Raw genomic sequence first — 72,089 nt, 5'->3', positions numbered from 1 at the left:
TTAACAAGGACTTGAAGAGGTGAGGGAGGGAGAGACATATGAGGGAAGACCATTTCAGGCAAAGGAAGTATGCAGTATTATAATCTTGAGGTGTGGGGCATCTGTGTGGCTCAGTAAGTTAAGCATTTGCTTTTGGCTCAGGTAATGTTCCCAGGATCCTGGGGTCGAGACCCAGTTTGGGCTCTCTGCTCAGTGGGGAGTCTGCTTCTCCCTCTCCCATCCCCTGCTCATGCTTATGCCTGCTCTCTCTCTTGCTCTCTCTCTCAAATAAAAAAAATGCTCTTAAAAAAATATTCCCAAGGTGTGATGGGACTAGCTTGTTCCATAACAAGAAGGCCAGAGAGACTACAGTGGAGTGAGCAAGGGGAAGAGAAGTAGGAAAGGTGATCAGAGAGGTAATGGGGGAAAGGGAACTTGCAGGGGAACTTATAGGCCATTACAATGAGTGGTGTTTACTCTGAGTGAAATGGGAAGCCATTGGAAGGTTTTGAACAAAGGAGTCATGTGACCTGAGAAAGGTTTCAATATGATCACTCTGACTTCTGTGTTGGGAAAAGCTTGAGGGAGGGAGTGGACCAAGGTAAAAGGGAAACTATTTGAGAAGTTATTGTAGTGATCCAGGGAAAGAGATGATGGTGACTTGGACTTGGATAGTATAGCAATGCAGATGGGCAAAAGTATTTGAATTTGAAGACGTAGTAGCCAGGTTGTGGGTTGATGATAGCATTCTGTTGACTATGATGGTAAAGTTGCAAGAGGAGCTCATTTGTAGGTGAAGATCAGGAGATCAGCTCTGGACTTGTTCATTTTGAGATGTCTAGTAGATATCCCAGTAGAGATATTAAAGAGGCAGCCAAGAGTTTAAGATTAAAGTCAGAGCTGGAGATACAAGTTGAGAGTCATCAGCATGTGGATGCAATTTAAAGCCAGGAGACTGGAAGAAATTACCAGGAGAATGTGCAGAAAAGAAAAGAGAAGTTCAAGGAGCTGAGCCTCGGGGCATCCACTGTTAAGGATAGGGAGGTGAAGAGGCATCAACAAAGGAACCTGAGAATGAGCTTCTAGTGAGGTAGGAAAAAACAACAAACAGCCAAGAGAGTGAGAGTGAGAGATCCCAGAAGCCAGGTCAAGAATATGTTTCAAGGATGAATGAGTGATCAGCTGTGTCAGCTGTGAATATGCACTAACTAATTAGGACAACACAATCATTGTGAGTCATATGATAGTCATATTTCTTATTACAAATGGACAAATTAGATTCCTGGCTTAAGTGTTCTGTGGGTTGGATACTCCAAGTTGGAACCAGAGCAATGAATCTGTCAGGTTTGCTGACCAAATTGGGTAAGCCTGAGGGCCAGGCCTTCAGCTGTGATCAAGTCGTGTCACATTGTGAGGCTATTAGGCAATACCTCTGCTTGGACTGATTTTTGTGACCTTTCAGCTTTGTCACATGCAGGGTCTGCTTGGGAATTCAGTCTTCACATCTGCCTCAAACCAGCCTTCCTTGTCAGAGCTAATCTATTAACTGCTTTTGAAAGACATCCCATATGGGTTGGGTCTTTCATAGATAGGCTTTTGGAGTCATTCCTACACACTTGGTGGATGATGCAATAGAAACTGTGGCCCTTACCACAGTCAGATTTGGGTTTGTACAGCAGAAAGACTTGCCTGGGAACAAGGATTTTGGTTCTGGTTTTAACTCATTCACTTAACTAGATTTATTACTTAAGGTAAGTTACTAAACTTCTTAGGGCCTCGCTGTTTTATTATCAGGGTAGGTCAGATTATGCAGCAATAATGAATTAACACTGAAATCTCAGTGTCTTAACACAACAAAGGTGTATCTCTTCCTCTTGGGACATATATATCCCAGGTCTATGAGAAATCTCTGTTCCCCATAGTCACTCGGGACCAGCGTGAGGGAGGTTTAAATAGCCAGTAGCTTCTGTGGCACTCCTACCCTCCTTAATCTCTCAAGCTCAGGGGAAGAGGGAGAATGGGGGAAGAGCACATATGGGCTTTTCACTGGCTCAATTCTGAAGAACTGTGCCTCACTTCTGCTCAGAGTCCATTGTCCAGAACTAGTTACACGGTCTCTCCTAACTACAGTTGAGCTGTGAAATGTAGAAGAACAAATGAAATCTTCACTTAGACCATTACAGTCTAAGCCGTACTCAGTTTCCACATCCATTGATGAGGTAATATTAACAGAATTTACCTCCTAGAGATGTTGAAAGGAATAAATGAGATAATTCATGTGACAGGCTTGATGGAGAGTCTGGCCCGTAGAAAGTGTTCTACAAACCCTAGCCATCCTAAATATGTTGCTATCATTAAGTGGGCAATACATTTTTGTTGTTATTTTGTTATTCTCTTAAGAGCTAAAGTAACTGTGCCTAAGCTCTTAATCATTTGTCACTGTTGGGCCACTATGAAGACATTCTGCCCTGCTCAAGAGCAACAGATTCCAGGAAAACTAATCGTTCATGTGGCTGCTCTTCATTCCCTACTGCCAGGGACCGACCCCTTTTGCCAGTACTCTTGATCGTGAATGCCTCTTTTAGCAGCCCAGAGAAAAATCTGAAGACATTGGAATCCTCTGGTTCCTTTTATTCTAAATGATTTTCCAGAGCCCAGTGTTCTTCCTATATACCCAGGCTCTCAGAGACATGGAAGGCATGATGTGGCAATTTAGTTTTTCTGGCAGTAAAGCTCATAAATAAACATCTGGAACCAGAGGTCTTATACGAATCGGTCGTACTCCATAAGCAAACTTGTTATTGTCTGGAAATGTCTTTCAGCTTTCTATTCTCTGGTTTGTTGAGGTATAAAGATCCCACATGACCTGATTAAAGCTGAAAGTACAAAAGATTGTTGAGAGCCTGTATTTGTCCGTGAACATAGGGAGATAGAGAAGACTATGCTGAGGAAGGAGAAATTCTCCGTTGCTCTTGAGCCAAGAACTTGTAGAATGTCCTGCAAGATTGCTTCTTAGGTTGGTAGTTAGTCCTGACCTCTGCCTAGTACCCTGCCTTTGCCTCATTGCCTTTGCTTCCTTATGTTTAAGCTTCCAAATCAACCAAGCTAATTTGTATATCCCTGTCTTTGCCTGTGCTAGTCTTTCTTCCTGAAACACCTTTCCCTTTATTCTCTGTAGTTCATCTGTCAAAGAAAAATCCCACTTGTTCTTCAAAGTTTACTTCAGATTTTTTTTTTTTTTTTTGACAAAGAGAGATCACAAGTAGACGGAGAGGCAGGCAGAGAGAGAGAGAGAGGAGGAAGCAGGCTTCTTGTTGAGCAGAGAGCCCGATGTGGGACTCGATCCCAGGACCCTGAGATCATGACCTGAGCCGAAGGCAGCGGCTTAACCCACTGAGCCACCCAGGCGCCCTCAAAGTTTACTTCAAATGCCACTCACCACTTCCTTGAAATCTCTGAAGGGATAATTGCAAAGATTATGTCACTATATGCTATTAGCACCTAGCATAGACTCTGGTGTTCAGTAAATGTTTGTCAAATTGAAAATACTTTACTTGTATATATTAGGATATGTTTATGGAAACCACTGATGGTGACAAAGTTTCAAAAATATTGCAGAAACTTGTTTCTGCACCAGGTTCTCACCAAGGAAAGCCTTCAGTGCTGAAATTTCCCCAAACTTTTAAGTTCGTAAAACATGCAATAGTTATGCCAGGGAATCAATCTTAGCTGTGTGGTATCCTTTTATCTTGCTGAAATTGATTTTCAGATTAAAGGCTAACATTATCTTCACCTGATATGGTAGCTCCTCTTCATGAGGAATCTGTGTTATTGTTTTACATTTGTGGAGCTTCCTAGATTGCAATGTGTGTGCACACACACAACCTCATTTAGTGTTCATCACTCAATCCTCCCACAAGACTTACTAGTTTCTATAGGAGAGAACCAAGACTTGGAGAAGTTAAGACATTCATCATGATTCCTAGTTAGAAGTAGAGCTCATACGGACCCCACCTTTCCCTTATTCAAATGCCATGCCCTCAACCACTAGGTCAAAACTCACTTTATAAAGAGAATCCATTGGTGTTTTAATTATCACCCTTGATATGATTATTATCCATCCACTGGCTCTCACTCATTTTCCTAGCACAGAGGAGACCTTCAGCAGCTGGAATAATTAAAATGTGACATGAAAATGCCTTTGACCAGATGTGCTGTGGAAATAACACTATACCAGTTTGCTCAACTTAGAGAGCTTCATTTCATCCTTAAATTGTATGAGGGGCGCCTGGGTGGCTCAGTGGGTTAAGCCGCTGCCTTCGGCTCAGGTCATGATCTCAGGGTCCTGGGATCGAGTCCCGCATCGGGTTCTCTGCTCGGCAGAGATCCTGCTTCCCTCTCTCTCTCTCTGCCTGCCTCTCCATCTACTTGTGATCTCTCTCTGTCAAATAAATAAATAAAATCTTAAAAAAAAATTGTATGAGAACTTCCTGCTGAACAGCTGTTGGCCAATAGAGAATTAATTAGTCCTAGAGCATAAATAATAGCTGATCATGGAGGGCTCTTCCTCCCACCCACTGGGGCTCCAGATGCTGGCCAAGTGTTCGAAGTGGCGACTCCAAGGATAAGGCTGAATTGTGGCATCTGAAAATGTCATCTGGGAATTGCGGGCCTCAGAACCACAGGAATGCTTGTTGAAAAGGCCAATTTTCGGGCCAAATTTCAGGTCTACAGATTCATAGACTCTCACATAACTCTTACATTCATAACATTTAAGGATCACTGCATTGTTGGGTTTTTGTGGATTTGAAGGGATGAGACTTTTGTCTCTTGACTGAAATGTTTCTAACCCTGCTTCTAAGAAGAGGGTTCCATTAGGTTGTATGAGTCTATAATGCCTGTACAACAGCTACCACACAAAGTGTCAGGAGGATATAACCTGAAGCATTGAGTCGAGTAAAAATTCTCCCTGTGGACCTGGAGAATCAAATACAAACTTTGGGAAAAATTAAGACCATGCTCTTTAAAGAGGAAGCAGCCTGGCTATGGTCTCTGAAGCAGTGAGTGAGAGAAGAGCTGAGGGAAACTTGCTTTAGTCCTACAAAATTGCTTCCCTTATAGTCTTCACACTTGGCTCAAAAAATCCACCAACGTGAGGCTAATGGGCTATATCTCTCTGCAGATGTGTGGCCAGTATAATATTGAAAACAATTTTGAATCATATATTGCATTTAAAAATCCTAGTGTCCACATAAGAATAAGGATTCCCTACTTTTCTTGATAAACTCCAGCCATGCCAGATTTTTTTTTAAATTTAATTTATTTATCTGATAGAGAAGCAGCAAAAGAGGGAGCACAAGCAGGGGGAGTGAGAGAGGGAGAAGCAGGCCTCTCAATGTGGGGCTCAATCCCGGGACCCTGGGATCATGACCTGAGCTGAAGGCAGACGCTTAATGACTGAGCCACCCAGGTGCCCATGCCAGATCTTCTTTTCTGAACCATCAGTTGATGAGATTTAGCACACACTGTCCTCCCATCCCCCCTCCATTTATCCAGTCCACCACTGTCCATTCTCACCCTGTATTGCTATGTGCCTGAACATTTCACTCCTTTCCATTAGCTGCCTAGCTGGCCTGAACTCAGCACTGGGGGCAGAAGCACAACTGGGAGAAAAGCAGGCAGAATGCAGAACAGGAAACAGATGCTCCTGGAGTATGTTCTTGAAACACAAACCACCCTGTCCCCCCAACAACTTTAAAAGTTCCTATGTTGAATTGTTGGTTGACCATAATGTAAGAATATTTAGAGGAAACAGCATCAAAATAAGACTACAGGGCAAGAAAAATAGTCAAAAGTGGACCATTTTCAAAACGGACCATTCACATACTACTGCCCTGGGATCCTAACTCTACCTTTTGGTGGTGGGGTAGGGGTGGGGGGTCATGTACAGGGCTTGCTTCCCATGTTTATGGAATGTGGCTGCTGTGGCTGCTTGTCTATGTTGGCCTCTTGGCTTCCAAATTTTATGAGCGAAAATTTTAAAAAATATTTTATTTATTTATTTGACAGAGAGAGGGGGAACATAAGCAGGGGGAGTAGGAGTGGGAGAAGCACCTCCCTGCTGAGCAGAGAGCCTGATGCAGGGCTCGATCCCAGGACCCTGGGATCATGACCCAAGCCAAAGGCAGATGCTTAATGACTGAGCCACCCATGCGCCCAAGAGCGAAATTTTTAAAATTGTTTCTATAGGGGTGCCTGGGTGGCTCAGTGGGTTAAAGCCTCTGCCTTCAGCTCAGGTCATGATCTCAGGGTCCTGGGATAGAGCCCCGCATCAGGCTCTCTGCTCAGCAGGGCGCCTGCTTCCTCCTCTCTCTCTCTCTCTGCCTACTGTGATCTCTGTCTGTCAAATAAATAAATAAAAATCTTTAAAAAAATTGTTTTTATGGGAGAGACTTAAAAGACTTCTAAAAATTTAATTGCTTGTTCTGATAATATAAAAATAATGAAAAAAGGAGAAATGTATAGAAGGATATAATTACATACTTACAAATACTTTCTAGGTACCAGCTGTTGGCCTGGCTTGATGCCTATTGCTTTCATAGCGTAGTCTCACAAACTCATGAGATGTAGGTGTTGCTACCCAACTTTATAGATTAAGAAATTGAGATTCAGAAAAGAGAAAAGGTTTGCCCAGGACATGAGTGACAGAACTGGGCTTTAAACCCAAGTGTGCCTGATTGTGAAGTCAGGGGTCTTTAGAGCAGTTGGTCTAATTTTATGTGGTTTCATAAGACGTAATGTGATAAGAGACTTGTAAAATGCTGCTTAGTTAATTGTATTATAATAACCAATAGGTCATACCACCTTAGAATTTTAACAGGTGGAATGTTTCTAAATGGTGCAGGTGTTCATCGGCTTTTCAGTTAGGACCCTCACTGATGACTATTGAGGATCCCTTCTGACTTCTAAGGGTTTGTGATTATTTCCAGTTATTTGGCACCATATGCTTTAATTGTTTAGAAGAAGATCCTTAATGGATGTCTTGAAACTGGAATTCCTTTCTAAGATGGTGGAAAAGTGATATAATTATTATAATCATCCATTTCATTTCCTTTATCTCCCCCACCAAGGTTTGAGATATAATTGACCCATAACATTATATAAGTTTAAATTGTACGTTTGTTAATTTGTTACACTTACATGTTGCAAAATGATTACCACAATAGGATAAGCTAACAACTCCATCTTATCTCATAATTACCATTTCTTTTTTGTAGTGAATACATTTAAGCTCTTAACAATTTCCAAGTGTATAATTTGGTATTATTAACTATAATAATCATGCTGTACATTAGATCCCCAGAACTTACTCACTGTAACTGGAAGTTAATACTCTGACCAACATCTCCCGATTCCCACCATTCCCCAGCCACTGGTAACCAACATTTTACTCTAATTTTTTTCTATATTCCAGCTTTTTAAATTCTATATATAAGTGTTACCATACAGTATTTGTCTTTCTCTGATTTATCTTAGCATTTTTCTCTTAAGTTCCATCCATATTGTCTCAAAGGGCAGGATTTCCTTCTTTCTCATGATGAAATAATATTCCAGTGTATGTGTGGGGTGGAGGTGGAGAGGGAGAAGGGGGAAGAGAGAAAGAGACCATATTTTCTTTATTCACTCATCGATGGACACGGAGGTTGTTTCCATATCTTGCCTATTGTGACTACTGCAATAAACGTAAGTGTACAACTATCTCTTCCTTTGTTTGCATTTCCTTTGGATATATACCCAGAAGTGGGATTACTAGATCATATTGTAATTCTATTTTTAATTTCTTGAGGATCCTCTATAATGTTTTCCATAATGGTTATACCAATTTACAATCCTACCAGCTGTGCACAGGAATTCTCTTGCCTCTGCATCCTCATCATGCTTGTTATCTGTTGTCTTTTTTATGACAACCATTGTAACAGGTGTGAGGTGATATCTCACTGTGGTTCTGATTTTTCATTTCTCTGGTAAGTAGAGATGTTGAGTACCTATTTATGTACCTGTTGGCCTTTGGATGTTGTCTTTGAGAAAACGTCTATTCAGTTTCCCTGTTCATTTTTTTAACTGGATTATTTGTTTTGCTATTGAGTTGTAGAACTTATTTGTATATTTTCGATATTAATCCTTTATCAGATATATGGATTTCCAAATATTTTCTCCCATTCTTTATATGGCCTTTTCATTTTATTGATGGTTTCCTTTGTTGTGCAAAAGCTTTTTAGTTTACTGTAGTCTACTTGTTTGTTTTCCCTTTACTACCTTTGTTTTTGGTATCAAATTTTAAAAGTCCGGCATTGGGGCACCTGGGTGGCTCAGTAGGTTAAGCGACTGCCTTCGGCTCAGGTCATGATCCTGGAGTCCCGGGGTTGAGTTCTGCATGGGGCTCCCTGCTCAGCAGAGAGCCCACTTCTCCCTCTGACCCTTCCTCTTCTCATGCTCTCTCTCTCTTTCTCTCTCTCAAATAAAAATAAAAACTAAAAAACTCATAGCCAAGACAGTTGTCAAGGAAATTATCCCCTGTGTTTTCTTCTAGAAGTTTTTCTTCATGTCTTTTGAGTTGATCCAGTTTGAGTTCATTTTTGTGTACAGCATAAGATAGGGGTTTATTTTTGTTCTTTTGCATGTGGCTACCCACTTAACCCAAACCACTTATTTTTTTTAAGATTTTATTTATTTATTTGATAGAGATCACAAGTAGGCAGAGAGGCAGGCAGAGAGAGAGGAGGAAGCAGGCTCCCTGCTGAGCAGAGAGTCCGATGCGGGGCTCGATCCCAGGACTCTGGGATCATGACCTGAGCCGAAGGCAGAGGCTTTAACCCACTGAGCCACCCAGGCGCCCCCCCCAAACCACTTATTAAAGAGACCATTCTTTTCCCATTTATGTTCTTGGCTCCTTGGTTATAAGTTAACTATGTAGATTTATTTCTAGGCTCTATTCTGTTTCATTAATCTATGTTTTTTTTATATGCCAGTACCATACTGTTTTAATTACTATAGCTTTTTAATATAGTTTCATATCAGGAAGCATGATGCCTGCAGCTTTGTTCTTTTTCCTCAAGATTGCTTTGGCTATTTGGGCCTTCATGCTCTACTTTTTAGGGTTATTTGCTCTATTTCTGTGAAAAATGCCATGGGAACTTTATTGTTTTTAAGATTATATATGTATTTATTAGAAAGAGATAGCGTGCGAGCACAAGCCAGGGGAGGAGTAGAGGGAGAAGACTCCCTATGAACACAGAGTCCAACTTGGGCTCTGTCCCAGGACCCTGAGATCATGACCTGAGCCGAAGTCAGACACTTAACTGACTGAGCCACCCAGGCACCCTCCATGGAAATTTCAATAAGGACTACATTGAATCTATGGATGGCTTTGAGTATTATAGACATTTTAACAATACTAATTCTTCTAATTTATGAGCATTGAATAGCTTTCCATGTATTTGTCTTCAATTTCTTTCATCAGTGTCTTATAATTTTCAGTGTACACGTCTTTCACTTCCTTGGTTAGATTTATTTTTATTTTCTTAAGATCTTATTTTATGTTTTAAGTAATCTCTACACCCAACATGGGGCTCAAATTCACAACCCTAAGGCAAAGAGTTGCATGCTGTACTAACTGAGCCAGCCAGACATCCCTCCTCCACGAAATTTAGTGCTAAGCATTTAATTCTTTTGGATGCTATTGCACATGGGATTGTTTTATTAATTTCTCTTTGTGATAGCTCAATAGTGTATAGAAACTGATTTTTGCATATTGATTTTATATCCTTCAACTTTACTGAATTTATTCTAACAGTTTTTGGGTGGAGTCTTTAAGGTCCTATATATAATCTCATTTGCAAATAGAGACAGTTTTATGTCTTCCTTTCTGATTTGGATGCCTTTTATTTTTTTCCTGATTGCTCTGGCTAGGACTTCCAATTCTATTTTCTATAAAAGTGTCAATAATGAACATTGTGTATCCTTCCTGATTTTAGAGGCAATGCTTTAATCTTTTCACCACCGAGTTTGTTAGCTATGGGCTTGTCATATATGGCCTATATTATGTTGAGGTATATTCTTTCTATATCCATTTCATTGGGAGTTTTTACCATTTTACCATGAAAGGATATTGAATTTTGTTAAATGATGTTTCTGTATCTACTGAGATGATTATATGATTTTTATCCTTTTGTGAATGTAATATATCACATTGATTGATTTGCAGAGTTTGAACCATCCTTTGGAATAATCCTTTGGAATAAACCTCACTTGGTCATGATGTATGATCCTCTTAATGTGTCATTTTATTTGGTTTGCTAATATTTTGTTGGGGATTTTTGCATCTAAATGCATCATAGATATTGTCCTGTAAATTCTTTTTCTTGTAATGTCCTTGTCTGTTTTTGGTATCAAGGTAATACTGGCCTCATAAACTGAATTTGGAAGTGCTCTCCTCTTCTACACTTGGAAAGGTTGAGAAGGATTGATATTAGATCTTCTTTAAATGTTTGGTGGAATTCACCAGTGAATCCATCTGGCCCTGGGCTTTTCTTTCTTTCCTGGGTGGTTTTTGATTACTGATTCAAACCCTTTATCAGTTTATATTTTCTATTTCTTCATGATTCAATCTTGGTAGGTTGTAGGAATTTATCCACTCCTAGTGGATCATAGTAGTCTCTAAAGATCCTTTGTATTTCTGCATTATCAATTGTAATGTCTCTTCTTTCATTTCTAATATATTCTTCTTAGTTTTCTCTTCTTCATTATTTAATCTAAAGAAAGACTAAAGTCTATCTTTTTAAAATTTTTTTAAAGAGTTTATTTATTTGACAGAGATGACAAGTAGGCAGAGAGAGAGGAAGGGAAGAAGGCTCCCTGCTGAGCAGAGAGCCCAATGTGGGGCTCGATCCCAGGTCCCTGGGATCATGACCTGAGCCAAAGGCAGAGGCTTAACCCACTGAGCCACCCAGGCACCCCAAGTCTATCTTTTTTTTTAAAAACCAGCTCTTAAACTTATAAGTCAGTCAAAGAAAGACAGATACCACATGATTTCACTCAAATGTGGAATATAAGAAACAAAACAAATGAGCAAAGGGGGAGAAAAAAGAGAAAGAGAGGGAGGCAAACCAAGAAATGGACTCCTAACTATAGAGAACAAACTGATGGCTATCAGAAAGGAGGTCAGTATGGGGATGGGTTAAATGAGTGATGGGGTTAAGGAGTGTAGTTTTCATGATGAGCACTAGGTGTTATATCAAAGTGTTGAATCACTATATTGTACACCTGAAACTAATATTGCACTGTATGTGCAATATTACTGGAATTTAAATAAAAACTTGAATTTAAATAAGAACTTTTTTGAAAAAGATATCTCTTAGTTTCATTGTCCTTCTTTATTGTTTTTTGAATCTACATTTCATTGATTTCCATTCATAGTTGATATTTCCTTTTTTTTTTTTAAAGATTTATTTATTTATTTATTTGACAGACAGAGATCACAAGTAGGCAGAGAGGCAGGCAGAGAGAGAGAGGAGGAAGCAGGCTCCCTGCCGAACAGAGAGCCCGATGTGGGGCTCGATCCCAGGACTCTGGGATCATGACCTGAGCCGAAGGCAGAGGCTTTAACCCACTGAGCCACCCAGGTGCCCTGATATTTCCTTTCTTCTACTAACCGTGGACTTAGTTTTTTTTTTTTTTTTCTTTCTCTTTTTCTAGTTCTATGAGAGGCAAAGTTAGGTTGTGACTTTTTTTCCTAATGTAGGTGTTTATAACTATAACATTCCCTCTTTTTTTTTTTTTTTAAGATTTTATTTATTTGAGAGAGAGCACATGTGAGCATGAGCAGGGGGTGGGCCGGGGGAAGAGACAGAGGGAGAGGGAAAAGCAGACTCCCTGCTGAGCTTGGAACCTAACATGTGATCTATCTTGGAGAATGTTCCAAGTGCACTTGAAAAGAATGTGTAGTCTGCTATTTTTGGCTGAAATGTTTTGAGTCCATCTGGTCTAGTCTCAAGTCCATCTGGTGTAGTGTGTTGTTCAAGGCTACTATTTCCTTATTTCCTGTCTGGATGACCTATCCATTGATGTAAGTATGGTGTTAAAGTACCATTATTGTATTACTATCAGTCTTTCCTTTTATGACTGTTAATATTTGCTTTATATATTTAGGTGGTCCTATATATGGTGCATAGGTATTTATAATTGTTATATCCTCTTGTTGGGTTGATTCCTTTATCATTACATAATGCCCTTCTTTGTCTCTTGTTGCAGTCTTGGTTTTGAAGTCTATTATATCTGATATTAATATTGCTATCAGCCTTTTCCTTCTATTTGCATGGAATATCTTTTTCCATCCCTTCATTTTCATTTTGTAGGTAACATATAGATGAGTCTTGTTTTTTTGTAATCATTCCATTCCCCTATGTTTTTGATGGGAGGATTTAGACCATTTCCATTTAAAGTAATTATTAGTAGGTATGTACTTTTTGCCATTTTGTTAATTGTTTTGATTGCTTATGCAGTTCTTGTCTTTTCCTTTCCTATTCTCTTGCTCTCTTCCCTTATGATTGATGACTCCTTTGGTGTTCTTAGACTTTTTTCTTTTTCTTTTCTTTTCTTTCTTTCTTTTCTTTTTTTTTTTTTTTTGCATATCATAACTTTTTGGTTTGTGGTTACTATGAGGTTCATATATAACATCCTAAATATACAGCCGTCTATAATAAGTTAATGACCTCTTACATTAAAAAAAATTATAAAAACAGTATGTTTTCACTCTCCCTTCCATGTTTTATTATGTATATAATGTCATATTTTTACATCTTTTTATTTTTGAATGCCTTAACTAATATTTTTAGATATAATCGAATTTACTACTTCTGTCTTTTTGACCTTATACTAGCTTTGTAAGTGACTGATCTACTACCTTTGTTATGTGTTTATTTATTTAGTTTTATTAATTTTGTAATCTCTACACCCAGTGTAGGGCTTGAACTCATGACCTTGAGATCGAGAATCACGTGTTCTTCCCACTGAGCCAACCAGCCATCCCTTTTATTTGTTTATTTTTATCTGTGAAATTTTTTTCTTTCATAATTTTCTTCTAAGTTATAGCCTTTCCTTTCCTCTTGAAAAGATAATCTCTGTAACTTTTCTTGTATGGACAATTTAGTGGTAGTGAACTTTAACTTTTGTTTGCCTGAAAAATTCTTTATATCTTCTTCAGTTCTGAAAGATAACCTTGCCAGGTAGAATATTCTTGTTTGTAGAGTTTTTTTCCTTTCAGTTCTTTGAATATATCCCATCTTTCTCTTCTGGCCTGCAAAGTTTCTGCTGGAAAACCAGCTGCTACCTTATTAAGTCTTTCGTATTTTTTTTCTTCTTTATGCTGTTCAGCTTGTTTGATTTCTATGACTCTGTTTTATTACCCTCTTTTATATTCTTCATTTCAGTAGTTGTACTATTCAGCTCTGATTGCTTCTTTTTTATATTTTCTATCTCTTTGTTGAAGTTCTCACTGTGTTCTTTCTTTTTTCTCCCAAGCATGCTGAGCATATATATGACTATTAATTGGAAATCTGTCATGTAAATTGCTTATTTTCATTTCATTTACTTCTTTATCTGTGGTTTTGTCCTGTTCATTTTGAACACATTCCTTTGTTTCCTCATTTTGTCTGACTTTCTGTGTTTGTTTTACTCTACAGGGTAGATCAACCATGTCTCCTGGTCTTGAAGTTGTGGGCTTAGATAAATGGCATCTTTTGGGGTCCAGAAGCATAATCTCTCCTACTCGCCAGGAGCTCCAGGGGTGTCCCTTGTGTGGGCTGCACGTGCCCTCCTGTTGCGGCTGGGCCACGATTGCTAGGTGGCTAACTGCAAGACTTAGCCATGACTGTTTTGGGGACACTAGTGATATGTGGTTTGCCTCGCCCAACCCCCCCCAAGTGAGAGCCTCTTTGGGGAAATGTTGGGGTGCCTGTCCCAGCCAAGGCTGCCCACTAGGTATGGCAGCAATGGTGCTGCTTTCTGGGGGCACCAGACCCAGCTAGATTGGTTACTGGCTGTGACACTACCAGAACCATTTGGGGAGGTACTGGACCTAACTGACCTATATATAAGCTCATTTTGGGAAGATACTGGCTTATAGTGAGCTACAGGGAGAGGGGAAAAGGAGGTGTCTGCTGATTCCCCCAGCCTCTGGGGAGGATCACAGTAACTCCTATATATGCGCTAAAGTAAAAGCCTGAAAGAGGAGGGGGGAAAAGAAGCCTGACCCTTAGTAGCAGCTTTTATTTTATTATTTTTTAAGATTTTATTTATTTATTTGACAGAGAGATAGATATCACAAGTAGGCAGAGAAGCAGGCAGAGAGAAAGCCCAATTTGGGGCTCAATCCCAGGACCCCAGGATCATGACCTGAGCCAAAGGCAGAGGCTTTAACCCACCCTCCCAGGTGCCCCTGTAGCAGCTTTTAAAGTATGCAAATAGATCCCTTTCAGAGAAAGACTGGGTGATGGGTGAGGGGTTGCTTGGCTTTGTGCTAAGGCCTGGGGAATAGCTGCGTGAGTACTCATGTATTTGTTAAGAATCTCTTCTTTGTTTGGGTATCTGGGTGGCTCAGTTGGTTAAGCAACTGCCTTTGGCTCAGGTCATGATCCTGGAGTCCTGGGTTCAAGTCCCACATCAGGCTAACCCTGCTGAGCAGGGAGCTGCTTCTCCTACTGACCTCTCTCCTCTCATGCTCTCTCTCTCAAATAAATAAATAAAGCCTTAAAAAAATTTTTTCTGCTTTGTTTGATGTAGTCTTGTGGGTCTCATGGATGTGAACCCCCACTGGCTCTCAGAGTTAGGCATTTTGGGGCCTGACCCTCAAGGGGGAGTCCTAAAAATTTTGGCTGTAGATGTGGGGGTCCAAGCCCATTTCTCCTCAGAAAGAAGGTGGGAGTTGAGTTTCCTCATGATTTTATGTATCTCCTACTAGGAGTGAGGTTTATGGTGAGGTTTGACTCCTTTCTTACCTATTTTGATGTAGGATTTTTTTGTTCACCCAATGTGTAGGAGTTGCTTGGCTAGTTTCTGGATTTCTTTGAAAGGAAATTGGTCAATGTCTAGCAGTACATTTGGTGTGTTTTGGGAAGAAGGGAGTTCAGGAGCCTCCTATGTCACCATCTTTGCAGCTGTTTGGGGATGCTCATCTCCAAGGGCTTTGCAGACAGAAAAAGGATAATATGCTGAAAAGGAGGGAGTGTTCAGAGAGCACCCACCCTCCAGGTTCCTCTGACATTTCACGCAGATCCCCTAGCATTGACAATGACCTTTAGTTGCCTCATTCTCCTATTTTACATTACACTCTGTTAAATTCAGATTCTGAAAACTCCATTTTCTAATATGGATCTTTTGTTTTAAACATGTTTACAGTAGTCACTACTTATTGAGTGTTCACTATTGTAGGTATTCTTTATTTCATGCAATCTTCACAAGACTTTTTCAGTTCTGCACTGATGGTCCAAATCTGTAGTTGAGTAAGTGGAGTCTCATGGCATCCCTGCTGCATTTAACTGCAAATACCAGATTTTGTCTCACTTGACCTGTCATTCTCAAACTTGGGTACTGGTGGCGCAATGTCATGGGTTCCTCTCATTCATGTAGTAAAGAAGGTATACCTTCCAGGAGTATCAATTTACTCAAAGACTATGTGGGAGATCCATTACTTAATAAATCCTTCCATCCATAAATCTATTCAACTATTTTGTGTCCAGTGGGAAATAGGAATCTGGAGACACATTCTGTAGGGACCAAGACCTAGACATCCATACTTTTTAAAGATCCCTGGTTGATAGCCAAGGGCAGCAAGATTGAGAACCTCAGCTGGACATGATTTGGCCCCTCTTATGTCTCCCAACTTCACTCCTATTACTTTCCTCCCACTCACTCTGTTCCAGTCATTGTCTGGTCTTGCTTCATCTTGAACATATCAGGCATACTTAACACCTCAGAGTCTTTGCTGTAGCTGTTCATTCTTTCTGAAACATTCTTCCCTTCTACAACCCCTTATCTTTCTTACCTCCTTCAAGCCTTTGCTCAGAACTTCACCTTATTTTAAATGAGGCTGACTCTGACTACTTGGTTTGCAACCTGTATTTTCCCTAGCATATTAGATTTTTTTTTTTAAAAGATTTACTTATTTATTTATTTGAGAGAGAGAGCGAGCAAGCATGAGTTGGGGAGGCAGAGGGAGAGGAAGAGGCAGATTTCCCACTGAACAGGGAATCCAATGTGGGGCTTGATCGCAGGACCCAGAGGTCATGACCTGAGCCGAAGGCAGACGCTTTAACCTACTGAGCCACCCAGGTGCCCCAGCATATTAGATTTTAAATTTAAGTTTATCATTGATTATTTGTCTCCATGCTGGAATGTAAGCTCTCTTTTGTGCATTTTTGGACTGTAAGCATCTAGAATCAATTTGGGAGAATTATCTTAAGTCTGTGCAAACTTTTTCTTTTTTCTTAGATTTTATTTATTTGAGAGCGAGCAAGCACAAACGGGGGTAGGGGCAGAGGGGGAGGGAGAAGCAGATCATGACCTGAGCCGAAGTCAGACACTTAACTAAGTTACTCAGGCACCCCTAGACTTTGCAAACCATTAATGTCATGTTGAGCTGTGCCAGAATGACAGCCATTAGACATATATGGCTACTGAACATTTGAATTGTGGTTAGTATAAATTGAGATGAATTCTAAAACACATGATAGATTTTTAAGATTTAGTAAAAAAAAAAAAAAATATATATATATATATATATATATATATATATATTTTAAAGACCGATTACATTTTGAAGTATTTTGGATATATTAGATTGAATATGTCGTTAACTTCACCTTTTCAATGTGACTGCTAGAAAAATGAAAATTACATAAGGGGGCTTATATTTGACAGCACTGATTCATAATTGATTAGGGCTCAGATACCTTACAACTGTTTTTTGCTTCGCCTTGTCAATATTAGCTAGCTTTGTATTCGAATCAACTATCTTATTTCAGCATTCTCCTTTGCATTGACAACATTAAAAAGTCTCATTTAAAAAATTCTTATTTTATTATTCTGCTGGTTATCTTATTAATGAGCTAACTAGAGCTTTCCGTATGTGCTAGTTATATGAGCATTTTAACATTTTGAGAATTAATAGAATTCATTACATACCTCTTGAGTAAATGAGGCCATTGCAGTAATCTCTGCAAGTCTTTAAGTAGGGATAACAGAGGAATGTATTGAAATAAAAAAATCACCAGATAGGGGTGCTTGGGTAGCTCAGTCTGTTAAGCGTCCAACTCTTGATTTCTGCTCGGGTCTTGATCTCAGGGTATTGAGTTCAAGCCCTGTGCTGGGCTCTATGCTGGGTGTGGAGCCTATTTTAAAAAAGAAAGAAAAGAAAGAAAAGAAAAGAAAAGAAAAGAAAGAAATCAGCAGGAATTGGAGATGCCAAAGGTAAATTGAGATTCTTGTGATCTCTCCAAGTGAAGATATTCCTCTCACAAGTTGCCCTGTGATCAGAAAGATTAAGAACTTTGCACAAATGCATGGCCTGAATCAAAGTCACGGTATCCCCTTCACAATAAAGGTTAGGAGCGTTTCAGATTGTTTTTATTTATGTGTTTATTTATTTTTTACTTTGTCAACATATTAGTATGTGGGTTTTAAAAAATTTTTTATTAATATATAATGTGTTATTTGCCCAAGGGGTTCAGGTCTGTGAATCACCATTCTTACACATTTCACAGCACCCACCATAGCACATACCCTCCCCAATGTCCATCACCCAGCCACCCTATCCCTCCTCCCCCACCCCCAATAGCCCTCAGTTTGTTTCCTGAGATTAAGAGTCTCTTATGGTTTATCTCCCTCCCTGGTCACTTCTTGTCTCATTTTCCCCCTCCCTACCCTCCATGACCCCCCACCTTGCCTCTGAAATTCCTCAGATTGATTTTAATTAGCTCATAGGATTTTTACAACATTTGGAAAAAGTGGGATGTGTTTCTTCATGGAGTTTTAGGCTCCATAATAAAAATAATTTTAGAAGCTGGGTTTCAAGACCCCTGAGCATTGGTCTTTCAACTATACCCTTTTGGTAGCTCTAAGCTTGAGGACAGAAGCCAAGACAGGATTGTACCTCAAAGTCCCCACCTAGACATTTTAGTACCATTTCAAATACTCATGGTTCTGCTATACCTAAAACAAACCACTTCATTTACCTACTATGGTTGAGCCAACTTTTAAATGTTTATTTTATTTTATTATTACTTTTACATTTTTATTTCTTCCTGAACTGTAGTTGACACGTTACATTAATTTCAGGTGTACCACATAATGATTTCACAAGCTTACAAGCTTACGTGTTATGTTATGCTCACCGCAAATGTAGCTACCATGTAATGTTATTACAATGCCATTGACCATATTCCCTATGCTGTAGCTTTTATCCCCATGAGTTATTCCATCTATAACTGGAAGCATGCATCTCCCACTCGCCTTCACCCATTTTTGCCCACATCCCTACCCACTCACCTCTAGCAACCACCAGTTCTCTGTATTTAGAGGCCTATTTCTACTTTCTGGTTGTTTGCTTATTCGTGTGTTTTTTAGATTCCACATATAAGTAAAATCATATGGTATTTGTCTCTCTCTGACTTATTTCTGTTGACATAACACCCTCTAGTTTCATCTACATTGTCACAAATAGCAAGATCTCATTATTTTTTTATGGCTGAGTGATATTCTATTGGATGTATAGAACACATCTTCTTTATCCATTCCTCTTATTGTTGAACACTTGGGTTGTCTCCATATCTCAGCTATTGTAAATAATGCTGTGATAATCATAGGGGTGCATATATCTTTCTGAATAAATCTTTTCATTTTCTTTGGGTAAATACCCAGTAGTGGAATTACTGGTTCATATGGTATTTCGATTTTTAATTTTTTGAGGAAATTCCGTATTGTTTTTCACAGTGGCGGTACCAATTTACATCCCCACCAATAGTGCATGAGGGTTGCTTTTCTTCCAGATCCTTGCCAACACTTGTTATTTCTTGTTTTTTGATTCAAGCCATTCTGACAGGTGTGAGGTGATATCTCACGGTGGTTGGGATTTGCATTTCCCTAATGATTAGTGATGTTGAGCATCTGAGTGATTTGTCTGTTGGCCATCTGAATGTCTTTTTTTTTTTTTTTCCATCTATATGTCTTTTTTGGAAAATAATATATTCAAGTCCTCTGCCCATTTTTAAATTGGATTATTTGGGTTTTTGGTGTTGAGTTGCATAGATTCTTTATAGAGTTTGGTTACTAACCCTTTATTGGATATGTCATTTATAAGTATCTTCTCTCATTTAGCAGGTTGACTTTTTGTTTTGTTGATGGTTCCCTTGGCTGTGCAAAAATCTTTTATTTTGATGGAGTGCCAATAGTTGATTTTTAATTTTGTTTCCCTTGCTTGAATAGGCATATTTATAAAAATGTTGCTAAAGCTGATGTCAAAGAGATTACCACCTATGTTTTTTTCTAGGAGTTTTATAGTTTCAGGTTTCACATTTAGGTCTTTATCCATTTTGAGTTTATTTTTGTGTACAGTGAAGAAAGTGGTCCAGTTTCAATTTTTTGCATGTAGCTGTCCAGTTTTCCTGGCACCATTTATTGAAGAGATTATGCTTTTCCCATTGCATATTCTTGACTCTTTTGCCACAGATTAATTGACCATATAATGGCAGGGTTATTTCTTGGCTCACTATTCTGTATTGTTGATCTATGTGTATATTTTTGTGTCAGTACCATACTATTTTGATTACTACAGCTTTGTTTTATATCTTGAAATCTGGAATTGTGATATCTCTAGTTTTGTTCTTCTTTCTCAAAATTGCTTTGACTGTTTGAGGTCTTTTATGATTCCATACAAATTTGAGGATTCAGTTCTGTAAAAAAATGTTGGTATTTTGATAGAGCATGCATTGAATCTGTAGATTGCTTGGATAGTAGAGACATTGTAATGACATTGATTCATTTAATCCATTGTAACAATATTTTTCCAGTCCATTAGAACAGAATATTTTTCCTTTTGTTTGTGTCATTCTCAATTTCTCTCATCAATGTTCTACAGGTTTTCAGAGTACAGGGCTTTCTCCTCCTTGGTTGAATTTATTCCTGGGTTTTGTTTTGTTTTGTTTTTGTTTTGGGGTTTTTTGTGTGTGTGTGCTATTACAAATGGGCTAGTTTTCTTAATTTCTCTTTCTGTGGCATCATTACTAGTGTATAGAAATGCAATAGATTTTTCTATTTTGTTTCCTGCAGCTTTATGAAAAGTCATCTGTCCAACCTAATAATTTCTGGTGGATGTGTTAGGATTTTCTTTTTTCTTTTCCTTTTCTTTCATTGTTTCTTTCTCTCATTCATTCATTCATTCATTCTTTCTTTCTTTCTTTCTTTCAAGATTTTATTTATTTATTTGACAGAGGTCACAAGTAGGCAGAGAGGCAGGCAGAGAGAGAGGAAGGGAAGCAGGCTACCGCCGAGCAGAGAGCCCCATGTGGGGCTTGATCCCAGAACCCTGGGATCATGACCCGAGCTGAAGGCAGAGGCTTTAACCCACTGAGCCACCCAGGCACCCCTCTTTTTCTTTTTTTGAAGGATTTTGAGAGAGTGAGAGAGAGGAAGCATGAGTAGGAGGGAGTAGCAGAGGGGAAGGAGAAGCAGACTGTCCTGACAAGGGAGCCCAATATGGGGCTCGATCCCAGGACTCCAGGGTCATGACCTGAGTGGAAGGCAGATGCTTAACTGACTGAGCTACCCAGGCACCCCTGGGATTTTCTATATATAATATCATGTCATTGGCAAATAGTGCAAGTTTTACTTCTTCCTTACCAATTTAGATGCCTTTTGTTTCTTTTTCTTTTTCTGATTACTGCAGCTAGGACTTCCAGTACCATGCTGAATAAAAGTGGTGAGAGTGAACATCCCTATCTTATTCCTGATCTTAGAAAGCTTTGTTTTTCACCATTGAGTATGATGTTAGTTTTTCATATATGACCTTTATTATGTTGAGGTATGTTCTCTACAAACGCACTTTGTTAAGAATTTTTATCATGAACAGATTTTTATTTTTGTCAGATTTTTTTTGCATCTGGTGAGATGATCCTATGGTTTTTATCCTTCATTTTGTTTATGTGGTATGTTAAGTTGGTTGATTTGTGAATATTGAACCATCCTTGCATCCTTGGAATAAATGATCCTTTGAATGTATTGTTGAATTTGGTTTGTTAATATTCTGTTGAGGATTTTTGCATTTCTGTTCATCAGGGATATTGTAGTTTTCTATTTATGTACTGTGTCTGGTTTTGGTATTGGGGTAATGCTGGCCTCATAGTAGTATTTGGAAGCTTTCCTTCCTCTTCTATTTTCTAAAATAGTCTGAGTTTATAGTTTATAGCTATGAATTCTATTTATTTTTAAAAGATTCTGTTTATTTATTTGATGGAGAGAGTACAGCAGGGAGAGCAACAGGCAGAGGGAGAGGGAGAAGGAGGCTTGCTGAGCAGGCGGCTCAAGGCAGGCAGGGCTCGATCCCAGGACCCTGGGATCATGACCTGAGCCTCTCAGGCACCCCTAACTCTACTTTAAATGTTTGGTAGAATTCACCTGTGAATCTATCTGCCCTGGACTTTTGTTTGTTAGTAGTTTGATTAGTGATTCAATTTGTTACTAGGAATCATTCTGTTCAGATTTTCTATTTCTTTCTCATTCAGATGGAAGACTGTGTGTTTCTAGGAATTTATTAATTTCTTCTAGGTTGTCCAGTTTGATGGCATATGATTTTTCATAAGAATATTTTATTTTTTTGTAAGAATCTTTCATAAAAATCTTTTTCTTAAAAATCTCTTACAATTCTTTGTACTTCTGTGGTATTGATTGTTACTTCTCCTTCATTTCTGATTTTAGTTGTTTGTGTTCTTTTTTTTCTCAATGTACCTATCTCTATGTTTATTAATTTTATCTTTTCAAATTAGCTCTTGGTTTCACTGATATTTTCTGATGTTTGTTTAGTCTCTATTTCATTTATTCCTGTTTTGATCTATATCACTTCCTTTCTTGTACTCCCCTTGGGCTTTGTTTTCTTTTTCTAGTTTTTTCAGGAGTAAGGTTAAATTGCTTTGAGATTTTTGTTTCTTGAGGTAGACCTGTATTACTATAAATATTCCTCTTAGAACTGTTCTTGCTGCATCCTCAAACTTTTGGACTGTTGTATTTTCATTCTCACTTGTCTCCATGTATTTTTTGGTCTCCCCTTTGATTTCTTGGTTGATCAATTTATTGTTTAGTAGCATCTTGCTTAGATGGCATGTGTTTGTGTTTTTTCCAGGTTTTTTTCTTATAATTGATTTCTAGTTTTATACTGTTGTCTTTGGAAAAGATGAATGATAGGATTTCAGTCTCCTTAAGGTGTTCCGTGAAAGGGAGGTATATGTAAAATGACCTCTAAAGGCTAAAGGAGATGAAGACTGAAGAAGTCTGACAAATCCAGAGTGATGAAATATGGTTTATTAAAGGGACTTATGGACAGAAGCAGGTCTTCGATGGCTGCAAGACAAGTAGATCTCTGTAACCTCACCTCCCTTAACAGCCCTAGAGTCTGGGAGTACATGCTGGGGAAACACGGCACCAGAGAATGTTTAAGAATAGATGCGTATCATAGTCTTATCTCTGGAGCCGATCAAGGACATTATGCCTTGATCTGGGTGTGGTGAAACAAAAAATATCAGGGTGGTGGTGAAACAAAAAGAATCAGGGTGGAGGGAGCTGTATTTGAGATTTCTGGTCACAGAAAGTTCCCTGTGGTAGATTTGTCTCAGGTGGCATTAGTGTGGTTCACATATAAATTTTTTGAGACTTATTTTGTGGCCTAACATGATCTATCCAGGAGAATGTCCATATGTACTTGAAAAGAATGTATATTGTGTTGTTTTGGGATGGAATGTTCTATATATATATGTTATGTCCATTTGGTCTAATGTGTCACTCAAAGACCATTTCCTTATTGATTTTCTTCCTGGCAAATCTCTCCATTGTTTTGTGGAGTGTTAAAATCCTGTACTACTATTTTATTACTGTCAATTTCTCTCTTTACATCTGTTAACTTTTGCTTTATGTATTTAGGTTCTCCCGTGATGGGTGGATAGATATTTTTTGTTATGTCCTCTTGTTGGATTGTCCCTTTATCATTATGTAATGCCTTTGGTCCCTTTATCATTATGTAATGCATTATGTAATGTATTTTCTCTGATAGAAGTATTGCTACCTTGGCCTATTTTTTTCCCCCGCTTTCACCTGTATGGAGTATCTTTTTTCATCCCTTCACTTTCCATGTGTATGTGTCTTTAGGTCTAAAGTGGGTCTTTTGTAGGTAGCATATAGATGGGTCCTGCTTTTTAAAATCCATTCTCCACTCTGTCTTTTGAATGAAACATTTAGACCAATTACATTTAAAGTAATTATCACTGCATATATACTTATTGGTGTTTTGTTGACATCTTCTGGTTGTTTTTGTAGTTCTCTCTCTTCCTTTTCCCTCTCTTTGTAATTGATGGCTTTCTGCAGTGTCATGCCTGGCTTTTTTGTGTGTATGTGTGTGTGTGTGTGTATAACTTTTTTTTTTTTGTCTATTATTAGTTTTGGGTTTTGGGTTACCATAAGGTTCATACATAACATTTTAAGTACATAGCAGTCTTCATTAAGTTCGTAGCTATTTAAATTCAAACATATTCTAAAATTTTTTTTACTCACCTCTCTATATTTTATATGTATGTTGTCATATTTTCTATCTTTTTATTCATATTTTTATTATGTCTAAGTATGGAGAGTCCCTTTGACATTTCTTATAAAGCCAATTTAGTGGTGATGAACTCTTTTGACTTTTGTTTGCCTGAGAAACTCTATCTCAACCCTTCAGTTCTGAATCTTGCCAGGTCAAATATTCTTGGTTATCTTGGTTATATAAGTTTTTTCCTCCCAGCACTTTGAATGTTATCATTCTACTCCCTTTTGGCCTGAAAAGTTTCTGCTGAAAGATTAGCAGATAGTTTTATGGGGTTTCCTTTGCATGTAACATTTTCCTTCTTACTGCTTTAAAATTTCTCTATCTTTAATCACTGATATTTTAATTATTATGTGTTGTAGTGTGGATCTCCTTGGATTCATCTTGTTTGGAACTCTGTTTCCTGAACAAGATGTCTTTTCTTACCTAAGGTTAGTGAAATTTTCAGCTATAATTTATTAAGTTAGTTTTCTCCTTTTTCTCTTTCTTCTGTTTCTGGGATTTCTTTCTTCTGTGTCTGGGATCACAAACATGTGAATGTTTGTTCTCTCAGTGTTGTCCAAGAAATCACTTAACATATCTGTTATGCATCTGTTAATCTATTGTTGATTCCCTCCAGTGTACTTTTCACTCAGTTTTTGTATTCTTCAGCTCTGATTCTTTTCTATATTTTCTCTTTGTCGAAGCTCCTATTGAATTCTACCACTCTTTTCTCCACTCCAGCAAGCATCTTTAAGATCACTTAACTCTTTATCAGGCATATTGCTTATCTGATTCATTTAGTTTTTTGTGAGGTTTTGTTCTGTTGTTTGGAGCGTATTTCTCTGTCTCTCCATTTGAGCTTTCTGTGTTCGTTTCTGTGAATTAAGTGCAACAGTTCCCCTAAACTTCAAAGAATGGTCTTGTGTATGGTCGTCCGTAGACTGTGTGTGCCCGAAGGCTTTTACTGGCTGGCTAGAGCTGTGGCTGTTGTGGACTGAGTCTTGGAGCACTCTGTGCTGGGGCTTCCCTAGGGGGATGGCTGGAGCTGAAGTGGGCATGGGTTGAACTGGTCCTGACACTCTCTGCTTAGTGAATTCTCTGGCAGGACAGCTGAAGCTTAAATGTGTTTAAGCTAGGGAGTTCTAGGGCTCTCTGCACAAAAGTTCCCCAGTCAGGACAGGTAAAGCTGAAAAGTGGGTACTAGCTGAGGGGCCCAAGGGTCTATGTGCAGAGGGCACATTGGCAGGCTAGCTGTAACCAAAGTAGGTGTAAGCCAGAGTGTTCTGGGGCTCTCTGTGCAGAGGGTGCCTTTGCAGTGTGGCTGGAGGGGGCTTTGGGGTCATCTGTACAGGGGGCACCCTGGCATGATGTAGCTAAAATGGGCATGAGTCATGGTGATCGTGGGACTCTGTGCAGAGGATGTCTTGGAAGGACAGCTTAAGCTGAAGTGGGTGCATGCTGGCATGTCCTGGGATCCTCAGTGCAAGGAGTGCCATGGTGGGGCCGCTGGAGCTGAGGCTGTTATGGGCCCACGTTTCCTGGGATGTTCTGCACAGGGGGCACCCTGGCAGGGTGGCTGGAATCAAGGTGGGCATGGGCTGGGGGTTCCTGAGGTACTCTGCACAGAGGGTAATCTGGTAAGGCAGCTGGAGTGACTGGGAGGTCCCAGAGTGCTCTTTGCTGCGGCTTCCCGAGAAGGGGCCTGAAGCCCAAGTCATGATCAGGCGTATCCTCATGTGTGCCACCCCTGGGTGTGTTGGTGAGATGGCTGGGGTTGGTATAGACTAGGGGGCTCTGCTCACTGAGGTGGCTAAGCTGGCTAGGGCACCCAGACCCTACCTCCTGACCACCCTATCAAAGTGTAGGGCAAATGTAAACCATGAAGCCATGGTGCTTTCCAATCTGACTTCAGTTACAGCAGCTCCCCTGCTGTTCTGTGGAGTTCTAGAGCTGTTTTTTTTTTTTTTTTTTTTAAGATTGATTTATTTGAGAGAGAGAGTAAACAGGAGAAGCAGACTCCCTGCTGAGCAGGGAGCCGGATGCGGGACTTGACCCCAGGGCACCAGGATCAGGACCTGAGCTGAAGGCAGAGGCTTAACCGAATGAGTGACCCAGGTATCCCATAAGCTTTACTATATCGTAAGCATTAAGTCTTAGTGTCTTAAGGCGCTCGGTTTGGAGTAAGATAAGGCTTAAAGGCCCAGGAAGGTACATTGTCAGTTGCTGAATGCCCCAGCTTGCAGGAGGCTTCTCAGACCCCGAAATTTCCAGTACATGCTCACTGGCTACACTGACAGGCACGTCATAATTTGTGGGTACTTGGCAGTTACAGGGATAGATCTGTACCCCCAAGATTCCTCAGGACCAGCCATTTGTTACTTCCATTGTAATCTTAGATCTGTACCTTTGATGATGTGTATTAGAACATACTATCAAAGTTTCAGATCACGTGGCTCTTCTTTAAAAGATATACCAGTCTTTCTTTTTTTAACCTAAGACTTCTTGAAAAATTCACTTACTATTTGTATGGACAATTACTCTAGATATGGCAAAGAACGGATGACGCCTCGTTAACATTTTCCTGGGGGAACACCATCAACCAACTTCTCAACAGTCCAAAATTTACAGCTTATACCACAACTTTTATTAGAAAAGTTATACATAACATAGCATCAACTATTTTCAAGAACAATATTAAACCCGATAAGCAACAAAACCAGACTAACAAAATGTGTTAACAAGAAACTAATGACCTTTCTATAATCAAACATTCAATTATCTACAAATAACTTTTTACAAAGGGAGAAAAATCCATGGTTTACAGGCACATATTGAAAATAAAGCTGCAATAGTAATTTTATACACTTACCATTCTCAAGAAACTGAATCACCAAAACAGTAATTACGAGTTCACTAATTTAAAACATTTCACATAATTTAAAATTACTGGGTATACACTGAAGTCTGAGTTTCAAAAGTGATTTTTTTTTTCCCCACAAAAGTGCCAACACTTAAGCTAGAACTTTCAGTGTGTGAGTAATTTTGCCCTAAAAAGTTAAGACATGTTCTGATAATCATAACAGTCACATAATTTCTGGTGCTACCTGGTCTGTTAATAATAAAGCCTTTATTTGGATGCTTTTCTTAAATTATAGGAAACTGGATATAGGATTGCTGTTGCAAAGCCATTAAAATAAAGTTTCAAACACAGGAGTGTGCAGCATTGGGAAAAGATCAGTACTAAAACTTATAATAAATATCAGAGAAGCCATTAGTTATTAACAGCATTGTCTGCTTAAGGGTTAAGTCAACCAGGTGTCTCACTTCCCATCAGTCTGTCCTTTCAGTTGGCATAGCAATTTCCATTTTCATGATCTGAGTACTCAAATATATCCAAACATCTTTTTAAAAACTTTGATTTAGAGCTTCTGTAAAGTTATAAACGTTTTTATATTCTACTCTAAAAAGTCTACTGCTCATTTTAGAGCGTCCTAAAACAAAACAACAGATTTTAGGATAGTCAGGTTCATTAAAAAGTTTCAAATGGAATGACTTACCAAAGAATATTTTAAACCAAGGCCTACCATTCTGTAGCTGAAGGGGTTTAGTTGACAGCACAGTTTCACACGCCCTCTTGGTCATTACGGAATTACACTTTAAAATAGTATCTCAAGAGGACAGTCTGTTTTGGGCACCATCCCCCAAACAGCTGCTAACAAGACTGCCAGTGTTACCAGTGGGAAAAGACGACTTATTTCTCTCAAAGACTCATACTTAATTGTCAAACTTTTTTTCCCTGACATGTTTTCCTTTCCAATGCGGTGATGGAGAACTATGATAAAAATCCTGATTTTCAACTGCTACTCGACATTTACATGCGCCAATATTGCACACATCTGTTCTCAACTGTTAAAATGATCTTCCGGGTCCTTGGGTGTGCCTGTTTTCTCCATCAGAACACAAACACATCCATATAAGCAGTTTCCCTTAAAGATGAAATTGATAAAATACTGGAAAAAAATGAAGAAGAAGGCAGAGACTTTGTACAGACAAAAATCTAAATTTCCTCAAAGGGTTTTGTGTGCCCTACACATGGGGGCGATTCGTATACACTAGTGAAATGCACACTAGCTATAATGCTTCTAGCTGCTCATATAATGTGGAACCTTGGTCCAGGCGTTGCAATGATGTCACTGTATGGTTCTTCCTGCGTCAGCTCAATAGCTTGCTGCTTTTTAAGAACCAAGAAGCTGTAGAATTTCGCTGCAGCTTGCTTTCTGTTTGTGTTTCGACATAACTCAAGCAAACTGATGGATTCAGCTCCAGTTTTAGCAAGAGCTCGCTGAAATAAAACCAAAGGAAGAATGAAATCAAAGTAATCTCACAGTAGTAAAGTGGTAATTTTAAAAAGGTGCCAATTTTGGATACCAGAAAAAGTACACTGTATATTCTGCTGGGAGTGGACTTTTTGAACAGTCTGAAGGTAATGGGGCAAAGTATATTATGGCTTATCTAAAATCAAAGATCCAAGGAATAACATTCCTACAAAAGTGATAGTAACAGTAAAACTGAACACAAACAGTTCTAAAATTTCAGCTTATTTTAAAAATCCAACTATCCTTTCACTCTATTTTGGGAAACCCTGAACAACTTGCCTGGTATATCAGATGCTCAAAATATTTCATCTGTATGACTTGACAAATTTAATGTTTCAACATATTAAATATGTTCAATGAAAACCAAGATGTAGACACACAAAGGTGTCCTATAAACCACCACCACAACTTCCCTTTGCAGCATAACCACAGCAAAGCATTCACCTGGATGCCCTCCAGGCTTACTCTGGGCCTACCAATTTATGTGTTAAAATACACAGTGCTGGGAAAGTAGGCTTTCTGGTCTCAGCATGTCGCTATTTTTAAAAGGGAGCGATGCTAAGTCTTTGCTGAAGTCTCAGTCAGGACTGGTACACCTACCTGAAGCCCATGAAGCATCTGCTGAGTCCTTTTGTTCCATCTTCTTTCTTCTTGATCCTGATCACCTCCGGAAGCATCTTCATCCTGAAAATGTTCCCAACACATAAAAAAGCTGACAAAAGCCGTCTATTGCAAAATGAACTATTGCCGTACATCCTAAAACTTAAATTGTGTACTCTGAATAACAGAAAACTGTAAATCTCTTAGCACCCAGTACGAACTCTGAAGCTTGTCTTTATTAAATTACAGAAGAAAGTCTTCTGTATCGGCACGCAAACATTTGGCTGAATATATGATTCTATACTGTTCTATAAAGGATGTGTGTGGTCTATACCACATGGGCCCTGGACTACTGCTGGGTGATGAGCTATTGGTTACTGACTGGCCCCCGTTAAGGTAATTATGTTGGATATAAATCAACTTATGCCACTAAGCACACTGCTTATTTCCACTGAATGTATCTGTATTTTTTCCAGGAGCATGATTTTCTAGATGATTTATATTCTGGCAGATCCCAATCATTGAAAAGCACAGATTAGCAGACGAGTATTAAGAGAAATGGGGTATAGGGGTGCCTCGGTAACTCAGCTGGTTAAGCATCTGCCTTTGGCCCTGGTCATGGTCCCAGAGTTCTGGGATCGAGTCCCACTCAGGCTCCCTGCTCAGCAGACTGTTGTCTTCTCCTTCTCTCTCTGTTGTTCCCTCCACCTCTTTCTCTGCCAAATAACTAAAATCTTTTAAAGGGGTGGGCTATAATCCATAATACTTGATTTTACTGAGCTGCCCAGCTCCCAGTGCCCTACAAGACCTGCCTTCTAAATGACTTTCTAAACTCTGAAGGTGGCCTAGAGCAAGAGCTGAGATGTTTCCATACCGTGCTGGAACTACATGCCATATTTCAAAGAGCCAGGAGTTAAGGGATTCATACATAATAGAAAGCTTAACAATTTTAAAACTGATTCAACACTAAGTCTGAGATAATGGCATACCTTAGACTAGAGTAGCTCTGGGGCTAAATTTTGACTTTAAAAAAAAACCCACAGTATTCCAGTAATAAATGGCTGTAAAATCTATGGCTGCCATAATAAATTACAAATACAAATGGATACTAATGAAAATATGTACCCAGTCCACAACCTTTAGTCTTAGAAGAATTTTAAATAGATTCAATGCTTCCTAGAAAATATTTTAATGTTTTAACATTTAAATAAAGATCCTGAAAAAAGGAGGGCGGGGGAAGACCTTGAACAGCCAAATAAGGGCCCTGAAAAGGAAATCCATTGCAAAAGTGCCTTTATTTTAAAAAAATAAAAGCCATTCAAACCTTTACTCAATCTATTTTAGCCAAGTCACATCTCACCCCAGTCTAATGAAAACAAACCTCCTACCAATGGAAAATGGTGATCCGATTTCCAGGCACACAGTGAGATGTCAGACCAGAGGCAGATGCTAAAAAGCAGTAAAAATTGGCCACCAAATAATAAAGTCAGCTACAATCAAGAAGTCAACTAAGAAATCAGTGAAGGGGCACAGTCCTATGTCCTTCAAAAGCCCAGAAAGAAGCCAATGAGTTACAGCACAGCATAAAATTTGATGTTGTTAATAATGATCTAAATCATTAAGAATTTGGTTAAATTTTGTTTCTGTCTGAACATCTTTCATCACTGTGATGTTCAACATCAACTACTTGGCTCCACTATGAACGTAAAAGACAACGGGCTGAAGATCAGCATTAAACCTGGGATGGCATTTATTCCTCAAGTCTCCTTGACAGTGTTTCCTTACCTCCTCCTCTTCATCATCTTCTTTCTCCTTCTCTTTCTCCTTCTCTTTCTCTGGCAGAAGTTCTAACTCCGGAATTAACTGACAGATGTTTGGAGGCTCCTCAGGGGGCAGCTCTACAGGGGGCATTTCCACCTGCTCTACCTGCTGGGGCTTAAAGCAAAGGGAAGAAATACTGGGGTCATGCTGCCGTACCTTCTCACAATCAAAAACTGATTATATCTTCTTGTTCTTACAGAAGAATTTAATTAACAGAAGTGTTTTGTTCTTATACTTGAAGAAACCGAAGGGTTATAAAGTGTATGTGAGAAATTTGTAAATGACAAGAAAAAGTACAAACAGAAAAAAACACCCAAACTTTCTGTAGCAGCATTTTAGGAAAAACCACAGAACAGAACCAACCACTAACACAATGCAAAAAGGCTTTAACATTAAATAGCTTGTACTGTCAACCATTACTGCATGAAACTGCCCTAAGGCTATCACAACTAAGCTTGGGCTCTAAATCAGAGCCTAGGAGCTCTTATGGCAGCAAATAATAGGAAAGAGGAGACCATTTTTCTGAGTCCATTTCTTGAATTCTTCCTCTCAGGCTTAATATAAACAGCTGAGAATGTTAAAAAACAAGTTCTTCCAGGACTGTGATACTGGAGTAACCTACTCGTTTACCTGTCCCCACTCCCATTCCTGAGCGCATACAAAAAGATGCTCTTTTGGACAATTCTACCACCAGAGGGCATAGAAAAAATAGTTCTTAAAATTACAGAAGAATCTTCAGCCTATACCTCTTGATGGGAGGCTGAACCAAGAGCCCAAGGTTATTCTAGAAATTTAAGATTGGGAAGCCTTACACTAGACCTTACTTCCTTTGTAGTTTAGTTTTCCGACCCTAAATGAACTTCATGGTAGAAAGTCTGCATGAAGTAGCCTGATGTTGCTTTACTTTTTTTTTTTTTTTTAAGCAATTTGACAAGTATATTCTGATTAATCAGTAAGGTAGCCTAAAACTGTCTCATGTTGCAGGAACCTGCAACAGAATAGAGAGCTGGGGAATTGACCCACGCAATGGGGAAATCTTATTTCAATAATGGTTCTGGGAAAACTGGACCACTATTTTACACCATACATGAACATCAACCCAAAATGGATTAAAAACTTAAATGTAAGACCCGACACCATAAAACAACTAGGACAGGTAAGCTCCTCAAAATAAGTATTGGTAATGATTTTTGGATTTGACAGCGAAGGCAAGAGTAAAAAATAATAAGCAAGTGGGACGACATGGATAGACTTGGAAGGCAGTACAGGTGAAACAGAAGACAAATATATATGGTACCACTTACGCAGAATCTAAAAAAACAAAACTCATAAAAGCAGAGTGCAGAAGTGGTTACTAGGGGTTAGAAAGATACTTCCATTTCTAAATTCCGGGGATCTAATACACTGTATGGTGATTATAGTTAATACTATATCATATACTTGAAAGTTGCTAAGAATAGATCTTGAAAGTTCTCAACACAAGAAAAAAAAATGTAATATGTAAAGCGACAGATGTTATACACACACACACGTTGTGAAATGATCCCACAATACCACATCATTATGTTGTACACCATAAACTAGTATGATGTTATATTTCATCTCATTAAGACTGGAGAAAAAATATTCCATCTTGCTGACAAGGAAAACCAGTATTTTTTAAAAAAGGAATGAGGTGGGGGCGCCTGGGTGGCTCAGTGGGTTAAAGCCTCTCTGCCTTCAGCTCAGGTCATGATCCCAAGGTCCTGGGATCGAGCCCCGCATCAGGCTCTCAGCTCGGCAGGGAGCCTGCTTCCCTTCCTCTCTCCTCTCTCCCTGCCTACTTGTGGTCCCTTGTCTGTCAAATAAATAAATAAAATCTTAAAAAAAGAACTAGGTGTTAATTAAAAAGTGTGATAGTCTATGTTGTTATTTACTCATGACATGCTTGAAGAAATTAATAGGTTCTTTATATTGTTTTTCATCATTATCTAAAATTGTCAGATTCACCTTGAGCTAAAATGGAACCAAGTTTAGACTCAAAGATTCCACATTAGACAAGGATGGTCACATTAGGCCACCCTGAAACAAGACTAAGAAGGCTCAAACTCCTGGAATATCTTTTCTCCCTCAGGGCACAACTGTGTTCACATCCTTGGCTGCCATTCTTTCTCTCCGGACCTATTTCTTGTCAATTTTTTCCTCAACCAAAATATTTCAAAAGGGCTCCTTAAGATAATACTATTACAAGGGATGTAAAATTCTTGATGACTGATGTGCTTACTTACAGGGATCACAGGCTCTGGATCAATTTGTCCTGCTTTTCGCTTGACTCCCTGAGGAGGTGGTGGAGGCATGGCTGACTCATCCATGTTGGTCCTGCTGGTCTCCATCACGGACTCCTGGAGGCGGCTTGGCTCTTCCAAAATGGGCTCATCTGCAATTAGTCATATGAAGAGACATGAATTATATGGTCTTTAACAGTATTTCAGAATTTAATACTAATGCATTAAGACAAAAGTACTTTCTCTAATGAAGGAGGCCAAATAAAAATTTAACCTCTGCAAAGATTACTCAATTTGTAATAAAACACATAAAAGATGGAAAAGGGCAAAATTCTACCACCTGCAATCTAATGCAGGATAATCCTCTTAGCAGATTAGTCAGCCAGTCCTAATCTTTAAACCTTTCCGAAAACAGAAAGCTATTTAACAAAGCAGTCAAATTACTTCCCTGTCTGAAAATTTGAGTATACTCCTTTGTTCCTGATTTCTCTTACTCTAGCAATATACAGGTAAAATCTTAAGCCAAATGCTCATTTAAACTTCCTCGGGGAACTCTTCCAATAGAACACACCGATAACATCACGCTGCTGGTGCTGCTGCTGCTGGTCCTCTCTGGGAACCTCTGGATTTTCAAATTCTTTGAGAAATTCATCCAAATTATCAGCCTCTCCTCCTTTCCTCCTTTTTCTAAGATCTTCTGGTACTAGTGGTGTAAGACAGCGTGTAAAGAGCTATAAAAAAAAAAAAATCTCAATTATAAAAATAAATCACACTGAAGTCAAAAGTAAATGAAATTATCCACTGTCTTGTAACCTGAAGATAACATGAAAATTTTAAATTTTCTTGCAGTTTATTTTCATATTCACACACTTAAAACTCCATCTAATGGAATCGTATGAAGTAGTTTTACATGTTTTTTCACTTAATGGTATGGAAATCTTGTTAATTATCACTTTTAATAATTAATGACTGCATAATATTCCAGAGTGGAGATACACTTATCTATATGTGTGTATATATCACATTTGATTCAATTTTTTTTTAGTTTAATTGCAAGCAATGTAATGAAAATCTTCATAGAAATGGTTTTTTCCACATTTTGATTTACTTCCAATGAGATCAGTGAGTCAAAGAAATAGTTTAAAGACTTTCTTCCAAATGATTACTATTTATTAGAAGAATAATCATATAAAGTCTACAGTAGAATCCCGTTTCTATGCGTATTTCAACTTCAGAATAAAAGTCTCACTGCTTCGCTCAGTTCTTCACTTCAGAACCTTGTTTTGAAATAGTCTGGAACTTAAAAGTGAGCAGAAAAGGGCTTATGGGTGAAAAATGATTCTCATAAAGCCAGAGAATTCTTTATTGTGGAAAAAAGGAGAACCACTTCAAGGTTTAGCTTTCTAGAAAGCAAGATCTAAAGACTGCAGACTTGAAGCACAGTGTACACTAAGGCAATGGTAGAGTAATTCATTATAGAGAGGTTGAAAAGGGAGAGTAAGTATTAAAAACTTCAATGGCTTTTAGTATAGAAAAAATTCCTTCTACATCATTTAAAAATACAGGTATCAGCAGGATCTTATACTGTGATTTAATTTAAAAAACGTGCCACACATAGTTGAAAATACCTGATCAAAAATGTCAAATATGTTTTAAGAGTTTAGTTTTAAAAAATGGCCAAATATATATAGAAAAAAAAAATTCTGCAAACTGTATTACCTTCAGTAGTCTGTTGTTCCATAAAGGCTGAGCAGGTAAGGAGAAGAGTTTTTCCACTCCCCCTGTCTCTTTCCACATCATCAATTTCTTGGTGGGTGGTGCTAGATCCAAAGTAGTAACAATATCAGAATAATCACTAAGTTGAGCTCTAATTGTCTTACTATCCAACTCTTTGACACTGTCAACAATCAGCTTCCTCTTCCTCTTGGCTTTTGTTTCTTTGACTGGAATGACAGAAGAAAATAAGGTCATTTTCCCGTGAGGCCATCATGAAACCTAGAGACCTGGTCTCATTGTATCCCTGCTTTTCTGTATACCTGGTAGAAAAGCTTTAAGAGGGGAGAGTCTGTTTTAACTGATGTTTCTGCAGTTCCATGTAGACTACAGGCTGGCATATAATAGGTACTCAATAAAAATCTGCTGTATTAATGAATATATACAGACTTTGGGCAAAAATGAGTAAAATAATGTAAAAGCCAGTATGTTTTGCCCATGTAAGTTTATACTGTAAATACAAAACATGTCACACTTGATTCAGATTTGGGCTCAAGTCCTGGGTTTTATGACTTCTTACACCTGAGTGACCACTAAGAAAAATTAACTTCATCTTGCTTATCTCTTTATTTCCTTTTTACAAAGAAGTTGTAAAATACTTACAGAGTTCTCCATAAATGGTTGCAGTTACCATGATTTTTAGTGGAAAAGTTACAATTTATATATGACAGTTGGACAAGCAGATTAAGTGAAAAAAAAGTCCACACCCCCTTAGATAGATGTGGAACTCCATCCTAGTTACTTATTGTATACTCCTTTCTAATCCTTACTAAAACTGCTAAGTAGGTAGCATTATCTCAATTTCTTTTTTTTTCTTTCCTTTTTTTTTTTTTTTTTTAGATTTTTTTTATTTATTTGACAGAGATCACAAGTAGGCAGAGAGGCAGGCAGAGAAAGGAAGGGAAGCAGGCTCCCTGCCGAGCAGAGAGCCCGACACGGGGCTTGATTCCAGGACCCTGGGATCATGACCAGAGCTGAGGGCAGAGGCTTTAATCCACTGAGCCACCCAGGCGCCCGGCATTATCTCAATTTCTTTTTCTTTTTTTTTTTTTTTTTAAATTCAGGATTTTTTTTTTTTTTTTAAAGATTTTATTTATTTATTTGAGAGAGAGGCAGTGAGAGAGAGCATGAGCGAGGAGAAGGTCAGAGGGAGAAGCAGACTCCCCATGGAGCTGGGAGTCCAATGCGGGACTCGATCCCGGGACTCCGGGATCATGACCTGAGCCGAAGGCAGTCGTCCAACCAACTGAGCCACCCAGGCGTACCATTATCTCAATTTCTTAAGATACAAGAGAGTTCCTCAAGATTTCATCCTGTCAGAAATGTTATATGCCCAAAGATTTTTCTGCATAAAATATTCAGGTAAAGACGTTATTCAGTGACAGCCTCTGCCCAACCCCTATCCTCCAGCTTCTGAGTTCCCATCCTTCTCTGAAAGTCAACGTTCTTAAAACGGCCACCAAAGTCTGATCATCCTATTTTAAACAGTGCAATGTATCCACCATCCTGCCTCATTTACCATTCTCTGTAATATCTGTCACATAATATGGTACATATTTACTTATACATGCTCCACTAATTAGTACTTAAGTTCCAGGAGGATAAAGACTTGTTCATTGTTATTTAGTTTCTAAATAGAGTAGGTGCCTAGCAAACACTCTTTATAAGCAAGAAGCCCAAGTCACAATTTCTAATAATCAAATTCTAGGAGAAAACCTAAAAAGTTAGTCTTGTTCTACTTAAAAGTATTAACTATATCTTGAATTACACTCTAATTTCAAGTATAACTGAAATATAAGTATTCTGTACCCATAAACCATCTAGAAATTTTAGTTTCACATCCAAATTACACATCTTGCTGCTTTCACTGAGAAGCAGCACCCCAGTATGTTTTGCTATGTCTAAAAGAATTATAACACTGATTTTAAAATCTATCAAATTTCCAGTTAGAAAAATATTCTTAGGCTTTCCCAGATTGTAGCCCAACTATTAAACAAATTCTAGAACTCTGGAACAAACAGTCCATCTCATACTTCACTGTAAAATGTTTTCTAATTTTTACACATGGGACCTGTTATTTTGGGAACTCCAAAAGACCAAGATAAAGGTCAGCAAAAAACCTAGTTCTATACTTCTGTATTTCAGAGCAACTTCTACAGGTATTCTCTAAGATACTTAGATTGTAACTGAAGACTATAACAGATGACTGACAAAGGAGAAAGAAGCTTAGCGATCTAAAACAAGAGTAACAGAATAGAGAAGAGCCAGAATTAAGACCTTATGTTATGAATTTTACAAGTCAAAATGTCTGTTTGCTCACCAGTGATATCAATAGGTTCCAGAGCAAAGGCTTCTTCCTCATTTGGAACAAGTGTTGTCTGATCAGTCATAGTTGGCATTGGTTCAACAGGATCCACTGAATCAGGACTATCAGGCCCACCCACTATAAAAACAGAAATTTGGTTAAAAAAGGCATGCATATGTAATACATCTCCTACAAATGGGGAAAAAAATCCCTCTGAGAAATAAAGAAACGCAGTGGTACCAGTAACAAACATTTTCTAATTATGAAGGAGGCCCTCCAGAGGTGAACCTATTGGCTAAAAAAGGGGGAGCAGTGCAGGGTTAAACATTGAAGAGAATCAGAATGATCCTAAGCACTGTATTTAAGGAGATTTATAATTCACTAAGCTGGAACTTTCAGGTTTGGTCTTCTACATTCAGTACCTTTTTAGCTGCACACAATCATGCCCACATCACTGACCAAGGAAGCGCTTACTTGATACGTTATCATCCTCGTCCATATCATCATGCGCCGGCTGTTCTGGCAACATCACACCTGCCTCAGACAGGGCGGGGGGATCATCAAAGATACCGCCATCATTATTACTTATAAGTTTGTCATCTGAAATAGGGAATAAAGTTTAGTTAGAACTTGAAAAAGAAATGCTAGAAGAGCCAATCACTGGGAAAATTACATTAAACTCACCCAAATTTAAAAATTTGTATTCAGCTTGTGTTTTTCTTCAAGGTAGCATACAAAAGTATAATGGTATAGGGAAAACATTCTATTTTCTAGCTCACATCTCTATTTAAAATATTTAATATATGGTATCAAACACAAATGGAGTTTAAGAACTAGTAAAACTTAAAACTCCGAGACAAATACCTTTACCAAAATGCAATAATGTCGTAACATTTTTAGGCTACAGTTGCACGAGAACTTGAATGAAATCAACCAGTCACAATCCACACGTGTATACCTGAAGAGCTGCTTACAACCCAGAATTCATGACTTCTCTTAAACACAACAAATGAACAAAGAAATGTTAGAATAATCACCTTGTTGTCACCTACCTAATATGCCACCATCATTTCCTTCTCCAAAATTGTCATCTTTATATTGGTCTTCATATTCTAAATGATTAATTTTCTCGTTCAGATTGCTGGTGCTCTGTTCAGGCTCTAACAGGAGGTTAGAAGCGCTAGTGCTCACTAACATGTCATCATCCTCAAAAGCACTTCCTTCTCTCATGATCTCACGATCATCCATTCCAAAGTCACCTGAACAAATTTTAGTTGTTAGTGAAAAAACACATCATAAAAGAAAACAGCTAATGATTATAATCGGAATGTCACATTTGCTAACTGAAACCTTATTTACCTTTGAGTATTAAAACATCCAGTTCAAAACTTTAAACCCATAGCATCTCTATTTTATAAACTGATTCTGGGGCATGACTAGCCCATTCAAACATAGGACTAAAATTTAGGCTATCCTAAATATATTAAGTAAATTTAAATATGTCTATAAGTTATGTTGCATAAACATTCAGACTTAAACTGTTATGTGTTTTCATCAAGAAAACAATTTGGCTACCTGTTTTAAACACTGTTCAAGAAGTAGATTGGGGGGGGGGGCCTGGGTGGCTCAGTGTTAACGTTAAGCCCCTGCCTTCGGCTCAGGTCATGAGATCAGGGTTCTGGAATCAAGTCCCGCATTGGGCTCTCTGCTCAGCAAGGAGCCTGCTTCCCTCTCTCTCTCTCTGCCTACCTCTCCATCTACTTGTGATCTCTCTCTGTGAAACAAATAAAATCTTAAAAAAAAAAAAAAAGTAGATGGGGCACTTGGGTAGCTCAATCAAGCATCTGCCTTCGGCTCAGGTCGTGAACCCAGAGTCCTGGGATTGGCCCTGTGTGGGGCACCCTCTGCACCCCAACCCACCCCACCTCATCCCAACCCACTCTCACAAATAAAATCTTAAAAAAACAAAACAAGGTAGGTACATAGTAAAATTGTTGCCAAGTGATTAGTTTAAAAATGGGCATTACCTCAGACCTGGGACTTTTCACACAGATCCATATATAGGATCTATCACTATACGGGAAGCAGGAATAGGCAAATAATAAACTCAAATTTGGTGCATAAACGGAAATGACTGATGCTTAATATACTGGTAGGAAGGCAAATTCTTTTCTTGATGAAAAAGCACGAGATGAAATTTTGTCCTTCTGTCATCATGAATGTAACATATGTCTGGGTTTTCTTTTTCAAATCACTAGTTGTGCTGCAACATAATTCTAACATTACTAGCTAATGGCTAGTAATCTGTTTCTCTATTACCAAAATCATTTTCTTGTAGAATACTGATGTTCCCAACTTCTTCTCTCATGGTTATTTCTTCCACTCTACTCTGGTTCAGGCTGAACTGCTGGGCCACATCGATGTCACTTTAAAAGAATTTCAAATACATTTTCATCTCAAATTTCACTGCAATGTATATATATATAAAAAAAAATCCTAATTCTCTCTACAAGGAAAAAACATACATACAAAAGTCACCATGGTTTATAAGCCTTAATATTTGAAATCACTACCTAGGTAATATACTATACACAGGAAAACTTAAAAATGCACAGTCCAGGTAGGTATGGGTTTTCATCAGGGTTGTGGTGTGAACGCTGAAGTTACCCAGCTTTTCTGAGACTGTTTCTTCCTCTAACAAATTAATCTCATACTGTTTAAAAATATTAAATAAAAGACATGTAATATTAAGCAACAATGTGGAATGATCATTGGCCAAATTTAGAACATAAATGGCGTAAAAGTATGAGAGACTTCTGAGACATATCAACCAAATACAGTGTGGAGAATTTATAGAGATTCTAACTTAAACAAACTGAAGAAAAAAAGGCTTGTGTGTCAACTGGGGATATCTGAATGCTGACTGAATATTACATTAAGGAATTATTGTTACTTATTTTAAAGGTGGGCTGTTATGGATAGATTTAGAAAATTCCTTCAAAAGAGATACTGAAGGGGCGCCTGGGTGGCTCAGTGGGTTAAGCCTCTGCCTTCGGCTCAGGTCATGATCTCAGGGTGCTGGGATCGAGCCCCGCATCGGGCTCTCTGCTCAGCAGGGAGCCTGCTTCCCTCTCTCTCTGCCTGCCTCTCTGCCTACTAGTGATCTCTCTCTGTCAAATAAATAAATAAAATCTTAAAAAAAAAAAAAAAAGATACTGAAGTATTTATGAAGAAAGTAAGATATCTATTCTTTAAAATAATCCAGTGGGAGTTGGAAGGTGAGTTGTGGAAATACATATGAAATAAAACTGGCAACATATTAGTAATTAAAGAAATTGGTTGATCAGTACATGGGGTTCCTAACACTAATCTTTCTACTTTTTAGCTGTTAAATTTCTGTGATGAAAACTTTTAAAAACTCTATTAGAAGAGGGAGAAAAAAAAAAAGGAAAAGCAGCTAGATAGCACCTACATTAACACACACACATATTATCAAAATAAATCATAAATAGGAGTCATAGATCATTTTAAGAAGCAGAGAAATTTCTAAAAAAAAAAGGGGGGGCCTGTTATAGAGAGTTTCTTGGTTGTCAGTTGTGCTACTAAATCACAAGAAATTACAGGCACATTCCCTGTCATATAAAGACAGCTGAGTTTTGAAGACTTAAGAAAAGGGAAACACACTACAGTATTCTGCTATAATGGCCTTCTCTGTACAACTTTCCCCTCTTAAATGTACGTGGTGACAATGACCTTTTCTTACTCTTCAAAGAGTTATCTCTTACGTTTACTTAAAAAAAAAAAAAAAAGAAATTATGGCTGAGTATAACCTGGGAAAATGATAACCAGTAGATGACTTTAATATATACCTCCAACGAAAAATCATGAAGCAGTAGTTCATGTTCGCTGATTTCATTATGTAAAGCACATACCTGGAAAACTGTTTAGTTTATACAAGCTTTGGCCTAAGAATATCAGAATTCTCCTATCTTAGCTTTGTTAAAGTTGCTATCTATACAACTTTCTTACAGTAAAAACAATTCTAGGTTATATGTTCATATGTATACACTATCCTATTTGAAAGTTTATGCATTTTAACCTGTTAACTTGATACCAAAATATTCCAAAGAAAACTATATGTTTGATGCAAGTAATGTTATTTGTAGACCAAGTCAACAATTAAAAGAGGGAGGAGGGACATACTCTAAGTCAGGCAGTGGCTGATCAAAGTCATGAAATTCTTCAGGTAAGGTAATAGCATTGTAAGCAGCTTCTCGATTTTCCTCAGGGAGGTCAACAACACCTGGAAAAGAAATGGTAAGCTTGAAGGACTAATGGTTAGAGCAGAGATTATCCAGAGATCAAAGGAAGGTAAAGTCAGTACATTTATAGTCTAGAAAGACTGATAATATACACAACGTACTACTGAAAGACAAGTACTTCTGTTTTTCTATAATCATAAGCCAAACTACTTGCTTTCCAACAACAAAGTCAAAGCACTACCTATGCATTAAAGTGATGTCTTTAAAAGGATGTATCAACAAAAAAATATTAATGACCGTCTTCTCAATAACATGAAATCTGTAAGAAGAGGAACAACTGCAAAGGAGCACTCTCCATGTTAAAGAGGAGTTGTTTACTTTAGGATAAGCGGGACTGCATTGTTTTATTTCTCTATATTCTTCAAGTGGTCTATACTAAAAATGCATTGCTTTAAAAGACAAACAAAAAGCATGGTTATTTAAGCAAAATGCAGTTAGTATCCACAGGTCAGAAATCATTCGAGTATCACAGCCTCTGCCTAAACATCTTTGGTTTTGGTTTTGTTTCAAGTTTTTAAATTCTGGTTAGTTAATATATAGTTTAGTATTAGTTTTAGGAGTAGAATTTAGTGATTCATCACTTATATGTAACACATCTAAACAAGTGCCCACCTTAATAACCATCACCCATTTAGCCTACCCCCACCCCCACCTCCCATCCAGCAAGCCTCACTTCGTTCTCTATAATTAAGAGTCTCTTACGGTTTGCCTCCCTTTTTTTTCCTTTCCCCTCGGTTCATCTGTTTTATTTAAATTTCACATGAGTGACATCATATGGTATTTGCCCTTCTCTTACTTTGCTGAGCATAAGCTAACACTCTAGCACCATCCATGTCACTGCAAATGGCAAGATTTCATTCTTTTTGATGGCTGAGTAATACTTCATCCTGTATGTACACATATGTATATGTGTGTACGTATACACACACCTCATATCATCTTCATTCATCAGTCAATGGACTTGGGCTCTTTCCATAATTTGGCTATTATCGATGATGCCGCTATAAACACTGGGGTGCATGTGCCTCTCTGAATTAGTGTTTTTGTATCCTTCTGGTAAATTCCTAGTAGTGCAATTGCTGGATCATAAGGTAGTTGTAGTTTTAATTTTTTTGAGGAACCTCCACACTGTTCTTCAGAGTGGCTGCACCAGTTTGCATTCCCACCAACGTGTACGAGGGTTCCCCTTTCTCCACATCCTCACCAACATCTGTTATTTCCCATGTTGTTAATTTCAGCCATTCTGACATGTGTGAAATGATATCTCATTGTAGTTTTGATCTGTATTTCCCTGATGAGTGACACCATCTTTTCATGTGTCTGTTAGCCATCTGTATCTGACTATTATTTTAAATAAGATCTTAGATCTCAAAAGATTCACTGTTCACCTATTATAGTACTAAAAATATGACTGCAGCAGAAACTACCTTAAAAGACATCCCTCCCATACACTGATTATTTTAATTACAATAAAATTTCATCAGTGCTTTGGGCGCCTGGGTGGCTCAGTGGGTTAAGCCGCTGCCTTCGGCTCAGGTCATGATCCCAGGGTCCTGGGATCGAGTCCCACATCGGGCTCTCTGCTCAGCAGGGAGCCTGCTTCCCTTCCTCTCTCTCTGCCTGCCTCTCTGCCTACTTGTGATCTCTGTCAAATAAATAAATAAAATCTTTAAAAAAAAAAAAAAATTTCATCAGTGCTTTAAAAAATTATGAAGTGAAACATGAATTCAGATAAAAACCGTAGTTATTATCTATGGAAATCTGGTTCTTAGAGTCCAGCTTTAGAATCAATCATGACCTACGATAAAACAGCAAAGAACTACAGAGAACATTTAATAAAACTCTCAGGTTAAAAGTGAATTTTAAGAATATGCTAAAATTATCCAGGAAAAAAATTTAAATCCCAAGATTTTTCTTTTTGGAGCTACATTTTTAAAAAATCATGTAACGGGACGCCTGGGTGGCTCAGTTGGTTAAGCAGCTGCCTTCGGCTCAGGTCATGATCCCAGCGTCCTGGGATCAAGTCCCACATCGGGCTCCTTGCTCATCAGGGAGCCTGCTTCTCCCTCTGCCTGCCATTCTGTCTGCCTGTGCTTGCTCTCTCTCCCTCTCTCTCTCTCTGACAAATAAATAAAATCTTAAAAAAAAAAAAAATCATGTAACAATTAGTTTTCAATATTTCAACTCTGTTCTGCAAAAACTAACGAAAAGGGGTTAAAAAAGAGTAGAGTATCTTAATTCCAAATGCATGAAAAATGTGTGCTTCTTCCCTTGACCCACTGCCTCTCCAAGCCTTGCCCTATTTTTGAAGGGTTCCTTGTTCTACAATTAAAAAGAATGGATCTAGAACATACGCTTTGCAGGTTTTCACACTACATAAAACTCCAAGGTTTCAAAAAAAAAAAAGTCAACAATACCTGGCCGAAAAGCCATTTTTATTTTAATGAATGCTTCATTACAGTCTGCAAGGAGGTATTTGGCTTTTCTGTGATAGATTCGAACTACTCCCAGTAAGAGATGTCCTGATGTTCGGAGTGCCATCTTCACCTATAAGTAAAACATTAATATTAATCTAATTTATAAAGTTAATTTCTTGGTTTTATAGGTATCATACTTCAGAAGCTTGTACTCTGAGCAATTTATAGGCAGCTTTTACTTTCTCTCTTTATACTTTTAATCATTTATTTGACATTTCCTTATAATCACTTATATTTTGTTTTATTTATGCCTTTACCAGTAAATCTTCAATATCCACGAAGAACAGACTGGTAGTAATTCATCAGTTAACACAGATATGAAGGCAGCTATGAAACACGTTGTAAGGTACTCCATAGACTGCTGTCATAAGCACATGAAGGAACATGGAACACTCTGGTTGCTACCCCATAACTGTTGCTCCTTGCTGGCTAACTGAACTCTGATTTTGTTGGGAAATGAATGTCCCCAGCCCTGAAGAACTGACTCATTCTTCTTTGCTAATGCTTCTTGAGCGGGCACAAAGCCCAGTTCAACCAACGAGAAAGAAGAGCGAAGTAGGTCAGTTTCTGGGAAAGATTTTCCCAATAAAAGAATGCCTGCCTCTTTCTTCTCCCTTTCTGTGTTGTGAGCAGGTGGGGTCTGGAGCTGCTTGTAGTCATGAGGCCTAAGTACAAGGACAAGAAACCAACATAAGATTAGTGAGTCCTAGGGTGCCTGGGTGGCTCAGTCAGCTGGGTACCCAACTCTTGGTTTCAGCTCAAGTCACGATCTCAGAGTCATGAGATTGAGCCCTGCATGGGGCTCTGTGCTCAGTGTGGAGTCTGCTTGGGACTCTCTCCCTCCTCCTCTGCCCCCACCTCCTGAGCAAAATAAATAAATGAATCTTTAAAAATAATCCTAAATCTCCCTATTTCTACACTTCTAGTTAAGTAAGACTATTAATTTCCTTATTGTTTAAGCCATTTTTCACCGAGTTTTATTAGTTGACTGGAAGGCAAAGTAATAAGGGGTAATGGTAATCCATCTTTTTTCATAAGAAAATATACTCTTCAGCCTGTTTTTTCCTTTTTTTTAAGGTAGATCTCATTCAGCACTTTTGTGAGATCCACTGTGTAGGATGAGATATAGTAGTTGGAAAAAGAAAGAAAAGTAAATATGGAATCTAAACAGAATGATTCAAAAATCAAAAAACAGAATGATTCATTCCTCAACAGAATGAATTCAAAGTTCAGAATGATTCAAAATTATATATCCAAAATATAATACAAAAAATTTTTGAGAGCAAGACATGAACTCAAACTTCCCCAGATCATTTTCCAAATCATACCAGAGTCCTCAATTTCTGAAGTAGCAAATAAAGCTGTTAATCATTTGCTTAAGTTATGATTAATACATTATGTTACTTAAAAAATGAAACAGTGTATTTTTAAGTTATAGGTCTACTGTCTACAGCAGCCTAGGATTCTATTTGTAAAGACTCTCAGGTTCTACATTTATGGAAAAATTCACATGACTTAAAGCACAAATTATGAAATTTACTGCTATAAATTCTTAGGTATCTAAATTTATAAACTTGTGACCAAATCTAGGACTTATCATATGAAAAATCCTTGATATGAAAATACCCAATTAAAATATTGCACCTCATGGAAAAAGAGAATCTACTTTTATGATGTGGTCTTAGGAAATTTAAAATACTGACTGCACCTTCACTTAAGAAAGGATGAGGGGTTCAAAACCCTTTGCATGCAATTATCTTGTAAAGGATTAGCAACTATGAGAAAAGGTGGAGTATGGGCAAAAACTTTCCCTGTATATTAGTTTGGTTCAGAATTGAGTAGGTAAAATGAAGTACACCATATCTGTTGAGCTAGCTCATGTTAAGAGTGTAGGTGTAATAAGGAACACAGGTTATATATGCAGAGAAAGCTCTACAGAGGTAACCAGTGGCTGTTCCAGCAGGGGGGTGAGGGAAGAAGGGGCACTTGCTGGAAACAACTAAACCGACATTCACCCACAACAAGAACTGCATATCAAGAGCAAACATTAGAAATTTTTAAGTCCGTTCACTCTGTGGAGGTATCTTTATAGTCTACTAAAATAAAACAAGATCAATCAAATAACCCACTTAGAAATGGTTTTTAAAAAATAAGTTTTTCTTTCTCTCTCACAGTCCAGTCTTTTACATTATTCCTGAACTGCGTGCCGTGCTTTGTGGCTATTCATACATACCTTATTATCAGATTGTCTTGTACTCTTTTGTAGCCTCCCTGACAGAGTACAAAATACTCTGCACATACTAAAAAAATTTGTTATCCTTTTAAGCCAAATCACCCTCAATATGTTTATAGATGTTAAAGATTAGTTATACATATTAATTTCAAGAAAACAGCTCAACCTCTCCTTTTTCCATTTTACCTCAGTCAGCATACCTATAAAAAGTAGAAAACTTCATATTCTCATACAATTTGACGAGCAGCGCAAACTGGCACTATCTCCCTATGCAGCAAACTACGAATGTCTATCAGAAGTCTTTTAAGTGGGGGCACCTGGGTGGCTCAGTGGGTTAAAGCCTCTGCCTTCGGCTCAGGTCATGATCCCAGGGTCCTGGAATTGAGCCCCACATCGGGCTCTCTGCTCGGCAGGGAGCCTGCTTCCCTTCCTCTCTCTCACTGCCTGCCTCTCTGCCTACTTGTGATCTCTGTCTGTCAAATAAATAAATAAAAATCTTTAAAAAAAAAAAAAAAAGAAGAAGAAGTCTTTTAAGTGTATCACCTGGCCCACTGATTATGTTCCTAAACATCAACATTAAGGGAAAACTTACAGATATGAACAAAAGATCACTGAACATGAAGCTTCTCTATGCAATACTAGTTTTGATGTATTCTAATCTCACATAAAAAGTCAAGAAAGACACAGATGTGAACAAAATATTTGCAAGCAGTATTTATTCAATGGTTATTTTTAAAGAAGATGAAAATAAACCTGTAGTCCTACTACCTAAAGAAACTTTTGTATATATTTTTTTCTTTTGTATATTTTAATACACTGTACAGGGTCAGAGGAATTAAATTTCAAGAAATTATGAAAAAAAATAGATTATCCAAAGAAGAGACTGGTAAAATAAATCATGTACAATCAGAACAATGAATTACAGGTCCATAATCCTTTATCTTAAATCTGAGGTGTTTTGGAATTCAGAGCCTCTTGGTCATAAAGATAACGCAGCACACACATATATTAAGACACTCTCAGTAGCATCTATTTATCTATTTAGAGCAGTTTCTAATAATCATATCCATTAGTGGTTCTATACTGAATATATGCAAATACAAGTGACCTCACTTCAATTTTTGTCAAGTCTGTTCCCGTTTTTTGTATTTAAATTCTGTGGATAAGAAACTAGGACACTGTATAATACAATATCAAAAATGATGATAAAGCTATGAGCAGAGGTTTTCTGAACAGAGACTTGTTATAAAACGTGTAATGGAGTTGTGTACACATAGAATAAGGAGAAAAATTATGTATAAAAAACATGGACACGTTTTAGAAGCCATACCAAAACACTAAACGTTTCTCTAAGTTGTAGGACTAGAGATCACCTATTTTCCGGTTTGTAAAGTTTTTATTTTAATATTGTCTTAGAAATTTTAACATGATAGAAATGTCTTTAGTAACAAATTCCACCAACTCTAAAACCAGCCAAAATTCCAGACAGATGGAAATTTTATAATTCAGCTCTAATTAAAAATACAAACTTTCACTTTTTCGCTTGAGACATATCCTTTCCCACACGACTTTTCTGAACAAGTCTCATCTAGATCCCAGCTTTATTCCTTTGAGATCCTCCTGCTCTTTCAGCAATCAAGAATTACTCTTCTCTAACACACTATGGCAACCGGCAGCATCCAAACTGCCAAATCTGAGTAGCTCACAATGCTGGTCCAGACAGCTGTGATCTGGAACATTTTCTCAATAGGACAATGGGTGTGTTTGTGTGTTAATACAAAGTCCAAGAAAGGACCATTAAAACACAGATATTTCTATAAAATCGTAGTTAAGGACTTTTCCTTTGAGATTAGTCCTTACACATTTTTGAAGTCAATTTATCTGCTTTTCAATGAAGTGCTAATGATGTTAATAGATGTAATTGTGTGTTCTAAAGTCCTTTCTTGGCAATACAAAAACCTTGGTTTACTTAGTTACACTATTTGTGAAATTCAAGGGTGAAAAACCACTGCTTTAGAAGAGTTTCAGAGAATGTCAGTAAAAGCTCCTCTAGGTACAAAGCAGTAAACAAGGCAGATAAGGTAAGGACTTTCATGAGGCCTCCATTCTAGTGGGAGACAGTAATTAAATATTTAGGAGAAGAGCACAGCAAGTATAAAAGTTCGGAGACAGGGAAAAAGTTGGATTATCTTCAAGAAACAGCAAAAATCTGGGTATTTTTGAGCAAGCAGGCCTATGGAGCTGAGGAAGAACAAGCATTATGGACACTATTTACCAGATGGATAAGATAATTAGATCTTGATCCCTACAACCTTTCCCAATTAATGGATCCTTTCTTTATTTTTTAAATTCCCAAATTAGAAACACTTACATACATATTTTAGTACAAAAACATCTAGAAAGACAAATATAAAATATCTGGGTACTGCCTGATCTCATACTTATCTACCATGAAAACTGGCAAATGAGTATCAGTGCACTTACAGAATTTTTAAAGGGAACAGCATATCAAACTGGAACAATGGATCATCTACAAATTTTTCTTTTCCTCCAATATACACAGATATTAACCTAATTTTACAGAATTCTGTTTTACATATCAGTAAACAATCAACAAACTGAATGAAAAGTGTCAATATCAAATATACCTTTGGTGAGATGATACTCTCCACACTGCTCTCTAAATTACACTCAAACACATGGGCTTTGGTTAGCTTCTTATCCCAATGGGCCGCTAGCCAAATTTTGGCCAGAGGCCCTCTCTTACTGAGGACAAAATGTGCGTAGAACATTGTTCTGGCCGATTATGAAACAGGAAGAAACCTGAAAGGGAAAAAGAGTTAATATAAATACCATATGAAAACAAAGATTTATCAAGACATTAAGAAATCTGAAAATAAAAGTTTCCATTCTTTTAAATATAAGAACTATGAAAGGTTTGAGTAAAGTACAATACACATTTAAAAGAAGCTACTGCTTAGTTTTGAGAGGGGAAGGTAAAAAAACCTCAAAATATTAAGAGCTGAAGGGAAAAGGGACACAGGAGCCAAACCATTTCTATACTCCAAATAAAAGTGCCAGGATTTTGTTTAGTTTTTTAGTAAAAATTGTCACCAGACAACTCTTGTTCATTCTGAAGTTCCATCAAGTGTTCATTCCATTCCAATCTTGATTACTGACGGTGGAGTCTGACTGTGGCCAAAAGCTAGATAATACATTGTTCATAGCAAGAAAACTATGTCCCAGAGAAAAACACTCAGGAACAGATATTAATTAATGTGTAAATTTCCATTTTTTAAGAACCCCATTAACAACTGATACTCACCTAGATGCTCTATACAATAACTACTATCTCATGACAAGCACTGTGATAATACACATTTCATATTGTACCAAATAAAGATAAGAAGGTGGGTCGGCTCCATTTTACAGGTGACTAGTTAGAAAAACTGAGGCTTAAAAGCTATTTTATATATAGTTTTCCCAACTCAGAAACTTGAAAAGCACTTGTCCAGTTATAACTTAAATACTATATTCAGGACAATGACACAGTGTAATATTTATCTCATGACTGAAATAGCCTTAGTACAAATATAAATGTTATTCACATTTTATTTTTCTTTCAGCAAGCTATGTTATAAATACGTACAGGAAAAAAAAAAAAGCAGCTTAAAAAGTCCAGCTTGGGGGCGCCTGGGTGGCTCAGTGGGTTAAGGCCTCTGCCTTCGGCTCGGGTCATGGTCTCAGGGTCCTGGGATCGAGCCCCGCATCGGGCTCTCTGCTCAGCAGGGAGCCTGCTTCCCCTCTCTCTCTCTGCCTACTTGTGATCTCTGTCTGTCAAATAAATAAATAAAATCTAAAAAAAAACAAAAAACAAAAAACTCCAGCTTGGAGAGTACATTAACTGTGCATGTTTCCTGTATTTCCTGTGTTGATAGTTCCCTTATATTATTATTATTTTTTAAGATTTTATTTATTTACTTGACAGAGATCACAAGTAGGCAAAGAGTCAGGCAGACAGAGAAGGAAGCAGGCTCCCCGCTGAGCGGGGGGGGGGTTCGATCCCAGGACCCTGAGATCATGACCCAGTTGAAGGCAGAGGCTTTAACCCACTGAGCCACCCAGGTGCCCCAATAGTTTCCTTATATTATTTATTTTCCCTCTTTCACAGAAGATTAAAAAAAATCTATTCTGCCAGATGAATTTTCTTCTAAAATGCCCAGAACTAGAAGATGTATGTCATGTTTTTACATAAACTCCAGCACATCCATACCACGTGAGAAGTACTTAAATATTTTTAAAACATTTTTGACCTTGAAATAATTATAGATTTGCAGGAGTCCCAGAAATAGTACAGAGAGGTCCCACTTATCCTTTAACTACTTTCCCCCCCGATGGTGACATCTTACATACATATAGTATCAAAACCAGGCCAGTGACATTGGTACAATGTGTATATATAATTCTACGCCATTCTATCACATGTGCAGATTTGTGTAACCAACATCGTAAGCGAATAAAATGCAAAACTAATTCATCAACACAAAGCTCTCCCTCTCCCATCTTTTAAATTGTCACACCCATTCCTTCCTCTACCATTCCTAAGCCCCACGAACCAACACTGTTCTTTATCTCTAATTTTGTCATTTTGAAAATGTTATATAAATGGAATCATACAGTATGTGACCTTTTGGATCCAACCATCTAACACTCTTTGAGATCCACCCAAATTATTTCAAGCATCAGTAGTATGTTCCTTTTTATCACAGAGTAGCATTCTATGAGACGGGTATACCACTATTTGCTTTGTCAATCATTTATTGAAGGATATTTGGTTACTTCCAGTTTGAGGAGGTTTCAAATAAAGCTCTATAAATATCTGTGTATACAGAATTTTAGCGAACAGAGTTTTCATTTCTCTGGGACAAATGTCCTGACGTATGACTGCTGGGTAGCATGATAAGTGTATGTTTAGTTTTAAAAGAAACTTTAACACCTATCAAAATCCTAGTGAGTTTTCTTATAGCTAGTCACGAGATGTTTCTAAAATTTATATGGAAAAGCAAAGGAATGAGAATAGCTTTTTTTTTTTTTTTTTAAAGAATTGGGATGAATTTGTCTAACCAATTTCAAGATTTACGTAGCTACAATAGCCAACACTGTATGGCAGACAGAAAAAGACACAGATCAATACAATAGGATAGGGAACCCAGAAATCCACTTAAGTAAGTCCAACTGATTTTTCACAAAGATGAAGAAGCTTGACAAAGGGGAAAGGATAGTTTTTTCAACAAATAATGCTTGGGTGACTGGACATCATCCACAGGTGGGGGAAAAAAAAGGAATTCTGATCCAAACCTCATACATTATATAAAGTAACTCAAAATATATCACAGACTTAAATGTAAAAGTTTATAATTTTCAGGAAAAAACAGAGGGAAAAACCTTTGGTATACCTAAAGCTTGGTGTACACACACACACACACACACACACACACACACACACACACACTTTTTTTTGAGAGAGAGAGAATTAGAGAGTGAGTGCGCCAGAGCGAGTGCACTCGCTCTGAGTTTGAGCTCCTCAAACACAGGAGCTGGGGTGAGGAGGAGCAGACTCCTTGCTGGGTAGACCCCCCCCCCCCAAGGGATCATGACCTAGGCAGAGGCTTAACTGACTGAGCTAGCCAGGCACCCCAGTAAGTTTTTTCAGATGAGCACTAAAAACATGTCCCATAAAGGAAAAAAAAAACACCCAAATAAGGAAATTCTGTGCTAGGAAAGACCTAAAAATGTAAAGATAAGGTACAAAATGGGGGAAAAATTAAAAACGATGTATCTGACAGGGACTTGGATCCAGAACAAAGAATTCTAAAAACTCAAGTAAAAAAGTCTAATTAGGAAACAGGCAAAAGAAATTTCACAGAAAAGGATATAACAATGGCAAATAAGAACAAGAAAAGATGCTCACCATCACCAGTCATTAAGAAAATGCACATTTAAACCCATGAGAAATCACTGCACATCTATCATAAGACCTAAAATAAAAAGTAATGGCAACACCAAAGTCCAGTGAGGATATACAGAAGTTTCAACCCTTATACACTGCTAGTTAGAATAAAAATTCCTTTTTGAATTAGCTTAAAAATAAATCCAAAGTAAATAAACGCTTATTTTCATGTTTTTATAGAGAGACTGTAAATTTTAAAATGAGACTTTGCTTACTTTACTGTGAATTAAGAACTGTGCCCATTCTTTCCAGTGATGTATAGAAAATATTTATTAGTTAAACATATCATAGGCAAGAGACTTCATGTCCGTCAAAAATGTCTGGAAAGGGTGGAGGATGGTGGTGCAAAAGTAATTCAATCAGGTTTGCCTCCTCTCACTTAATGGCAAAGGGTCCTGAAATTCTCATTTGCTGAACCAGATGCTCCCAGGGGATCTCTAATTTACACAAGGAAAATTGTCTCCAAAGGGGAAAAAAAAACAGAGTTCATCAATTGCTCAATGTTGTGAACTCTTTCTCTCAAATGTGAAGTGAAGAAAGGAACTAAGGAATATGAAACTAGGAAGAATTCATATCAAATACTCTAAGGTAGAAGAATTAAATAACACCTCAAGTGTATCTTATATCCTGCTCAGCAGTATTTTATAGTACAAAATATGCTTCCCATAACCAAAGAATCTATGTTGCAAAGCAGTGCTTTTACTTTAAGCCTAAACATTTGTTAGTATGAAAATTAAGCTCCATCTACAGCACTATAAAGTCTACAGGATTTTGTAGAAATTCAATATGGCAGTCTGTTCTTAGAAACACGGTCACTGTCATACACAAGATGTCCCAAGTTTCACCGCAGAAGATAGCTGTATTCAAAAAAAAAAATCTCCTTAATATTTAGCTTTTAGAATATTGCCCACTGCATGTCAACTACTAAATACGTACTTACTGAATAAGGAAATGAGATACACCAAGTGATCTCATAATTGACACGTAAAAAATTCTAGAGATTTTAGAAGTTAATACTGGCTCTTTTCAACAGGTGTCAGTAGCTCATGGCCAGGACTTAAGCTCCTAGTCAGAGTACCATGCCTTAAATATCCCAGCTATGCGGAGGCAGAGATTCCTAAATAGATGCTTTCTTGGCATGGGATGGGGGTAACTAAAGTAGAGTGGTGCTAAAATTATTCTGGGAAACAATTAGCAAGAGGAAATCACCCTAATAACTAAAGGAAGCCTGAAGAACAGTGGTGGGTCAAGTACTGGCTTATATCTAAATATGGAGAAAGTGTAATCATTGCTTCCTTAGTATCACTATCCTTTAACCAATCTTAGAAAAAGAAGTTGATTAATCTCTGTAGATTTTGAATTTCTGTATATCTCTGTTAATCCTTTGCAAAAGATCTTAGCATAACACCTGCATTTGGTACCAGAGCACAGTTTAGCAATTTCATGATTTCTCATTTTTTTTTCCTAAAGCAGCAAACTTTTCTCCATATATCCTAAAAAGTAATTTCACGTTTTTACAATATGAATTATGATATTTCACTGTTAGAAAACAGGGCAGGACAATGGTTGTATAAATCGGTATGACCGCTTTGAAGGACAATTTGCCAACATCTTATGAAAACCTCGAACATTGATACTTTTAAACCAGAAAATGCACTTCAAGTAACAATGCCAAAGATATACTTGGTGGTGTAAAATATTTATAAGAACAAAAAAATCTTAAAAATCTCACTAAGATCTAAGAATTTTGTGTATCCATCTTCTCCATGACCGTTGTATGAGTTAAGTACTGGCCCATTTTACAGACCGGAAAACAGAGAAAAGGAGAGGACAATGTGCCAAAGGTCGCTAGCATATAATTCAAGTGGGAACTTAAATTTCAGAGCCCACATCTCTAACTGCAACACTGTGTTGCCCTGCCAGCATGAATTTTAACAGCAAAATATTAGAAATAACTTACCTAGCTGCTAATTAGTCACTTTTAACAAAATACAGCCATATAACAGAATTTTGTATAGCCTTAAACAATGATATACATATATACATATTTTTTTAAGGAGGGCTCTAATATATATTTAATGCTCTCGCATAAAATATCTGTGGCATACAAATGAAACTGATGACACTGGTTACCTTTGGAAGGTGAGTCCGCTGGGAAAGTGAGACCTACCTTTTTTACTGTTAACTGAGAACATACACAAATACCACGCACTCAAAGTAAATACCAATATACTGAATGTCAAGACACAATCCTGCTTTGCCATTAACTGGAAAGTTAAGCTGCTTAGTCTGTGTGGTTCATTTTCACAAACCATAAACACCTTGAAGACTGAAATTCAGGGACTTACTAACTTCGGAGAACTATACCTAACTCATGTAAGAATGTAATTACCTCTGAGGGATTGGGGAGTGTCTCAGGAACAGAAGTTATTTCCAACACTCCACACTAACACTCGTACTAACATTCTTTGAACAAGAGTTTTACAATCAGAAGGTCCTAGATTCAAATTCGGCTCCCTCCTTAGTTCTTCAGTAAGGGTTAAAAGTTTGAGTCTTAGCTTACACATCTATAAATTGAAGCTATTTACCAAGCAGGGTTATGAGAACGAAACGGAACAGCAAACACAATCCCACTAGATGTAAGTAAACAGTAACTCTGAAAAAAATCACACAGCAGAGCATATACAGGTCAGCATGATAATGCCTAACAACCTGACATCACATTTAAACAAATAACACAAAACCTTTATTTCTCAAAAATCAGAAATTTCCCTTCTGTACAAAACTGTAAAAGATAAAATTTCTCAGAATATGTGTCCCAGTAAATAGAAATTCATCAGGAATGAAATAATCAACTTTAAAAAGACTTTAAACATATGCCACTCTAAGTGGAAAACTTAATTCTTGAGTGTACCAATGTACTGTCTTTATAAACAAAAAAAAATTTAAATTAGGTTACACTTCACCAATGTAATTCTAACTTTGTATAAAACGCACGATGTCCATTAGTTATGCACTGCTGTCACCTCAACCATTTACGAACTGTTAATAATTTAATCACTGGATATGGTATATGTCATCAGTGTCTTTTTAAAAATAATTATGAGTTGCCTCCAACATTAAAAAAGGAAATTTAATGACTACAACTTAGGAAAGCTTCTCCAGTCCCCGTCTCCAAAATTCTGCCGACTCACACAAGTCACTGGCATTTGCATTCATTTTATGAAAATAAGAAATTTTTTTTTTCTGGAATTCAGTGATGATTTTAAACAGCATTATGAGAGCAAGTATTAATCTTCGCTTGCAAAGAGAGCCGATCAACACAAGCCTTTACCTGAAAAACCTTAAAAAAACACAAGCGCGTTTTTGAACGCTTAAGACAGCCTAACAAATCACAGGGTGGGCAGACCAAGCCCTCCAGCGTTTTCTTCTTTCAAATTTGAAGGAGGCTGCTAGGTCTGGCAGCACAACTAGACAGTGTCACCCCGCTCTATCACAGCAGATCAATCTTTCCCGGCGAGCAAAAAGACGTCACGTATTTGTCAGAAACACACCTTCCCAAAACGTCCCTGTATCAGCATCAAAACACTCAATATCCTAATCATTAAAAAAGTCGGGGGGGGGGAACCAATTAGGCTAATTCCCTAGGAATCAAAAGCAACTTCCCTTGGTCGGGTTTTCTATTAGTCTGTCCAATATGTAATATTCCCAACAGAATTTTCCTTTAAAAAGGGGGAGGGGAGCAGCAGCAGTCCCTGGAGAGGGGCCCGCGGCGGTGTTGAGGCCCCACAGCGCCCGCGAAGGCTATGCCCGCACATCTCCGACCCCCGAACCCAAGCTCTGCGCACCGTTGCTGCCGCCTTGGAGCTGCCAACGCGGGCGCCGACCCGCCGCCGCCTCCCGCCCCGCGTCTTCCTAGACAGCCATTTTTACCGGAGTAGGCGGCCCAGTCCCCAGAGCGGGCTCGTTCAAACCTCCGCCTCTCCCTCCGCGGCCCAGGGTTTCCTCCACCTCCTCCAGGAGATGCGGCTCCCGGGGGACTGGCGGAGTAACCGCTTTTTCCGCCTTGGAACGGACCAGAACCATTTGTTACCAAACAAGCGAGAATGCGGGCCCAGGCTGCGCGGGTCCTGGTCGAGGGCGGGCCCAGGGGGAAGAGGCCTGGGCGGGAGGCGCTGCCGTTCTGGAGCTCAGAGGGTGGCAGCACGGCCACCGTCCTGGGGCGCGGCGAGTGCTCTTCTCCCCCGTTTTGCCCCCCGATCCCCCCAGTCCAGCTCCTAGACAGCAAGGCGGCAGGGAAGGGGTAGGCGGAGGGAGCCCTAGGATAAGAGGGGCTGGCCCAGTATCTTACCTTGCTCTCCGCCGGGGAGCTGGGCGGGCTGGGTGGCCTGGGGAGGGGAAAAGGGTCGGGGGAGGGGGCGGGGAAAGGGGGGGGAAGCCCCTGTGAGGTGTAGCTTCGGAGCAGCTCCCGCCGCGGCAACAGCCACCGCCTCCTTTCCGATTCACTCAAACAAACAAGATGGCTGCCGTTACGCCGCGGCTCTTCCTGCCGCCCAAATCCTCGGTTCAAATCGGCAGGATGTTTACGGTCAAAATGGTTTCTATGCGCCTGCGCAGCCAGCCAGAGTCCTAGAAGGAGCGACGCAGGCGCAGTGGCCATTTCCTTTTCTTCCGATTACCCCACCCCCCCGCCCCGCCCCGGCCCCGCGTTGTGCGGCCCCAAACTGAGCAAGCGCAAAAGTGATTCTCTTGCCAGAGGGTCTTCAAGTGTTGCGGACCTGGCAGATAGCGCACGCGCAGTGCTTGCCAGTGGAATGAATATCTGGGTTTACCTTTATTCCTACGCTTGTTTTAGAGGGAGTATCTGTTGTACAGATTTGTTTGCCAGGACACAAAAATTAATTTTAATGGTTCCATAGTGACGAAGATAACATAAAACCCTTAAGATCCACAAAATCTGGGGGATTCATTGAGTCAATCTATATTTATAGATCGTCTTCTCCGAACCATGTATTGTGATAGATAGGGTCTGGGGCATAATGATGAAATTGAAAGAGATAGTACGTGCCTTCATGAAGCTTCCGGTATAGCTAGGGAGGAATTTTTAGAAATACTTGTGCCACAAAAAAGCCAAACGTACAAGGAGACCCAAAAGTGGGGAATTTGGGAGTGGAAGAGAAGGTCTTCCTTGAGCAATTGATGAGGAGCTGGGATGTGGAGGTTGAGTTCCCAGGAAGAGAGAACATCATGTGCAAAAGTCTCATGGCAAAATGTCATGTGTCTGGACACTAATGGAGGCTTCTTCATTTTAGAAAGACCATTCAGGCATATTGGAGAGGACTAGAGTAAATGTCTAAGTGTAATTTATGTTCGTTTGTGGAGTTTTTAAAGGAAATAAAACCAGCAGGAATTGGTCAACAGATTCCTTATGGTGTTGTAGTAGAGGGAGTTCCAAAGATGATTCCTTTGGTTTGGGACTTACTTGCAAGGATTAAATGGACTGGACTGGGAAGCCATACATTGAGACAGAACAGATGGAGGAAGGTTATATGAAGATTAGTTTTGTTTTGTTCAGTTTGTTGTCTATCCATCATCAAGTCTCCATTCTCTCCGTGGCCTCCTTAACTGGTCTCTCCACTCCCCATTCTTGTCTTCCTTCAATTAATCACTTCCCTGCAAAGAACCTTTGCAACCTAAAGAACCTTTCTCAGCCTAAAGAACCTTTGCAAAACACGTGTCTAATCACTCCCCTCCCCTTCTAAAAACTCTTTCATAGCTTTCAGGTTATTACCCAGAATACTTAATGTAGCCCCTGCCTCCTGCTCCAGCTTCCTCTGCTGCTTGCTCTCCCCGCTTTCTCACTACTCCAGACACTCCACTTTCTAAATCATCAAATGCACTATGAGCACTTCTGCCTCAAGATTTTTGCACTGGCTGTTTGCTGTGCTTAAAACAGTCTTGCATTTCCATCCCTTCCCCTTGGTTTAATTCTTAATTTTCCACATCTTAATTCCATAGTCACTTCCTCAAGAGAGTCTTCCCCGAACCTCCGTATTATTTAGGGTAATGCTATTACTATAAAATAGATCCCCTCCTTACCCCAAATTTCAGGGCTCTACAAGATGGCCCTGACATTTACTACCTGTATGGGAATAATAATTTTCATGATTTCTGAAAGAATTAAATGAGATCATATATACAAAGTACATGGCATAATGCTGGAAACTGAGTAATTACTCAGTAAATTGTGGCTATTATTCTTGTTCCTTCTATTTTCTGAACAATGAAATAGCCAGCAAGGTAGGGTAAATCTTTATCAGATACCCAACTTTTAAGAACATGGAAAATACTTGGATACTCTAAATGTCCCTCTTAACTGTACTTGCTCTAGGCCCGTTTTATAATCCTTATTTGAAAATTTATCTCCCTCTCCACTCTCCCCTCCTTTTCTCTCTCTTTCTCCCTCTTTCTTTCTTCCCCACTGTTTCTCCTCCCCCTCCCTCTCTCCCTCCAGTACTGACTTCTCAAGGTACTATCACTTCTTCTCTCTGGAACTATTTTTTATTCTTATCCATTAGATCTCCACCCAAGCCCACCTTCTTCCCTTTTGTGGATTTTATATAATTTCTTCATATACATCCCTAGTCCTCTAAATCTGCTAGATTTAATTCTTTTGAACAAGGTACATGTTCTGTTTTGGCTCAGAGTCCCATCCTACCAACATATTCATTCATTTCTTTGTATTAAAATATCAAGTTAACTTTTCTTGTTACAGAAGTTAGCTGCAGTCAGCATCTCCTTTACCTGGAAAAGACTTACCTGGAAAGACTTATTTGATGAATCTGCATAAGTTAATTTTAATAATTGTGAATTTGTTTGACTGAAACCATGATGGGGCTGATTTAAATTATAGCTTTAATCTTTCTTTAGTTGAAAACAGTCAGCTTTTCTTTTCTGATTACTTAGTTGATGACTTGTCTGATTTGGGACAATCACTGAATGATGATGCCATCATCCCGATCATCATATACATAAACATATACATAAACATCATCATATGTTTATGAAAGCAACTGTGTTCTTTCTGTCTTACTTCACAATGACATACACACCCATAACTGAGACTTAATGTGAAATAAAAACTGTTACAGAAAAAGACATGTTACAGAAAAAGACAACCAACTGATAGCAGAGTTATTTAAGAATTAGACACCATTCCGTAGACTTATTCCTCTGAATTGCCAAATTTCAAAAACAGAATTAATTATATATTATTTGTATATATATTAAGTAGGAGGCATTGCATTAGAAGAGAAATAAGGAAAATGGATAGATTTTCAGGAGTATTTCAATGATAGTAATGGGTGAGTAGTGAACATTTTGCCCCAGAATTTTAAATCTTCTTTAAACAAAGAAAAATCAAAGTATAAAATATTTTGTTGCATGAGACTCTTAAACCTCATTAAAGAAAATCCAGAAATACTGAATAACTTCTTTCAGATTTGGAGCTAGGCAGAGAAATGGATAGAAAGTAACTGAAAAAACAATTGTAGATTCTGGCTTTTCTTGTCAATATCCTTTTTTAATCTCTAAAAAAGACTGTATTATTTTTTTATCAAAAAGGAAATGCATTTTAAGGACAACAATCCTAGTCAAAAATGTAATAATCAGACAAAGAAGTTATATAAAAAGCAGACAGATTAAGGACAAAACATTGAAATATCAATTCTTACTATGCTTAGATATTAAGAAAATGATTGGTAATGGGGTGTGCGGGAGGGTTTTGTAAGTCACAGAAATGGTAGACCCTATTCATAGCCACATGCTCAGCGTGGGGCACGGGGGTTTGAGTCAGTATTGTGCTCTCTAGGGGGGCTGCAAATATCTCTGTCTGGGTTTACTAAAGGTCTGCTTGGGCAAGTAGGGTTCAGCAAAGAATCGCAAAGAGCCAGAGCAGGCCCTGGGATCTGCAGGTGCATGGGGCAGGTGCCACTGGGAGTTTGTCAAGGGTTAAGGTTGAGACCCCGCAGAAGCAGAGTCCGGGTCTATTCTAATTACTTAGACGTCTCTCAGAAAATGTCCTCTTGCTAACTGCATTTCAATGCTGAGAGCAGTTTTAATTCTTAAGCTGGGAGTTTTTGTCTGCGACCGTTTGGATTCATTCCTTCTGTTTTCAAGCCCATCATCTCTTCTGTGCGTCCTACAGCACCTTTGAGACTGGGTGTTTATTCAAAAGCAGATGGATAGTGTTTCCTCCGAACCCTTCCATCCATTGCAGAATGCAGACATTTTTATTGTTGTAACATGATTTACTTTGTTCCTTTCATTCTGCGAAACTGCTTACTAAAAATAGTAGGACAATTTGGAAGCAAATAAGGTTGGGTAGATCTCTTAAATCCTATACGACTAACAAGGTAATATCTTAATGAAAAGTCCTTGCCAACTTAAAAAAGACACGTTAAATTACCCACATCAGGCTCTCTGCTTGGTGGGCAGCCTGCTTCCTCCTCTCTCTCTCTCTGCCTGCCTCTCTGCCTACTTGTGATCTCTGTCTGTCAAATAAATAAATAAAATCTTTAAAAAAAAAGTAAAAAAAATTTATTAAGTTTTTTAAAACTTTTAATTCTAGTATAGTTAACATGCAGTGTTATATTAGCTTCAGATGTACAACATGATGATTCACCAATTCTATACATCTTTATTCAGTGCTCATCATGACGATGTACTCTTAATCCCCTTCACTTATTTCAGCCATCCCCCCACCCACTTTCCCTCTGATATGCTTTATTTATTTTAAGTGAGTACCCTCAGTTAAAGTTTTTTTTTCAACATTTTTTACTTGAAGCATACTTCAGAATACATGTTTCTCAAAGATACATATAAAACATTCTATCCAAGAAAAGTAGAATGCACATTTTCTTCAAATACACACAGAAGAATCCCCTGCTTAAATCAAATAAAAAGAGACATAACAAATATTACAAATTTAAGAAGACTGAAATATAACAAGTATGTTTTCCAACCACAATGGTACAAAACTAAAGATCAACAATAAAACACAGCTGGAAAATCTACAGTGTAAATATTAAATATTTAATTTATAAATATTAAATAACACACTACTGCAAAAACAATGGATCAAATCAGAAGTCAAATGGCAAATCAAAATATGTCTCAAAAAAAAAAAAGAAAACACAAATATTCCCAAACCTATGGGATGCAGCAAAAGCAAATATTACAGTGAAATTTATGCTGTAAATGCTCATACTAAGAAAAAAAGTTTAAATAAACAACATTACAAGGAATTAGAAAAAGAAGAAACTTAGTTGAAATTTAGTAGAGGAAGGAAATAGCAATGGAAAATCAGAAATAAATAAAATAGAGACCAGAATAAACAATAACATAACATTGAAAGTAATGAAGGTTTTTTCCAAAAAGATAAAATGGGCAATGATTTAACTACATTAACTAAGGAAAAAAGAGGGAAGACTCGAAAACCAAAATGAGAAATGGAAGAGAAAACAATACAACAGATAACCACAGGAATACATAGTGTGATAACATATTACTATAAACAATTATATACGGACATGTCAGATAACTCAGAGGAAAAACCCAGATAATTCCTAAAAATGCACAAGTTACCAAGACTGAATCACGCATCTTGAATCCAAGAAGTAGGAAATCTTCTTAGACCAATAATAAGAATTAAAGTTGAATTGGGAATCAAAAATCTCTCAGCACAGGGCAATGGGCACAGCATGTTATACAAAACTGATAAAGTACTGAAACTACATCTGAAACTACTGATTACTGAAAGTTGGTGAATTGAATTTAAATTAAAAAAAAAAAAAAGTCCCAGCACAGAAAAGCCCAAATCACATGGTTTCACTGGTAAATTCTACCAAACATTTTAAAAAATGACAAGCTTTATAAAAATCCTACAAATAAGGGAATAGAGGGAACACATTCAAAATCATTCCATCAGGGACGCCTGGGTGGCTCAGTTGGTTAAGCAGCTGCCTTCGGCTCAGGTCATGATCCCAGCGTCCTGGGATCGAGTCCCGCATCGGGCTCCTTGCTCGGCAGGGAGCCTGCTTCTCCCTCTGCCTCTGCCTGCCTGTGCTTGCTCTCTCTCTCTCTCTCTGACAAATAAATAAACAAAATCTTTAAAAAAAAAAAAAATCATTCCATCAGGACAGTATTACACTGATACCAAAGCAGGATAAAAACTATACAAGAAAAAAAAGTCTAGTTTGTCCAATATAAGTATTGCTACCTTGAGTTTCTTTTGACATCCATTTGTGTGATAAATATTTCTCCATCCTGTCACTTTCAATCTGCAGGTGTCTTGTGGTCTAAAACGAGTCTCTTTTAGGGCAGTGTAGAGAAGCATCTTTTTTTTTAAATCCATTTTGACAATGTCTTTTGATTGGAGCATTTAGTCTATTTACATTTAAAGTAATTATTGATAGAAATTATTTATTGTTTATTTTATTACTTGTTTTGTTGCTGTTTCTGAAGATTTTCTCTGATCATTTCTTGTCTTTGTCGCTTTTGGTCTCCTTTGCATTCAAAGGTTCCTTTTAATATTTCTTGCAGGGCTGGTTTAGTGGTCACAAGCTCCTTTAGTTTTTGTTTGCTAGTCTATTTACATTTAAAGTAATTATTGATAGAAATTATTTATTGTTATTTTATTACTTGTTTTGTTGCTGTTTCTGAAGATTTTCTCTGATCATTTCTTGTCTTTGTTGCTTTTGGTCTCCTTTGCATTCAAAGGTCCCTTTTAATATTTTGCAGGGCTGGTTTAGTGGTCACAAGCTCCTTTAGTTTTTGTTTGCCAGGGAAACTCTTTATCTCTACTGTTCTGAATGAGAGCCTTGCTGGATAGAGTATACTTAGCTGTAGATTTTCACTACTATTCACTACTTAGCTATAGATTTTCACTACTCACCACTCTCAATATATCATGCCACTCCCTTCTAGCTTGCCAAGTATCAGTTGAGAAATCTCTAGCTAGCTTTATGGATTTCCTTTTGTAAGTTAAGGATTTCTTTTATCTTGCTGCTTTTAAGATTTTTTATCACTATATTTTATAAATTTAATTACAGTATGTCTTGGGGTTGGTCGCTTTTGTTGATTTTGATGTGAGTTCTCTGTGCCTCCTGGATCTGGATGTCTGTGTCCTTCCCCAGATTAGGGAAGTTTTCTGCTATTATTTCTTGAAATAAATTTTCTGCCCCCTCTTCTCTCTCTTCTTCTGTGACTCCAATAATATGAGTATTATGTTTGATGGAGTCACTGAGTTCCCTAAATCTATTCTTGTGTTTCATAATTCTTCTTTCTCTCTTTTGTTCAGCTTCATTATTTTATCTTCTAGGTCACTAACTTATCCCTCTGCTTTTTCCAGCCTGCTGTTCATTGCATGAAGCCCGTTTCCAATCTCACTTATTCCATTCCTCATCTATGATTGATTCTTTTTTAACTCTTTTATCTTTTGTAAGGGTCTCACTGATATCTTTTCTCAAGCCAATGAATAGCCTTATGATTGTTGGTTTAAATTCTCCATTAGTCATGTTAACTTTTACCTGTTTTGCTTAGATCTGGGCTATGGCCTTATGTTGTTTTCTCATTTGAGATGAATTCCTCCATCTTGGAATTTTGTCTAAATCTCTGCGTTCTTCTCTGTGTTAGAAGACCTAATTATGTCTCCTGCTCCTGAAAGTAATGGCCTTATGAAAAAGACAAGGTCATGTAGTGCCCAGGGTCCGGTACTTCGGGGAGTCTCCAGTGTGTGCTGTATGTGCTCCCTATTTTGGCTGCTCTATCCTTTAAGACAATCATTTGCAGAGGTTCTCCTTGCCTGCTATAGGCAGTGTTTGGTCCCTGGCCTTAATATGGTGATTTTTAACTAGGTGTTGCTCTGGTGGGCTTGTGAAATGACACCTGACACCAACTCTACCAGTATTGAGGCCCTCTAGTCAGGAGATATGATGTGGGCAGGGCTTCGTACTGGTCTTTTGGGGTAGGAGACCACCACACTGGGACTGAAGCAAGCTTGACTGAGAAGGGCAGTCCCTCCACAGTGCAGACAGGTGGGGCTTGGTGTAAGCGAGTTAGGCAGCCAGTGTCAGAGCTGCATTTTTTCCTGCAGGTGGCTCTGTGTTTATGCTGAGAGAGGGGTGAGGGAAATGGCACTAGTCAGGTCCTTTGTTTCCAGAGAGTCATCTCCATGAATTATGCCTCTCAGAAAAGTGCTCCTAAACTAGTGAATAATCTCCCCGCTGTGTGCCCCAGGCATTCTTCAGATTGTGGTTTCCATGCTGTCTGCCCCTGGATTGATTGCCTGCCTTCTCTTTAGGAACAAGACAGTGCCCTCCAGGCTCTATACCAGCCAAGCTCACTGACCTTTAAAATTCCCAGCTTTAAGACCTGTTGGTTTTAAGAACTCATGAAATTCAGCCCCTCTCCCTTTCCAAGCCAATGACTGAGAAAATGTCCTCCTTGTGCATTCTCCTGTGTACTCCTCTCTCTTGCCCTCTTCTGTAACCATGGCTCTCTCTCCTCCACAGCACTCACCATCTGTTTCTCCCATAAACCACATCTCTGTACTTCTTTCTTTGATGTGGCCTTTTTCTCCCTTTATTTGTTGTTCTGTCAGTCTTCAGGCCAATTTATGGGGTATTTAGGATGATTTGATAGTTATTTAGTTGTGTTCATGGGACAAGATGAGCCTAGGGTCCTTCTATTCTGCTACCATCTTGTTATTCCACTTGTGGCTATATTTTTAAAGAGCACCATTATCCTTTAGAGATCCATAATAAAATATTTACATGTTAAATGACAGGATGTTTGGCAGGTACTTCAGAATAATCCCCAAAAAGTAGGAAGAGGAGTGGGTAGGATTATAAATAAAACAGGATTGGCTGTGAGTTGACAGTTGTCGAATACGGGTGAAGTGTATTTAAAGGATCATTTTATCCCTTTACCTTTGCATATGCTTAAAATATTGAAAAATTTAAAAAAGTAAAAATATGAGATTGAGACATGAATAATTTTAACCTTAAATAAGCAAATTTCCAAAGATTTACAGAATGTTTTTCAAACAGCATTTACTGTCAGCCATTTGGAATTTATTGAAGTACATTCATATATATATATATAACCATCCAATTTGACAAGTTATTCATCTCTTTCATTCATCAACAATCAATTGGAAATGGGATTTCTCATTCACACACCTTGCTGTTAGCACAGACCCTTTATCTATTCTCTCACTATGGCACTATGGGAAGGAGAACTGAGGTGAAATCTACCTGATATTTTAAGCAATGCATTAGTTAGTCTGATGGTCTTTCATGCCTTATGTTGCTTCCCTACTGTCATCATTCATTTTTTTTTTTTTAAATCATAGTGAGACCACGAATATCAGGCAATGGTGGGTCATGATTTCATCTGTTAAGGATCTAGCAGGTCAATGGTGATCTTCATTTTTTCATCCTGAGGTAAGCTCTGCCAGCCTTTGTGTCTGTCTGGTAACCATACATCCAATCATCCATTCAACAAGTATCTTTTTGATAAAATGTTATGTGATGGCAAGATTTCCCATATTTTAAAAACTTATTCCTCCCTTCATATCCCCTTCCAGCTACTGTACTCAGTTTCCCTTTAGAACAAAATATCTTGAAAGAATTGGTTATGTTTTCCACCTTCAATTCCTTCCCTTCCACAATTTATCTTTTTATTGTGGTAAAATACATATAAAATTCACCATTTTGGCCATTTTGTGGTGTATAATTCAGTGGCATTAGTGCATTCACAATGTTGTACAACCATCACTACTATCTAGAATATTTTCATCACCCCAAAAGAGAACCCCATACCCATTTAGCAGTCATTTCCTATTTTCTCTTACCTCCAGCCCCCAGAAAACACTAATCCAAGGATTTTCTTATTCTGGATATTTCATATAAAAGGAATTACACAATATATGACATTTTTCTTGCCTTATTCCCTCTCTCTCTTTTAAAGATTTTATTTATTTATTTGACACAGAGAGAGATCACATGTTGGCAGAGAGGCAGGAAGAGAGAGAGGGGGAAGCAGGCTCCCCACTAAGCAGAGAGCCCAATGTGGGGCTTGATCCGAGGACCCTGAGATCATGACCTGAGCCGAAGGCAGAGGCTTAACCCACTGAGCCACCCAGGTGCCCCTCTTGCCTTATTCTCTAACTTAGCATAATGTTCTCTAGATTTATCCACATTGTCGTTGTGTACTTACCTCACTCCTTTCTATGACTGAATAATGTTCCAGATATACCAGATTTTGTTTATCCTTTCATAAGTTGATGAACATTTGGATTGATACCACCTTCTGTCGATTGTGAATAATGTTGCTATGAATATTTGTGTACAAATATTTGTTTGAATACTTGTTTTCAATTCTTTTGGATATATGCTGAGGAGTAGAATTGCTAAGTCACATGATAATTACTGAGGCACAGTGAATCTCTTTCCCAGTGTCTGCACTATTTTAGATTATTACCAGCGATGTACCAGAGTTCCAGTATCTCTATATCTTTACCAACACTAATTATTTTATGTTTCATTAAAAAAAATTCATCTGAGTAGATATGAAGTGATATCTCATTATGATTTTAATTTGTAGTTTCCTAACTAATGACATTAGTCATTTTTTTCATGTGCTTGTTGGCCATTTATATATCTTCTTTGAAGGATGTCTATTCTAATACTTTGTCCATTTTTAATTGGGTTGTCTTTTTGTTGAGCTGTATGAATTCTTAACATATTCTGAATAATAGATCCTTATCAGATACATGATTTACAAATAGTTTCTCTATGATTGGTCATTCTTGCAAAAGACAGTGCAGAGCCTAAGGATCTCAAATGTTCTGATATTCAATAGCATGGGCTAAAAGTATAGATTAAAAACTGTAGTTTGCCTATAGGCTCATTATTAGCAGAAATAAAAAAATATTTCAAATTCTTCAGTTGTAAGCCATAGTAGGATCTATTTCTAATACCTCAACACTTCCCCAAATATTGAAGTATTTAGATAAGCAATTTAATTCTCAGACTGATACTGGAAATATTTTCTTGGGCTACAATTAAAATGAATGTTAATGGGTTTAAGGAAGAACACCACAACTGAAATTCAATGTTTTTGAGTCTTTCCTGTTGCTGGACCTTGGTGAAATAATATATATTGATTACATTTAATGTACTGGATTACCAGGCTTGGAAATCTGGCCTGACATTACAACTGATATTTGGAAGTCAATAGACTCTTGACATTTGTGTGAAATAAAGATACCACATGCAGAATTCTTATAAATGTCCTAGAGATGACCTGTCGATCAGGGTCTACCCAGGAGATAGAAATCACTTAGTAATTTGAGTGGTACATTTTAATATAAAGAATTACTGTTTAATAATGAACTAATAATGAATTTATAGCATGGAATTAACTACTAAGGGATTTAAAAGTTAATAGTTAACTAATAGCAGAGGATTATTGACTAAGCAATAAAGAGAACTCAGAATACAAGAACAGTGATACAGGGAACAGCTGTTACCTCTACTGCTGAGGGCCAGTAGCCATGGAATGAAAAGAAAGGAGGCCAATACTGATACCCAGACCATGGTGGAGAGGGTGTGGCTGTGGCCTACTTAATGGCAGAGAAGTCTACTGCAGTGTGACCAGTCATGGCTGACTGGAAACTGCCAGTTGGGGCACCAATGAAACTAGCTGATAATCAGTATTCTGGGACGTTGGGGAAACTCATTGGGAAGCTCCCCTCTGAGGTGCTAGTGAGACTTGGCAGTGGTCCTGGCAAAACTTGCTGGAGCATAAACACTTCTAGGTGTCCCACAGGTTGCTTGCTTTTAAGAGTTGTGGGAGCAGAGTGCCTGGGTGGCCAGTTTGTTGAATTTCTGCTTTCAGCTCAGGTCATGATCCCAGGGTCCTGGGATCCAGTCCTGCACCTGGCTCCTGGCTCAGCGGAGAGTCTGCTTCTCACTCTCCCTCTGCTCTTCCACCCTCTTGTGCTCTCTCTCTCTCAAATAAATGAATCATTAAAAAGAAAAGGGTTGTGGGAGCAAACCCCCCCCACCTGGACATTCTCCAAGAATGTCCCTTCTACACTCCCTGCTGACAAAGTATGACATTGCACAAGCTGCTGAAGGGGAGATGTTCACATAGTTCAGCTCCCGTATCACAAAGCAAGACAAGGAAAGATGGATTTGGACTGATAACTGGCACACATGGTGTTTTGAGACTGTTTGAGAGAAGAATCCAGGAAAAAATATGGTCGGTGCAGAAAAAACTCAAAGGTGGTTATTTGTGTGATGAATGATGGCACGGTGATTAGTTTGAGTACAGAAGTTTAGCCATAGCTGAACCAGGAAACCTGTAATAATTAAAAAATAGATATGTTGAGGATTATCTGAATCTGTGAGCCAAAAGTTCCCCAAACAGGAAATTCTCTTTTGCAGCAGACCCAAAGGCAATGCCAAAAGCAGGTGCGATACAATGAAGAATGAGTCAATAGCACATGTTCAAGATAAAGTGTTCTATTAAATGAAGAACTGCAGATATCAGCAAGCAGAAGACTTTTTTGTTTGTTTGTTTTGTCTGGGAGTGCTGTGGCAAAGAGGACTTGAAATTAGACCAGGCCTGTTTATGAGGATAAAAGGTAAATTTTTCCTTTTAGGTGTGTATCAATTAAGAATACATTTTTTTCCCTGAAAGTAATAAATGATCTTTTTTTCCCTGTGAGTCATGAATAACAGTGGTTGCAGGAATAAATAATAAGACATCTAATTATTTCATATAAAGAAACATCTGAAGAAGCTCCTTGATAACCTCAAAGACCCACATCTTTTACATCTTTCTGCTCTTTCATCCTTAAAATATTGGCTTGTGGCTTCATGGTTGGAACATAGCATCTGTTGCCCCTGGTATCACTTCAGCATTTAAGACAAGAAGAAGGAAGAAAGGAGTTGCTATGTCCACTTGTGCTCAGTAGACATCACTGCCATCAAACTGTTGGACAAAAAATTTATTGAAACATCGTGTGTGTGGCAATGTGTCAGGCTGTGGAATTTAATGATTTTATAAAAATGTACATTGTGGGCCCTTCCTACAGATCCAGATATGAGACTTGTCCTTCCTAGGGTTTCCATTTCTACCCTATACACGCTTGACTTTGCATAGCAGGGTCTTTCTCCAACCCCTACACACTTTCAGGCAATTCCTCTGCCTTGAGTCTAACTGGTACATCCTAGCAGTTATATTATTTATTTATTCTTACGATATAATGTTTTTAGGATAACTTTTTGTTTTGTTTTAGATTTTATGTATTTGAAAGAGCCATCAGGGTGGCTCAGTCGTTAAGCGTCTGCCTTCGGCCCAGGTCCTGATCCCAGGGTTCTGAGATTGAGCCCTGCCTTGGGCTCCCTGCTCTGCAGAAGGCTTGCTTCTCCCTCTCCCACTCCCCCTGCTTGTGTTCCCTCTCTGTGTCTCTCTCTGTCAAATAAATAAATAAATGAGAGAGAGAGAGAGAGAGAGAGAGAGAGAGAACAGGGGGAGGGAATAGGAGGGTCAGAGGGAGAGGGAGACATGCAGACTCCCCGTTGAGCAAGGAGCCTAACTCAGGGCTCAATCCCAGGACCCTGAGATCATGACCTGAGCCAAAGGCAGAGAAGCTTAACCAACTTAGCCACCCAGGCACCCCAAGGATGACTTTTTTGTAGTGGGTTTTCATGATACAGTTTACTACTACAAAATCTTTTTTTTTTTTTTTTTAAATATAATTTCTATCGGGAAGCCTGGGTGGCTCAGTTGGTTAAGTGTCTGACTCTTGGTTTTGGCTCAAGTCATGATCTCCTGGGTTGTAAGATTGAGCCCCGGGTCAGGCCATGCTCAGTGGGGAGTCTGCTTTAAGTTTCTCTCCCTCTGCCCCTCCCCCTACTCACACACTCTGTCTCTCTATCAAATAAATCTTTATATATATCTATTTATATGTATAATTTATATATATTTAAAGATTCATTTACAAATTTATTTAATTTATATATTTATTTATATAATTTATATAATATAAATATGGTTTTATATATTTATTTATATGATATATTTATATAAATTATATTTATAATTATATATATATATGTATAATTTCTATTGATGGTAGGAAAGATTTTATTCTCACCCTCCTCTGTATTCCTCCTTTTAAACCTAATAAGCTATTATGCTAAATAATATGAAAGTGCCATTTTTCAGAGATATTTTCTCTGTTGTTAGAGTCTAATTTCAATGTGAGCAATGGGAAATTTATGGTTGGTTTTGATGGCAAAACCAGAATATCTCTTAATAACTTTTACTAATGACTATTTCTTTTTTTTTTAAGATTTTATTTATTTATTTGACAGAGAGAGATCACAAGTAGGCAGAGAGGCAGGCAGAGAAAGAGGAAGGGAAGCAGGCCCCCTGCTGAGCAGAGAGCCCGATGCGGGACTCGATTCCAGGACCCTGAGATCATGACCTGAGCCGAAGGCAGTGGCTTAACCCGCTGAGCCACCCAGGTGCCCTACTAATGACTATTTCTTATTATCTATTTTACGACTTTAGAAGGACTGTTCATTCCTTCTGTAATTTCTTGGACCAATTCTTAAAAACTCATGGAATACTCTTCAAGGAAACAGAAAAAACAGTGTGTTAAAAGTGCAATAGAGTTAACACATGGTATTTGACAACCTTGTGTTACTGAGCTTCAAGTATCCCTGAAAAAAATGTTGCTTTTATTCATCCTCTGATACCTTCCACATCATTTGTTTTCTATATTATGGAATCCCCTCTTAATAAGTTTGTTTCTTCAGAGGAGTAGCCCCTCCTTGGCTTTTTGAATAACACTAGATAAATTATGGAGAGGATTTCCCCCCATGATGTTTTTCTGAGATGGTTTTCTCTCTAAAAATGTTTTCAGTTTCAAAAGCAAACTTTACAGACCCATGAAAAATAACTAGACACCAAAACAGTTTAGCTGGTTCAACAGAATGTGCAAAAGACCGGAAGCAACAGCTAGATTCTGTCTTTCATTGTCCCAAATCACACAAGTCATCAACTGAGTAATCAGAAAAGAAAAACAAGCCATTTTAGTTGCAAGAAGATCTGAATCCGTAATATCGCACTGTAAACCCACACAGATGTTTCATAACCAAACCAAGCTGATTTTTGTGACTCAATCTGAGTTTCCCAGTACAACATATATTGAAAATTCCACAAAAATATCATACAGGATACATTATGTAAAACACTCAGATACTGAGATGCAAAATTTCTTGCCTCTTGGGAGTGGTCTTAACAGGCATCAGTAGCAGGTATAAGCTATTCCAGGCAGAGGGCTGGGCTGGAAAGAATTTATGTATTCATCAGTTCCAGAAATTGATGTTTCTGAGGGATTAGTAGGAGGAATTGCTGGGACTGAGTAAGTTTTAACTATTCTGAGTCACTGAAAGAAGAATCTAGAAATGTTCATTTTGTTTGTGGGATCACATACACTTGAGCTTGACTTATTGCTATCATTTAGTGTTCCTGATGTTCAGCTTTCTTGTCATAAAATGGGGACATACTACTAGTCAGGGTTCAGTTGTGTATAATCGGAAACATCCGGATAATCTATGGCAAATGAGACAGATTGTGGAGAAGGGCTAGCTCTAGCTGGGTCTCCAGGTGTGGCTCTCAGAATATCAGATGAGAACCACCCTCTAAGAAAAAGTAATCTCTGCCACTATGAGGAAGCTGACAATTCAGAAAAGCATTGTTGGGACACTTGGTTGCATAATCACACCACCTTGGCTTTGGACTGGAGTTGGAAGCTGCCACAAGCATTAGTACTCCAGAGCCAGACCACACCTACTAAATCCATTCCAGCACGACGGATGTTGCTAGTGGCATCCTCATCTTCCTTCTTTTTTATTTACTAAATGAATGCAACACACATTTATTGAATACTTACTATAATAAATGAG

The 72,089-nt window shown here is 38.2% G+C and overlaps 1 protein-coding gene across 2 annotated transcripts; it reads right to left on the bottom strand.

Annotated features, from left to right (window-relative positions):
* Positions 1 to 26,476: 26,476 nt before the first annotated feature.
* On the bottom strand, positions 26,477 to 56,584 carry LOC111146574 (RAD21 cohesin complex component). Of its 2 annotated transcripts, none has more exons than XM_022502177.1 (14): positions 55,887 to 55,908; positions 48,677 to 48,851; positions 43,736 to 43,865; positions 41,200 to 41,299; positions 39,316 to 39,422; positions 38,049 to 38,255; positions 37,471 to 37,596; positions 37,012 to 37,134; positions 34,638 to 34,861; positions 33,490 to 33,649; positions 32,922 to 33,070; positions 30,619 to 30,768; positions 28,834 to 28,917; positions 26,477 to 28,199 (listed from the first exon to the last, which is right to left on the bottom strand). In XM_022502177.1, the coding sequence occupies exons 2-14, from the start codon at positions 48,818 to 48,820 to the stop codon at positions 28,008 to 28,010; spliced, it is 1,896 nt and encodes a 631-aa protein (XP_022357885.1). In that variant the 5' UTR covers positions 48,821 to 48,851; positions 55,887 to 55,908; the 3' UTR covers positions 26,477 to 28,007. The 2 variants fall into 2 exon arrangements, with proteins under 2 accessions (XP_022357885.1, XP_022357884.1); XM_022502176.1 differs by lacking the exon at positions 55,887 to 55,908 and adding an exon at positions 56,390 to 56,584 and having other exon boundaries at positions 26,479 to 28,199.
* Between the last annotated feature and the right edge of the window lie 15,505 nt (positions 56,585 to 72,089).

This window comes from Enhydra lutris, unplaced genomic scaffold, assembly GCF_002288905.1.
Source record: "Enhydra lutris kenyoni isolate GAN:26980312 unplaced genomic scaffold, ASM228890v2 scaffoldscaffold14, whole genome shotgun sequence".
In the NCBI taxonomy this organism is placed as follows: domain Eukaryota; kingdom Metazoa; phylum Chordata; class Mammalia; order Carnivora; family Mustelidae; genus Enhydra; species Enhydra lutris.
The sequence above is the reverse complement of the archived record's forward strand: the minus strand, read 5'-3'. Positions and strand labels throughout refer to the sequence as shown.

Excerpts from the sequence above, each read along its gene's own strand:
- LOC111146574 (XM_022502176.1), bottom strand. The coding sequence starts at position 48,820 with ATGTTCTACGCACATTTTGTCCTCAGTAAGAGAGGGCCTCTGGCCAAA. Across the intron at positions 43,866-48,676 it reads AGAGTATCATCTCACCAAAG|GTGAAGATGGCACTCCGAAC; the intron begins GTATATTTGATA and ends TTTTACTTATAG. Across the intron at positions 39,423-41,199 it reads CAGCCACTGCCTGACTTAGA|TGACATCGATGTGGCCCAGC; the intron begins GTATGTCCCTCC and ends ATTCTTTTAAAG.